Genomic DNA, 70,798 nt, shown 5'->3' on the forward strand with positions numbered 1-70,798 from the left:
GGAAAGTACAGGGGGGGGGGGGTATGAGAGGTGAGGTTTTTTTTTACAGGGGGTACTGGGTGTGTGGAACGCCCTGCTGGCAGAGGGGGGTACGAGAGACATTTCGAGACTCATAGCCTGAAAGGAGAAAGGGGGGAGGGTTAAGTGGGAGGGAGGGGGGTGAGGTTACACTCGGAGCAGAGGCTGAAGGGGAAGAGAGGGGGGTGGGCGGTGTTGGGGCAGGAGGGGGCTTTACCCTCACCGTGCCAGGGCAGCCTCCTCATCGTAGGGTTCTGCTGGGTCCTCGCTGGTCTGGGTGGCACCGAGGGCTTCCCAGATGGTCACCTGCCCGGGTCAGAGGTCACAGGTCAGGTCCGGAGAGCATTGTCCCTCCGTCACCCCAAAACCCCTCCCCTCCCTCTCCCTCAACTATCCCTCCATCACCCAAAACCCCTCCCCTCCCTCTCCCTCGTCCATCCCTCCGTCACCCAAACCCTCCTCCCCTCCCTCTCTCCCTCGTCCATCCCTCCAACAACCAAACCCCCCTCCCCTCCCTCTCCCTCGTCCAACCCTCCGACACCCAAACCCCCCTCCCCTCCCTCTCCCTCGTCCATCCCTCCGACATCCAAACCCCCCTCCCCTCCCTCTCCCCCGTCCATCCCTCCAACACCCAGACCCCCTCCCCTCCCTCTCTCTCTCTCCCACCCCACTCCCCCTGCGCTGCCCGACCTGATCGGACTCGGGGCCCGCTCCCACCCCACTCCCCGACCTGATCGGACTCGGGGCCCATTCCCAGCCCACTCCCCCCTGCGCTGCCCCGACCTGATCGGACTCGGGGCCCGTTCCCGACCTGATCGGACTCGGGGCCCGCTCCCACCCCCACTCCCCCTGCGCTGCCCGACCCTGATCGGACTCGGGGCCCGTTCCCAGCCCACTCCCCCTGCGCTGCCCGACCTGATCGGACTCGGGGCCCGTTCCCACCCCACTCCCCCTGCGCTGCCCGACCTGATCGGACTCGGGGCCCGTTCCCACCCCACTCCCCCTACGCTGCCCGACCTGATCGGACTCGGAGCCCGTTCCCACCCCCACTCCCCGACCTGATCGGACTCGGGGCCCGTTCCCAGCACACTCCCCCTGCGCTGCCCGACCTGATCGGACTCGGGGCCCGTTCCCACCCCACTCCTCGACCTGATCGGACTCGGGGCCCGTTCCCAGCCCACTCCCCGACCTGGTCGGACTCGGGGCCCGCTCCCAGCCCACTCCCCCTGCGCTGCCCGACCTGATCGGACTCGGGGCCCGCTCCCACCCCCACTCCCCCCTTGCCCTGCCCGACCTGATCGGACTCGGGACCCCGCTCCCAGCCCACTCCCCCGACCTGATCGGACTCGGGGCCCCGCTCCCAGCCCACTCCCCCCTGCGCTGCCCGACCTGATCGGGACTCGGGGCCCGTTCCCACCCCACTCCCCCGACCTGATCGGACTCGGGGCCCGCTCCCAGCCCTCTCCCCGACCTGATCGGACTCGGGGCCCGTTCCCAGCCCACTCCCCGACCTGATCGGACTCGGGGCCCGCTCCCACCCCACTCCCCTGCGCTGCCCGACCTGATCGGACTCAGGACCCGCTCCCACCCCACTCCCCCTGCCCTGCCCGACCTGATCGGACTCAGGACCCGCTCCCACCCCACTCCCCCTGCGCCGCCCGACCTGATCGGACTCGGGGCCCGCTCCCACCCCACTCCCCCTGCGCTGCCCGACCTGATCGGACTCGGGGCCCGTTCCCACCCCACTCCCCCCTGCGCTGCCCGACCTGATCGGACTCGGGGCCCGTTCCCAGCCCACTCCCCCCTGCGCCGCCCGACCTGATCGGACCTCGGGGCCCCGCTCCCAGCCCACTCCCCCTGCGCCGCCCGACCTGATCGGACTCGGGGCCCGCTCCCACCCCACTCCCCCCTGCGCTGCCCGACCTGATCGGACTCGGGGCCCGTTCCCACCCCACTCCCCCGACCTGATCGGACTCGGGGCCCGTTCCCACCCCACTCCCCCTGCGCTGCCCGACCTGATCGGACTCGGGGGCCCGTTCCCAGCCCACTCCCCCTGCGCCGCCCGACCTGATCGGACTCGGGGCCCGTTCCCACCCCACTCCCCCTGCGCTGCCCGACCTGATCGGACTCGGGGCCCGTTCCCAGCCCACTCCCCCTGCGCTGCCCGACCTGATCGGACTCGGGGGCCCGCTCCCACCCCACTCCCCGACCTGATCGGACTCAGGGCCCCGCTCCCACCCCACTCCCCCTGCGCTGCCCGACCTGATCGGACTCGGGACCCGCTCCCAGCCCAATCCCCGACCTGATCGGACTCGGGGCCCGCTCCCAGCCCACTCCCCCTGCGCTGCCCGACCTGATCGGACTCGGGGCCCCGTTCCCAGCCCACTCCCCGACCTGATCGGACTCGGGGCCCGCTCCCAGCCCACTCCCCGACCTGATCGGACTCGGGGCCCCGTTCCCAGCCCACTCCCCGACCTGATCGGACTCGGGGCCCCGCTCCCAGCCCACTCCCCCTGAGCTGCCCGACCTGATCGGACTCGGGGCCCGTTCCCAGCCCACTCCCCGACCTGATCGGACTCGGGGGCCCGTTCCCAGCCCACTCCCCGACCTGATCGGACTCGGGGCCCCGCTCCCAGCCCAATCCCCGACCTGATCGGACTCGGGGGCCCGCTCCCAGCCCACTCCCCGACCTGATCGGACTCGGGGCCCGCTCCCAGCCCACTCCCCCCTGCGCTGCCTGACCTGATCGGACTCGGGGCCCGTTCCCAGCCCAATCCCCGACCTGATCGGACTCGGGGCCCGCTCCCCAGCCCACTCCCCCTGCGCTGCCCGACCTGATCGGACTCGGGGCCCGTTTCCACCCCCACTCCCCCTGCGCTGCCCGACCTGATCGGACTCGGGGCCCGCTCCCAGCCCAATCCCCAACCTGATCAGACTCGGGGCCCGCTTCCAGCCCACTCCCCGGACCTGATCGGACTCAGGGCCCGCTCCCAGCCCACTCCCCCTGCGCTGCCTGACCTGATCGGACTCGGGGCCCGTTCCCAGCCCAATCCCCGACCTGATCGGACTCGGGGCCCGCTCCCAGCCCACTCCCTGACCTGATCGGACTCGGGGCCCGCTCCCAGCCCCACTCCCCCTGCGATGCCCGACCTGATCGGACTCGGGGCCCGCTCCCAGCCCACTCCCCGACCTGATCGGACTCAGGGCCCGCTCCCAGCCCACTCCCCTGCACTCCCTGACCTGATCGGACTCGGGGCCCGTTCCCAGCCCACTCCCCGACCTGATCAGACTCGGGGCCCGCTCCCAGCCCACTCCCTGACCTGATCGGACTCGGGGCCCGCTCCCACCCCACTCCCCCTACGCTGCCGACCTGATCGGACTCGGGGCCCGCTCCCAGCCCACTCCCCGACCTGATCGGACTCGGGGCCCGCTCCCAGCCCTCTCCCCGACCTGATCGGACTCGGGGCCCCGCTCCCAGCCCACTCCCTGACCTGATCGGACTCGGGGCCCGCTCCCAGCCCTCTCCCCCTGCGCTGCCCGACCTGATCGGACTCGGGGCCCGCTCCCACCCCCACTCCCCCTACGCTGCCCGACCTGATCGGACTCGGGGCCCGCTCCCAGCCCACTCCCTGACCTGATCGGACTCGGGGCCCGCTCCCAGCCCTCTCCCGACCTGATCGGACTCGGGGCCCGCTCCCAGCCCACTCCCTGACCTGATCGGACTCGGGGCCCGCTCCCAGCAGACTCTGCTGGATGGCAAACTGCAGGAGCTGGTCATCTTCGTCGGGGAGCGGGTCCGGGCGGCCCATCGAACCCAGGACCGAGTAACCGGCAGGCACCTCGAACACGGAGGGAGCCACCTCACACTCACCGGCTGCAGGAGGAGGGTGGTGGCGAGGGAGCAAGAGGACAAGAGAGGGGAGAGGGCGAAAATGAGGAAGGGGAGGGAGTTGAGAGAGGGAACCTCAGATCAAATAGTGAGGGGAGACACGTCCCCTCCTTACCTCCAACCTCCACTTTCTGCCCCATCATTCTCCCTCCCTCCATCTCTCTCTCCCTCCCCCTCTCTCTCCCCTCCCATCCCTCACTTCCCCTCTCTCCCTCCCTCCATCTCCCTCCCCTCTCACTCCCCCCCCTCCCTCTCTCCCCTCCCTCCACCTCCCTCCCCTCTCTCTTCCTCCCTCACTCTCTCCCCCTCCCCTCTCTCTCTCTCCCTCCCTCTCTCCCCCTTTCTCTCCCTCCCTCCCTCCATCTCTCCCTCCCTCCTCCATCTCTCCCCGCTCTCTCTCCCTCACCATCTCCCTCCCTCTCTCTTTCTATCTCTCTCTTCCTCCCTCTCTCTCTCTCCCCATCTCTCTCCCCGTCCCCCTCCCTCTCTCTCTCCTTCCCTCCCTCTCTCTCCATCTCTCTCTCCCTCCCTCTCTCCCCCCTCTCTCTCCCTCACCATCTCTCCCTCCATCTCCCTCCCCTCCCCCCCCTCTCTCCCTCTTTCTATCTCTCTCTCTCCCTCCCTCTCTCTCTCCCCATCTCTCCTCCATCTCCCACCCCCCCCCTCTCTCCCTCTTTCTATCTCTCTCTCTCCCTCCCCATCTCTCCCTCCATCTCTCTCCCCTCCCCCCTCCCTCTCTCCCCTCGTCTCCCTCTCTTCCCCTCACTCTCTCCCTCCCTCCATCTCTCCTTCCCCCTCCCCCTCTCTCCCTCCCTCCATCTCTCCCCCACTCTCACCCTCCCTCCATCTCTCTCTCCCTCCCTCTCTCCCTCTCTCTTCCCATCTCTCCCCCTCCCTCCCTCTCTCTCACACACACATCCCCAGAGAAATCTCCTCATCCCATACCCCTCCCCGCCCAGGGCAGGACACTCCGGGCTCCTCCTCTGTATGTAGGGGGAGGACTGCCTCCGCACTCCTCATTCCCTACCTCACCTGCCCTCCCGGGGGGGGGGGGGCACAAGATCCCAGCCGTCTGCCCCACATACCTCCCAACCTCCATCCGACTCCCCTCGGCCTCTGACCCTCCGGAGGGAGCCCGCCTACCCCGCCGGGTTGGCCGTTAACCGTGACCCGTCCCTTGGCACCCAAACTCCCGCGCCTGGCCCTCGCACGGTCAAACCCCACCGCCGCCCTCCCCCTTACCTCGATGCCCAGTCTCCGCTGTGGCGCCCCTCTGCCCCCCCAGCCACCGCCGCCCTGCCCTTTACCTCGATGCCCGGTCTCCGCTCTGGCGCCCCTCTGCCCCCCCAGCCACCGCCACCCTGCCCCTTACCTCGATGCCCTGTCTCCGCTCTGGCGCCCCCTCTGCCCCCCCAGCCACCACCGCCCTGCCCCTTACCTCGATGCCCCGGTCTCCGCTCTGGCGCCCCTCTGCCCCCCCAGCCACCGCCGCCCTCCCCCTTACCTCGATGCCCGGTCTCCATTCCTGCGCCCCTCTGCCCCCCCAGCCACCGCCGCCCTGCCCCTTACCTCGATGCCCGGTCTCCGCTCTGGCGCCCCTCTGCCCCCCCAGCCACCGCCGCCCTGCCCCTTACCTCGATGCCCGGTCTCCGCTCTGGCGCCCCCTCTGCCCCCCCAGCCACCGCCGCCCTGCCCCTTACCTCGATGCCCGGTCTCCGCTCTGGCGCCCCTCTGCCCCCCAGCCACCGCCGCCCTGCCCCTTACCTCGATGCCCGGTCTCCGCTCTGGCGCCCCTCTGCCCCCCCAGCCACCACCACCCTCCCCCTTACCTCGATGCCCGGTCTCCATTCCTGCGCCCCTCTGCCCCCCAGCCACCGCCCGCCCTGCCCCTTACCTCGATGCCCGGTCTCCGCTCTGGCGCCCCTCTGCCCCCCCAGCCACCGCCGCCCTGCCCCTTACCTCGATGCCCGGTCTCCGCTCTGGCGCCCCTCTGCCCCCCCAGCCACCGCCCGCCCTGCCCCTTACCTCGATGCCCGGTCTCCGCTCTGGCGCCCCTCTGCCCCCCCCCCCAGCCACCACCGCCCTGCCCCTTACCTCGATGCCCAGTCTCCGCTCTGGTGCCCCTCTGCCCCCCCAGCCACCACCGCCCTGCCCCTTACCTCGATGCCCAGTCTCCATTCCTGCGCCCCTCTGCCCCCCCAGCCACCACCGCCCTCCCCCTTACCTCGATGCCCGGTCTCCGCTCTCTTTGGCGCCCCTCTGCCCCCCCAGCCACCCGCCGCCCCTGCCCCTTACCTTGATGCCCAGTCTCCGCTCTGGCGCCCCTCTGCCCCCCCAGACACCACCGCCCTCCCCCTTACCTCGATGCCCGGTCTCCGCTCTGGCGCCCCTCTGCCCCCCCAGCCACCACCGCCCTGCCCCCTTACCTCGATGCCCGGTCTCCCGCTCTGGCGCCCCTCTGCACCCCCCCAGCCACCGCCGCCCTGCCCCTTACCTCGATGCCCGGTCTCCGCTCTGGCGCCCCTCTGCCCCCCCAGCCACCGCCCGCCCTGCCCCTTACCTCGATGCCCAGTCTCCGCTCTGGCGCCCCCTTCCGCTCGGGGTAGCTGACGGCGGGGACTGCCTCCTCGGAGCCGCAGAGGTTCCCGAAGGTGATGCGGGCGTTCAGCATGTGGAACAGAGGGATCTCTGCGTGGGGTGGAGAGAAAGAGAGAGATGAGGGGTGGGGGGGATGTGCGTTCCCTCCCCTCCCCCTCCCCTTCCCTCGGACACTCACCGATTTTGACGGGGAAACCGGGGGGCAGGCGCAGGGAGATGAAATCGCGGAGTTTCCCGAAGTGTGTGTTGCTGATCGCCATTAGGTCAACGATGGGGGAGAGCTGTTCGCTCAGGGAGAGGGGGTAGTCCTCGCAGAGCCAGAGGGTGGCTTTAAACCTGACCGGGACGGAAGAGAGAGAGGGGGAGGGGGAGGGAGAGGGGAGAGAGGGAGGGGATTGATGGAATAGGAGAGAGGGGATTGATGGAATCAGAGAGAGAGGGGATTGATGGAATCGGAGAGAGAGGGGATTGATAGAATCAGAGAGAGAGGGGATTGATAGAATCAGAGAGAGAGGGGATTGATGGAATCGGAGAGAGAGGGGATTGATAGAATCAGAGAGAGAGGGGATTGATAGAATCAGAGAGAGAGGGGATTGATGGAATCGGAGAGAGGGGGGATTGATGGAATCAGAGAGAGAGGGGATTGATGGAATTGGAGAGAGAGGGGATTGATGGAATTGGAGAGAGAGGGGATTGATGGAATCGGAGAGAGAGGGGGATTGATGGAATCGGAGAGAGAGGGGATTGATGGAATCAGAGAGGGGATTGATGGAATCAGAGAGAGGGGATTGATGGAATCAGAGAGAGAGGGGATTGATGGAATTGGAGAGAGAGGGGATTGATGGAATTGGAGAGAGGGGATTGATGGAATCGGAGAGAGAGGGGGATTGATGGAATTGGAGAGAGGGGATTGATGGAATCGGAGAGAGAGGGGATTGATGGAATCAGAGAGAGAGGGGATTGATGGAATTGGAGAGAGTGGAGATTGATGGAATTGGAGAGAGGGGATTGATGGAATCGGAGAGAGAGGGGATTGATGGAATCAGAGAGAGAGGGATTGATGGAATTGGAGAGAGTGGAGATTGATGGAATTGAAGAGAGAGGGGATTGATGGAATCGGAGAGAGAGGGGATTGATGGAATCAGAGAGAGAGGGGATTGATGGAATCGGAGAGAGAGGGGATTGATGGAATCGGAGAGAGAGGGGATTGATGGAATCAGAGAGAGAGGGGATTGATGGAATCGGAGAGAGAGGGGATTGATAGAATTAGAGAGAGAGGGGATTGATAGAATCAGAGAGAGAGGGGATTGATGGAATCGGAGAGAGAGGGGATTGATGGAATCGGAGAGAGAGGGGATTGATGGAATTGGAGAGAGAGGGGATTGATGGAATCGGAGAGAGAGGGGATTGATGGAATCGGAGAGAGAGGGGATTGATGGAATCGGAGAGAGAGGGGATTGATGGAATCGGAGAGAGAGGGGATTGATGGAATCGCAGAGAGGGGATTGATGGAATCGGAGAGAGAGGGGATGGAATCAGAGAGAGAGGGGATTAATGGAATTGGAGAGAGAGGGGATTGATGGAATCAGAGAGAGAGGGGATTGATGGAATTGGGAGAGAGAGCGGATTGATGGAATCGGAGAGAGAGGGGATTGATGGAATTGGAGAGAGAGGGGATTGATGGAATCAGAGAGAGAGGGGATTGATGGAATTGGAGAGAGGGGATTGATGGAATCGGAGAGAGAGGGGATTGATGGAATCAGAGAGAGAGGGGATTGATGGGAATTGGAGAGAGTGGAGATTGATGGAATTGAAGAGAGAGGGGATTGATGGAATCGGAGAGAGAGGGGATTGATGGAATCAGAGAGAGGGGATTGATGGAATTGGAGAGAGTGGAGATTGATGGAATTGGAGAGAGTGGAGATTGATGGAATTGAAGAGAGAGGGGATTGATGGAATCGGAGAGAGAGGGGATTGATGGAATTGGAGAGAGAGGGGATTGATGGAATTGGCGAGAGTGGAGATTGATAGAATCAGAGAGAGAGGGGATTGATAGAATCAGAGAGAGAGGGGATTGATGGAATTGGAGAGAGGGGATTGATAGAATCAGAGAGAGAGGGGATTGATAGAATCAGAGAGAGAGGGGATTGATGGAATTGGAGAGAGAGGGGATTGATGGAATCGGAGAGAGTGGGGATTGATGGAATTGGAGAGAAAGGGATTGATGGAATCGGAGAGAGAGGGGATTGATGGAATCGGAGAGAGAGGGGATTGATGGAATTGGAGAGAGGGGATTGATGGAATCGGAGAGAGAGGGATTGATGGAATCGGAGAGAGAGGGGATTGATGGAATTGGAGAGATGGGATTGATGGAATCGGAGAGAGAGGGGGATTGATCGAATCAGAGAGAGAGGGGATTGATGGAAATTGGAGAGAGTGGGGATTGATGGAATTGGCAAGAGTGGGGATTGATGGAATTGGAGAGAGGGGATTGATAGAATCAGAGAGAGAGGGGATTGATGGAATTGGAGAGAGAGGGGATTTATAGAATCAGAGAGAGAGGGGATTGATAGAATCAGAGAGAGGGGATTGATGGAATTGGAGAGAGGGGATTATAGAATCAGAGAGAGAGGGGATTGATGGAATTGGAGAGAGGGGATTGATAGAATCAGAGAGAGTGGGGATTGATGGAATCGGAGAGAGGGGATTGATGGAATTGGAGAGAGAGGGGATTGGAATTGGAGAGAGTGGAGATTGATGGAATTGAAGAGAGGGGATTGATTGGAATTGGAGAGAGTGGGGATTGGTGGAATTGGAGAGAGAGGGGATTGATGGAATTGGAGAGAGTGGGGATTGATGGAATTGGAGAGAGAGGGGATTGATGGAATTGGAGAGAGGGGATTGATAGAATCAGAGAGAGAGGGGATTGATGGAATTGGAGAGAGAGGGGATTGATGGAATTGGAGAGAGTGGGGATTGATGGAATTGGAGAGAGTGGAGATTGATGGAATTGAAGAGAGAGGGGATTGATGGAATCGGAGAGAGAGGGGATTGATGGAATTGGAGAGAGAGGATTGATAGAATCAGAGAGAGAGGGGATTGATGGAATTGGAGAGAGGGGATTGATAGAATCAGAGAGAGAGGGGATTGATGGAATTGGAGAGAGAGGGGATTGATGGAATTGGAGAGAGTGGAGATTGATGGAATTGACGAGAGGGGATTGATGGAATCGGAGAGAGAGGGGATTGATAGAATCGGAGAGAGAGGGGATTGATGGAATTGGAGAAAGAGAGAGGAGTGGGAGAAAGAGAGTGAGAGAGAGGGGAGAGAGTGGGGATTGATGGAATCGGAGAGAGAGGGGATTGATGGAATTCAAGAGAGTGGGGATGGAATTGGAGAAAGAGAGAGGAGTGGGAGAAAGAGAGTGAGAGAGAGGGGAGAGAGTGGGGATTGATGGAATCGGAGAGAGAGGGGATTGATGGAATTCAAGAGAGTGGGGATTGATGGAATTCAAGAGAATGGGGATTGATGGAATTGGAGAGAGAGGGGATTGATTGAAATGGAGAGAGAGGAGGACAGAGAAATAGTAAGAGAGAGGAGAGATGGAGATGGAGATACAGGGGGCAGGGAGTTGGGGAGAGAAAGGGAGTGTTTGGGGAAAAGAAGGAGAGGGGGTGAGAGAGTGGGGAGTGGGTGGAGAGAGAGGAGAGGGAGGGGACAGAGAGATGGAGAGGGGTGAGAGAAGGGATGAGGGGGAGAGAGGGGAGAGGGAAGGGAGGAAGAAGAAGAGGGAGAGAGGATTGATTATCACTGAGATACACTTTGAAATGTGCTGTTCTGTGGCAGCCTTACATAAAAACTACGGCATGTTAGAGAAATAAGCAGAGATTACAGAAGAGATATAGTGAGGCGGTGACGGTCACGGAGAAAGAGGGCCACATCAGTTCAACACCGACGCCTTTGTGGAATCGGACCGCCCAGACCTGCTCAGATCCGACAATTGACCTGCAGCACAGTCAGACGTCACCATCGAAGATGACTAACAACCAGCACGCTCATCAGTGCAGTGTCCATTCTGAAATCAGATGTTGGAGGGGTAATAACGGTCCCTCAACCTGGTGGTGTGGCTCCTGGGCTCCTGTACCTCCCGCCTAATGGTTGAGAGGTGATAACTGTCCCTGAACCTGGTGGTGTGGATCCTGAGGCTCCTGTACTTCCTTTCCGATGGTTGTGGGGTGATAACTGTCCCTGAACCTGGTGGTGTGGGTCCTGAGGCTCCTGTACCTCCTTCCTGATGGTTGAGGGGTTATAACTGTCCCTGAACCTGGTGGTGTGGGTCCTAAGGCTCCTGTACCTCCTTCCTGATGGTTGAGGGGTGATAACTGTCCCTGAAACAGGTGGTGTGGGTCCTAAGGCTCCTGTACCTCCTTCTTAATGGTTGAGGGGTGATAACTGTCCCTGAACCTGGTGGTGTGGATCCTGAGGCTCCTGTACCTCCTTCCTGATGGTTGAGGGGTTATAACTGTCCCTGAACCTGGTGGTGTGGGTCCTGAGGCTCCTGTACCTCCTTCCTGATGGTTGAGGGGTTATAACTGTCCCTGAACATGGTGCTGTGGGTCCTGAGGCTCCTGTACCTCCTTCCTGATGGTTGAGGGGTTATAACTGTCCCTGAACCTGGTGGTGTGGGTCCTGAGGCTCCTGTACCTCCTTCCTGATGGTTGAGGGGTGATAACTGTCCCTGAACCAGGTGGTGTGGGTCCTAAGGCTCCTGTACCTCCTTCCTGATGGTTGAGGGGTGATAACTGTCCCTGAACCTGGTGGTGTGGGTCCTGAGGCTCCTGTACTTCCCTCCCGAAGGTTGAGGGGTGATAACTGTCCCTGAACATGGTGGTGTGGGTCCTGAGGCTCCTGTACCTCCTTCCTGATGGTTGAGGGGTTACAACTGTCTCTGAACCTGGTGGTGTGGGTCCTAAGGCTCCTGTACCTCCTTCCTGATGGTTGAGGGGTGATAACTCTCCCTGAACCTGGTGGTGTGGGACCTGAGGCTCCTGTACCTCCTTCCTGATGGTTGAGGGGTGATAACTGTCCCTGAACCTGGTGGTGTGGGTCCTAAGGCTCCTGTACCTCCTTCCTGATGGTTGAGGGGTAATAACTGTCCCTGAACCTGGTGGTGTGGACCCTGAGGCTCCTGGACCTCCTTCCTGATGGTTGAGGGGTAATAACTGTCCCTGAACAAGGTGGTGTGGGTCCTAAGGCTCCTGTACCTCCTTCCTGATGGTTGAGGGGTAATAACTGTCCCTGAACACGGTGGTGTGGGTCCTGAGGCTCCTGTACCTCCTTCCTGATGGTTGAGGGGTTATAACTGTCCCTGAACCTGGTGGTGTGGGTTCTGATGCACCTGTACCTCCTTCTTGGTGGTTGAGGGGTAATAACTGTCCCTGAACCTGGTGGTGTGGGTCCTGAGGCTCCTGGACCTCCTTCCTGATGGTTGAGGGGTAATAACTGTCCCTGAACACGGTGGTGTGGGTCCTAAGGCTCCTGTACCTCCTTCTTGATGGTTGAGGGGTTATAACTGTCCCTGAACCTGGTGGTGTGGGTCCTGAGGCTCCTGTACCTCCTTCCTGATGGTTGAGGGGTGATAACTGTCCCTGAACCTGGTGGTGTGGGTCCTAAGGCTCCTGTACCTCCTTCTTAATGGTTGAGGGGTGATAACTGTCCGTGAACCTGGTGGTGTGGGTCCTGAGGCTCCTGTACCTCCTTCCTGATGGTTGAGGGGTTATAACTGTCCCTGAACCTGGTGGTGTGGGTCCTGAGGCTCCTGTACCTCCTTCTTGGTGGTTGAGGGGTAATAACTGTCCCTGAATCTGGTGGTGTGGGTCCTGAGGCTCCTGTACCTCCTTCCTGATGGTTGAGGGGTAATAACTGTCCCTGAACCTGGTGGTGTGGGTCCTGAGGCTCCTGTACCTCCTTCCTGATGGTTGAGGGGTGATAACTGTCCCTGAACCTGGTGGTGTGGGACCTAAGGCTCCTGTACCTCCATCCTGATGGTTGAGGGGTAATAACTGTCCCTGAACCTGGTGGTGTGGGTCCTGAGGCTCCTGGACCTCCTTCCTGATGGTTGAGCGGTAATAACTGACCCTGAACACGGTGGTGTGGGTCCTAAGGCTCCTGTACCTCCTTCTTGATGGTTGAGGGGTTATAACTGTCCCTGAACCTGGTGGTGTGGGTCCTGAGGCTCCTGTACCTCCTTCCTGGTGGTTCAGGGGTAATAACTGACCCTGAACCTGGTGGTGTGGGTCCTGAGGCTCCTGTACATCCTTCCTGATGGTTGAGGGGTTATAACTGTCCCTGAACCTGGTGGTGTGGGTCCTGAGGCTCCTGTACCTCCTTCCTGATGGTTGAGGGGTGATAACTGTCCCTGAACCTGGTGGTGTGGGTCCTAAGGCTCCTGTACCTCCTTCTTAATGGTTGAGGGGTGATAACTGTCCCTGAACCTGGTGGTGTGGGTCCTGAGGCTCCTGTACCTCCTTCCTGATGGTTGAGGGGTTATAGCTGTCCCTGAACCTGGTGGTGTGGGTCCTAAAGCTCCTGTACCTCCTTCCTGATGGTTGAGGGGTGATAACTGTCCCTGAACCTGGTGGTGTGGGTCCTAAGGCTCCTGTACCTCCTTCCTGATGGTTGAGGGGTGATAACTGTCCCTGAACCAGGTGGTGTGGGTCCTAAGGCTCCTGTACCTCCTTCTTAATGGTTGAGGGGTGATAACTGTCCCTGAACCTGGTGGTGTGGCTCCTGAGGCTCCTGTACCTCCTTCCTGATGGTTGAGGGGTTATAACTGTCCCTGAACATGGTGGTGTGGGTCCTGAGGCTCCTGTACCTCCTTCCTGATGGTTGAGGGGTTATAACTGTCCCTGAACCTGGTGGTGTGGGTCCTAAAGCTCCTGTACCTCCTTCCTGATGGTTGAGGGGTGATAACTGTCCCTGAACCTGGTGGTGTGGGTCCTAAGGCTCCTGTACCTCCTTCCTGATGGTTGAGGGGTTATAACTGTCCCTGAACCTGGTGGTGTGGGTCCTGAGGCTCCTGTACCTCCTTCCTGATGGTAGAGGGGTTATAACTGTCCCTGAACATGGTAGTGTGGGTCCTGAGGCTCCTGTACCTCCTTCCTGATGGTTGAGGGGTTATAACTGTCCCTGAACCTGGTAGTGTGGGTCCTGAGGCTCCTGTACCTCCTTCCTGATGGTTGAGGGGTTACAACTGTCTCTGAACCTGGTGGTGTGGGTCCTAAGGCTCCTGTACCTCCTTCCTGATGGTTGAGGGGTGATAACTGTCCCTGAACCTGGAGGTGTGGGTCCTGAGGCTCCTGTACCTCCTTACTGATGGTTGAGGGGTGATAACTGACCCTGAACACGGTGGTGTGGGTCCTAAGGCTCCTGTACCTCCTTCTTGATGGTTGAGGGGTTATATCTGTCCCTGAACCTGGTGGTGTGGGTCCTGAGGCTCCTGTACCTCCTTCCTGGTGGTTGAGGGGTAATAACTGACCCTGAACCTGGTGGTGTGGGTCCTGAGGCTCCTGTACATCCTTCCTGATGGTTGAGGGGTTATAACTGTCCCTGAACCTGGTGGTGTGGGTCCTGAGGCTCCTGTACCTCCTTCCTGATGGTTGAGGGGTGATAACTGTCCCTGAACCTGGTGGTGTGGGTCCTAAGGCTCCTGTACCTCCTTCTTAATGGTTGAGGGGTGATAACTGTCCCTGAACCTAGTGGTGTGGGTCCTGAGGCTCCTGTACCTCCTTCCTGATGGTTGAGGGGTTATAACTGTCCCTGAACCTGATGGTGTGGGTCCTAAAGCTCCTGTACCTCCTTCCTGATGGTTGAGGGGTGATAACTGTCCCTGAACCTGGTGGTGTGGGTCCTAAGGCTCCTGTACCTCCTTCCTGATGGTTGAGGGGTGATAACTGTCCCTGAACCAGGTGGTGTGGGTCCTAAGGCTCCTGTACCTCCTTCTTAATGGTTGAGGGGTGATAACTGTCCCTGAACCTGGTGGTGTGGGTCCTGAGGCTCCTGTACCTCCTTCCTGATGGTTGAGGGGTTATAACTGTCCCTGAACATGGTAGTGTGGGTCCTGAGGCTCCTGTACCTCCTTCCTGATGGTTGAGGGGTTATAACTGTCCCTGAACCTGGTGGTGTGGGTCCTGAGGCTCCTGTACCTCCTTCCTGATGGTTGAGGGGTTACAACTGTCTCTGAACCTGGTGGTGTGGGTCCTAAGGCTCCTGTACCTCCTTCCTGATGGTTGAGGGGTGATAACTGTCGCTGAACCTGGAGGTGTGGGTCCTGAGGCTCCTGTACTTCCTTACTGATGGTTGAGGGGTGATAACTGTCCCTGACCTGGTGGTGTGGGTCCTAAGGCTCCTGGACCTCCTTGCTGATGGTTGAAGGGTAATAACTGTCCCTGAACCTGGTGGTGTGGGTCCTGAGGCTCCTGTACCTCCTTCCTGATGGTTGAGGGGTAATAACTGTCCCTGAACACGGTGGTGTGGGTCCTGAGGCTCCTGTACCTCCTTCCTGATGGTTGAGGGGTTATAACTGTCCCTGAACCTGGTGGTGTGGGTTCTGATGCACCTGTACCTCCTTCTTGGTGGTTGAGGGGTAATAACTGTCCCTGAACCTGGTGGTGTGGGTCCTGAGGCTCCTGTACCTCCTTCCTGATGGTTGAGGGGTAATAACTGTCCCTGAACCTGGTGGTGTGGGTCCTGAGGCTCCTGTACCTCCTTCCTGATGGTTGAGGGGTAATAACTGTCCCTGAACCTGGTGGTGTGGGTCCTGAGGCTCCTGTACCTCCTTCTTGATGGTTGAGGGGTTATAACTGTCCCTGAACCTGGTGGTGTGGGTCCTGAGGCTCCTGTACATCCTTCCTGATGGTTGAGGGGTTATAACTGTCCCTGAACCTGGTGGTGTGGGTCCTGAGGCTCCTGTACCTCCTTCCTGATGGTTGAGGGGTGATAACTGTCCCTGAACCTGGTGGTGTGGGTCCTAAGGCTCCTGTACCTCCTTCTTAATGGTTGAGGGGTGATAACTGTCCCTGAACCTGGTGGTGTGGGTCCTGAGGCTCCTGTACCTCCTTCCTGATGGTTGAGGGGTTATAACTGTCCCTGAACCTGGTGGTGTGGGTCCTAAGGCTCCTGTACCTCCTTCCTGATGGTTGAGGGGTGATAACTGTCCCTGAACCTGGTGGTGTGGGTCCTAAGGCTCCTGTACCTCCTTCCTGATGGTTGAGGGGTGATAACTGTCCCTGAACCAGGTGGTGTGGGTCCTAAGGCTCCTGTACCTCCTTCTTAATGGTTGAGGGGTGATAACTGTCCCTGAACCTGGTGGTGTGGCTCCTGAGGCTCCTGTACCTCCTTCCTGATGGTTGAGGGGTTATAACTGTCCCTGAACCTGGTGGTGTGGGTCCTGAGGCTCCTGTACCTCCTTCCTGATGGTTGAGGGGTGATAACTGTCCCTGAACCTGGTGGTGTGGGTCCTGAGGCTCCTGTACCTCCTTCCTGATGGTTGAGGGGTTATAACTGTCCCTGAACCTGGTGGTGTGGGTCCTGAGGCTCCTGTACCTCCTTCCTGATGGTTGAGGGGTTACAACTGTCTCTGAACCTGGTGGTGTGGGTCCTAAGGCTCCTGTACCTCCTTCCTGATGGTTGAGGGGTGATAACTGTCCCTGAACCAGGTGGTGTGGGTCCTAAGGCTCCTGTACCTCCTTCTTAATGGTTGAGGGGTGATAACTGTCCCTGAACCTGGTGGTGTGGCTCCTGAGGCTCCTGTACCTCCTTCCTGATGGTTGAGGGGTTATAACTGTCCCTGAACCTGGTGGTGTGGGTCCTGAGGCTCCTGTACCTCCTTCCTGATGGTTGAGGGGTTATAACTGTCCCTGAACCTGGTGGTGTGGGTCCTGAGGCTCCTGTACCTCCTTCCTGATGGTTGAGGGGTTATAACTGTCCCTGAACATGGTGGTGTGGGTCCTGAGGCTCCTGTACCTCCTTCCTGATGGTTGAGGGGTTATAACTGTCCCTGAACCTGGTGGTGTGGGTCCTGAGGCTCCTGTACCTCCTTCCTGATGGTTGAGGGGTGATAACTGTCCCTGAACCAGGTGGTGTGCGTCCTGAGGCTCCTGTACCTCCTTCCTGATGGTTGAGGGGTGATAACTGTCCCTGAACCTGGTGGTGTGGGTCCTGAGGCTCCTGTACCTCCTTCCTGATGGTTGAGGGGTTATAACTGACCCTGAACCTGGTGGTGTGGGTCCTGAGGCTCCTGTACCTCCTTCCTGATGGTTGAGGGGTTACAACTGTCTCTGAACCTGGTGGTGTGGGTCCTAAGGCTCCTGTACCTCCTTCCTGATGGTTGAGGGGTGATAACTGTCCCTGAACCTGGTGGTGTGGGTCCTGAGGCTCCTGGACCTCCTTCCTGATGGTTGAGGGGTAATAACTGTCCCTGAACCTGGTGGTGTGGGTCCTAAGGCTCCTGTACCTCCTTCTTAATGGTTGAGGGGTGATAACTGTCCCTGAACCTGGTGGTGTGGCTCCTGAGGCTCCTGTACCTCCTTCCTGATGGTTGAGGGGTTATAACTGTCCCTGAACCTGGTGGTGTGGGTCCTAAGGCTTCTGTACCTCCTTCCTGATGGTTGAGGGGTGATAACTGTCCCTGAACCTGGTGGTGTGGGTCCTAAGGCTCCTGTACCTCCTTCCTGATGGTTGAGGGGTGATAACTGTCCCTGAACCAGGTGGTGTGGGTCCTAAGGCTCCTGTACCTCCTTCTTAATGGTTGAGGGGTTATAACTGTCCCTGAACCTGGTGGTGTGGCTCCTGAGGCTCCTGTACCTCCTTCCTGATGGTTGAGGGGTTATAACTGTCCCTGAACCTGGTGGTGTGGGTCCTGAGGCTCCTGTACCTCCTTCCTGATGGTTGAGGGGTTATAACTGTCCCTGAACATGGAGGTGTGGGTCCTGAGGCTCCTGTACCTCCTTCCTGATGGTTGAGGGGTGATAACTGTCCCTGAACCTGGTGGTGTGGGTCCGAAGGCTCCTGGACCTCCTTCCTGATGGTTGAGGGGTAATAACTGTCCCTGAACCTGGTGGTGTGGGTCCTGAGGCTCCTGTACCTCCTTCCTGATGGTTGAGGGGTGATAACTGTCCCTGAACACGGTGGTGTGGGTCCTGAGGCTCCTGTACCTCCTTCCTGATGGTTGAGGGGTTATAACTGTCCCTGAACCTGGTGGTGTGGGTTCTGATGCACCTGTACCTCCTTCTTGGTGGTTGAGGGGTAATAACTGTCCCTGAACCTGGTGGTGTGGGTCCTGAGGCTCCTGTACCTCCTTCCTGATGGTTGAGGGGTAATAACCGTCCCTGAACCTGGTGGTGTGGGTCCTGAGGCTCCTGTACCTCCTTCCTGATGGTTGAGGGGTAATAACTGTCCCTGAACCTGGTGGTGTGGGTCCTGAGGCTCCTGTACCTCCTTCTTGATGGTTGAGGGGTTATAACTGTCCCTGAACCTGGTGGTGTGGGTCCTGAGGCTCCTGTACATCCTTCCTGATGGTTGAGGGGTTATAACTGTCCCTGAACCTGGTGGTGTGGGTCCTGAGGCTCCTGTACCTCCTTCCTGATGGTTGAGGGGTGATAACTGTCCCTGAACCTGGTGGTGTGGGTCCTAAGGCTCCTGTACCTCCTTCTTAATGGTTGAGGGGTGATAACTGTCCCTGAACCTGGTGGTGTGGGTCCTGAGGCTCCTGTACCTCCTTCCTGATGGTTGAGGGGTTATAACTGTCCCTGAACCTGGTGGTGTGGGTCCTAAGGCTCCTGTACCTCCTTCCTGATGGTTGAGGGGTGATAACTGTCCCTGAACCTGGTGGTGTGGGTCCTAAGGCTCCTGTACCTCCTTCCTGATGGTTGAGGGGTGATAACTGTCCCTGAACCTGGTGGTGTGGGTCCTAAGGCTCCTGTACCTCCTTCCTGATGGTTGAGGGGTGATAACTGTCCCTGAACCTGGTGGTGTGGGTCCTAAGGCTCCTGTACCTCCTTCTTAATGGTTGAGGGGTAATAACTGTCCCTGAACCTGGTGGTGTGGCTCCTGAGGCTCCTGTACCTCCTTCCAGATGGTTGAGGGGTTATAACTGTCCCTGAACCTGGTGGTGTGGGTCCTGAGGCTCCTGTACCTCCTTCCTGATGGTTGAGGGGTTATAACTGTCCCTGAACATGGTGGTGTGGGTCCTGAGGCTCCTGTACCTCCTTCCTGATGGTTGAGGGGTTATAACTGTCCCTGAACCTGGTGGTGTGTGTCCTGAGGCTCCTGTACCTCCTTCCTGATGGTTGAGGGGTTACAACTGTCTATGAACCTGGTGGTGTGGGTCATAAGGCTCCTGTACCTCCTTCCTGTTGGTTGAGGGGTGATAACTGTCCCTGAACCTGGTGGTGTGGGTCCTGAGGCTCCTGGACCTCCTTCCTGATGGTTGAGGGGTGATAACTGTCCCTGAACCTGGTGGTGTGGGTCCTGAGGCTCCTGTACCTCCTTCCTGATGGTTGAGGGGTTATAACTGTCCCTGAACCTGGTGGTGTGGGTCCTGAGGCTCCTGTACCTCCTTCCTGATGGTTGAGGGGTTACAACTGTCTCTGAACCTGGTGGCGTGGGTCCTAAGGCTCCTGTACCTCCTTCCTGTTGGTTGAGGGGTGATAACTGTCCCTGAACCTGGTGGTGTGGGTCCTGAGGCTCCTGGACCTCCTTCCTGATGGTTGAGGGGTAATAACTGTCCCTGAACACGGTGGTGTGGGTCCTAAGGCTCCTGTACCTCCTTCCTGATGGTTGAGGGGTAATAACTGTCCCTGAACACGGTGGTGTGGGTCCTGAGGCTCCTGTACCTCCTTCCTGATGGTTGAGGGGTTATAACTGTCCCTGAACCTGGTGGTGTGGGTTCTGATGCACCTGTACCTCCTTCTTGGTGGTTGAGGGGTAATAACTGTCCCTGAACCTGGTGGTGTGGGTCCTGAGGCTCCTGTACCTCCTTCCTGATGGTTGAGGGGTAATAACTGTCCCTGAACCTGGTGGTGTGGGTCCTGAGGCTCCTGTACCTCCTTCCTGATGGTTGAGGGGTGATAACTGTCCCTGAACCTGGTGGTGTGGGTCCTAAGGCTCCTGTACCTCCTTCCTGATGGTTAAGGGGTAATAACTGTCCCTGAACACGGTGGTGTGGGTCCTGAGGCTCCTGTACCTCCTTCCTGGTGGTTGAGGGGTAATAACTGACCCTGAACCTGGTGGTGTGGGTCCTGAGGCTCCTGTACATCCTTCCTGATGGTTGAGGGGTTATAACTGTCCCTGAACCTGGTGGTGTGGGTCCTGAGGCTCCTGTACCTCCTTCCTGATGGTTGAGTGGTGATAACTGTCCCTGAACCTGGTGGTGTGGGTCCTAAGACTCCTGTACCTCCTTCTTAATGGTTGAGGGGTGATAACTGTCCCTGAACCTGGTGGTGTGGGTCCTGAGGCTCCTGTACCTCCTTCCTGATGGTTGAGGGGTTATAACTGTCCCTGAACCTGGTGGTGTGGGTCCTAAGGCTCCTGTACCTCCTTCCTGATGGTTGAGGGGTGATAACTGTCCCTGAACCTGGTGGTGTGGGTCCTAAGGCTCCTGTACCTCCTTCCTGATGGTTGAGGGGTGATAACTGTCCCTGAACCAGGTGGTGTGGGTCCTAAGGCTCCTGTACCTCCTTCTTAATGGTTGAGGGGTGATAACTGTCCCTGAACCTGGTGGTGTGGCTCCTGAGGCTCCTGTACCTGCTTCCTGATGGTTGAGGGGTTATAACTGTCCCTGAACCTGGTGGTGTGGGTCCTGAGGCTCCTGTACCTCCTTCCTGATGGTTGAGGGGTTATAACTGTCCCTGAACATGGTGGTGTGGGTCCTGAGGCTCCTGTACCTCCTTCCTGATGGTTGAGGGGTTATAACTGTCCCTGAACCTGGTGGTGTGGGTCCTGAGGCTCCTGTACCTCCTTCCTGATGGTTGAGGGGTGATAACTGTCCCTGAACCAGGTTGTGTGGGTCCTAAGGCTCCTGGACCTCCTTCCTGATGGTTGAGGGCTGATAACTGTCCCTGAACCTGGTGGTGTGGGTCCTGAGGCTCCTGTACCTCCTTCCTGATGGTTGAGGGGTGATAACTGTCCCTGAACCTGGTGGTGAGGGTTCTGAGGCTCCTGTACCTCCTTCCTGATGGTTGAGGGGTGATCACTGTCCCTGAACCTGGTGGTGTGGGTCCTGAGGCTCCTGTACCTCCTTCCTGATGGTTGAGGGGTTATAACTGTCCCTGAACATGGTGGTGTGGTTCCTGAGGCTCCTGTACCTCCTTCCTGATGGTTGAGGGGTTATAACTGTCCTTGAACCTGGTGGTGTAGGTCCTGAGGCTCCTGTATCTCCTTCCTGATGGTTGAGGGGTGATAACTGTCCCTGAACCAGGTGGTGTGGGTCGTAAGGGTCCTGTACCTCCTTCCTGATGGTTGAGGGGTGATAACTGTCCCTGAACCTGGTGGTGTGCGTCCTGAGGCTCCTGTACCTCCTTCCTGATGGTTGAGGGGTGATAACTGTCCCTGAACCTGGTGGTGTGGGTTCTGAGGCTCCTGTACTTCCTTTCCGATGGTTGAGGGGTGATAACTGTCCCTGAACATGGTGGTGTGGGTCCTGAGGCTCCTGTACCTCCTTCCTGATGGTTGAGGTGTGATAACTGTCCCTGAACCTGGTGGTGTGGGTCCTGAGGCTCCTGTACCTCCTTCCTGATGGTTGAGGGGTGATAACTGTCCCTGAACCTGGTGGTGTGGGTCCTGCGGCTCCTGGACCTCCTTCCTGATGGTTGACGGGATTTAACTGTCCCTGAACCTGGTGGTGTGGGTCCTGAGGCTCCTGTACCTTCTTCCTGATGGTTGAGGGGTGGTAACTGTCCCTGAACCTGGTGGTGTGCGTCCTGAGGCTCCTGTACCTCCTTCCTGATGGTTCAGGGGTGATAACTGTCGCTGAACCTGATGGTGTGGGTCCTGAGGCTCCTGTACCTCCTTCCTGATGGTTGACGGGATTTAACTGTTCTTGAACTGGTGGTGTGGGTCCTGAGGCTCTTGTACCTCCCGCCTGATGGTTGAGGGGTGATAACTGTCCCTGAACCTGGTGGTGTGGGTCCTGAGGCTCCTGTACCTCCTTCCTGATGGTTGAGGGGTAACAACTGTCCCTGAACCTGGTGGTGTGGGTCCTAAGGCTCCTGTACCTCCTTCCTGATGGTTGAGGGGTGATAATTGTCCCTGAACCTGGTGGTGTGGGTCCTAAGGCTCCTGTACCTCCTTCCTGATGGTTGAGGGGTAATAACTGTCCCTGAACATGGTGGTGTGGGTCCTAAGGCTCCTGTACCTCCTTCCTGATGGTTGAGGGGTAATAACTGTCCCTGAACACGGTGGTGTGGGTCCTAAGGCTCCTGTACCTCCTTCCTGATGGTTGAGGGGTAATAACTGTCCCTGAACACGGTGGTGTGGGTCCTGAGGCTCCTGTACCTCCTTCCTGATGGTTGAGGGGTTATAACTGTCCCTGAACCTGGTGGTGTGGGTTCTGATGCACCTGTACCTCCTTCCTGATGGTTGAGGGGTAATAACTGTCCCTGAACCTGGTGGTGTGGGTCCTGAGGCTCCTGTACCTCCTTCTTGGTGGTTGAGAGGTAATAACTGTCCCTGAACCTGGTGGTGTGGGTCCTGAGGCTCCTGTACCTCCTTCCTGATGGTTGAGGGGTAATAACTGTCCCTGAACCTGGTGGTGTGGGTCCTGAGGCTCCTGTACATACTTCCTGATGGTAGAGGGGTTATAACTGTCCCTGAACCTGGTGGTGTGGGTCCTGAGGCTCCTGTACCTCCTTCCTGATGGTTGAGGGGTGATAACTGTCCCTGAACCTGGTGGTGTGGGTCCTAAGGCTCCTGTACCTCCTTCTTAATGGTTGAGGGGTAATAACTGTCCCTGAACCTGGTGGTGTGGCTCCTGAGGCTCCTGTACCTCCTTCCAGATGGTTGAGGGGTTATAACTCTCCCTGAACCTGGTGGTGTGGGTCCTGAGGCTCCTGTACCTCCTTCCTGATGGTTGAGGGGTTATAACTGTCCCTGAACATGGTGGTGTGGGTCCTGAGGCTCCTGTACCTCCTTCCTGATGGTTGAGGGGTTATAACTGTCCCTGAACATGGTGGTGTGGGTCCTGAGGCTCCTGTACCTCCTTCCTGATGGTTGAGGGGTTATAACTGTCCCTGAACCTGGTGGTGTGGGTCCTGAGGCTCCTGTACCTCCTTCCTGATGGTTGAGGGGTGATAACTGTCCCTGAACCAGGTTGTGTGGGTCCTAAGGCTCCTGTACCTCCTTCCTGATGGTTGAGGGCTGATAACTGTCCCTGAACCTGGTGGTGTGGGTCCTGAGGCTCCTGTACCTCCTTCCTGATGGTTGAGGGGTGATAACTGTCCCTGAACCTGGTGGTGAGGGTTCTGAGGCTCCTGTACCTCCTTCCTGATGGTTGAGGGGTGATCACTGTCCCTGAACCTGGTGGTGTGGGTCCTGAGGCTCCTGTACCTCCTTCCTGATGGTTGAGGGGTTATAACTGTCCCTGAACATGGTGGTGTGGCTCCTGAGGCTCCTGTACCTCCTTCCTGATGGTTGAGGGGTTATAACTGTCCTTGAACCTGGTGGTGTAGGTCCTGAGGCTCCTGTATCTCCTTCCTGATGGTTGAGGGGTGATAACTGTCCCTGAACCAGGTGGTGTGGGTCGTAAGGGTCCTGTACCTCCTTCCTGATGGTTGAGGGGTGATAACTTTCCCTGAACCTGGTGGTGTGCGTCCTGAGGCTCCTGTACCTCCTTCCTGATGGTTGAGGGGTGATAACTGTCCCTGAACCTGGTGGTGTGGGTTCTGAGGCTCCTGTACTTCCTTTCCGATGGTTGAGGGGTGATAACTGTCCCTGAACATGGTGGTGTGGGTCCTGAGGCTCCTGTACCTCCTTCCTGATGGTTGAGGTGTGATAACTGTCCCTGAACCTGGTGGTGTGGGTCCTGAGGCTCCTGTACCTCCTTCCTGATGGTTGAGGGGTGATAACTGTCCCTGAACCTGGTGGTGTGGGTCCTGCGGCTCCTGGACCTCCTTCCTGATGGTTGACGGGATTTAACTGTCCCTGAACCTGGTGGTGTGGGTCCTGAGGCTCCTGTACCTTCTTCCTGATGGTTGAGGGGTGGTAACTGTCCCTGAACCTGGTGGTGTGCGTCCTGAGGCTCCTGTACCTCCTTCCTGATGGTTCAGGGGTGATAACTGTCGCTGAACCTGATGGTGTGGGTCCTGAGGCTCCTGTACCTCCTTCCTGATGGTTGACGGGATTTAACTGTTCTTGAACTGGTGGTGTGGGTCCTGAGGCTCTTGTACCTCCCGCCTGATGGTTGAGGGGTGATAACTGTCCCTGAACCTGGTGGTGTGGGTCCTGAGGCTCCTGTACCTCCTTCCTGATGGTTGAGTGGTAACAACTTTCCCTGAACCTGGTGGTGTGGGTCCTAAGGCTCCTGTACCTCCTTCCTGATGGTTGAGGGGTGATAACTGTCCCTGAACCTGGTGGTGTGGGTCCTAAGGCTCCTGTACCTCCTTCCTGATGGTTGAGGGGTAATAACTGTCCCTGAACACGGTGGTGTGGGTCCTAAGGCTCCTGTACCTCCTTCCTGATGGTTGAGGGGTAATAACTGTCCCTGAACACGGTGGTGTGGGTCCTAAGGCTCCTGTACCTCCTTCCTGATGGTTGAGGGGTAATAACTGTCCCTGAACACGGTGGTGTGGGTCCTGAGGCTCCTGTACCTCCTTCCTGATGGTTGAGGGGTTATAACTGTCCCTGAACCTGGTGGTGTGGGTTCTGATGCACCTGTACCTCCTTCCTGATGGTTGAGGGGTAATAACTGTCCCTGAACCTGGTGGTGTGGGTCCTGAGGCTCCTGTACCTCCTTCTTGGTGGTTGAGAGGTAATAACTGTCCCTGAACCTGGTGGTGTGGGTCCTGAGGCTCCTGTACCTCCTTCCTGATGGTTGAGGGGTAATAACTGTCCCTGAACCTGGTGGTGTGGGTCCTGAGGCTCCTGTACATACTTCCTGATGGTAGAGGGGTTATAACTGTCCCTGAACCTGGTGGTGTGGGTCCTGAGGCTCCTGTACCTCCTTCCTGATGGTTGAGGGGTGATAACTGTCCCTGAACCTGGTGGTGTGGGTCCTAAGGCTCCTGTACCTCCTTCTTAATGGTTGAGGGGTAATAACTGTCCCTGAACCTGGTGGTGTGGCTCCTGAGGCTCCTGTACCTCCTTCCAGATGGTTGAGGGGTTATAACTGTCCCTGAACCTGGTGGTGTGGGTCCTGAGGCTCCTGTACCTCCTTCCTGATGGTTGAGGGGTTATAACTGTCCCTGAACATGGTGGTGTGGGTCCTGAGGCTCCTGAACCTCCTTCCTGATGGTTGAGGGGTTATAACTGTCCCTGAACCTGGTGGTGTGGGTCCTGAGGCTCCTGTACCTCCTTCCTGATGGTTGAGGGGTTACAACTGTCTATGAACCTGGTGGTGTGGGTCCTAAGGCTCCTGTACCTCCTTCCTGTTGGTTGAGGGGTGATAACTGTCCCTGAACCTGGTGGTGTGGGTCCTGAGGCTCCTGGACCTCCTTCCTGATGGTTGAGGGGTGATAACTGTCCCTGAACCTGGTGGTGTGGGTCCTGAGGCTCCTGTACCTCCTTCCTGATGGTTGAGGGGTTATAACTGTCCCTGAACCTGGTGGTGTGGGTCCTGAGGCTCCTGTACCTCCTTCCTGATGGTTGAGGGGTTACAACTGTCTCTGAACCTGGTGGCGTGGGTCCTAAGGCTCCTGTACCTCCTTCCTGTTGGTTGAGGGGTGATAACTGTCCCTGAACCTGGTGGTGTGGGTCCTGAGGCTCCTGGACCTCCTTCCTGATGGTTGAGGGGTAATAACTGTCCCTGAACACGGTGGTGTGGGTCCTAAGGCTCCTGTACCTCCTTCCTGATGGTTGAGGGGTAATAACTGTCCCTGAACACGGTGGTGTGGGTCCTGAGGCTCCTGTACCTCCTTCCTGATGGTTGAGGGGTTATAACTGTCCCTGAAACTGGTGGTGTGGGTTCTGATGCACCTGTACCTCCTTCTTGGTGGTTGAGGTGTAATAACTGTCCCTGAACCTGGTGGTGTGGGTCCTGAGGCTCCTGTACCTCCTTCCTGATGGTTGAGGGGTAATAACTGTCCCTGAACCTGGTGGTGTGGGTCCTGAGGCTCCTGTACCTCCTTCCTGATGGTTGAGGGGTGATAACTGTCCCTGAACCTGGTGGTGTGGGTCCTAAGGCTCCTGTACCTCCTTCCTGATGGTTAAGGGGTAATAACTGTCCCTGAACACGGTGGTGTGGGTCCTGAGGCTCCTGTACCTCCTTCCTGGTGGTTGAGGGGTAATAACTGACCCTGAACCTGGTGGTGTGGGTCCTGAGGCTCCTGTACATCCTTCCTGATGGTTGAGGGGTTATAACTGTCCCTGAACCTGGTGGTGTGGGTCCTGAGGCTCCTGTACCTCCTTCCTGATGGTTGAGTGGTGATAACTGTCCCTGAACCTGGTGGTGTGGGTCCTAAGACTCCTGTACCTCCTTCTTAATGGTTGAGGGGTGATAACTGTCCCTGAACCTGGTGGTGTGGGTCCTGAGGCTCCTGTACCTCCTTCCTGATGGTTGAGGGGTTATAACTGTCCCTGAACCTGGTGGTGTGGGTCCTAAGGCTCCTGTACCTCCTTCCTGATGGTTGAGGGGTGATAACTGTCCCTGAACCTGGTGGTGTGGGTCCTAAGGCTCCTGTACCTCCTTCCTGATGGTTGAGGGGTGATAACTGTCCCTGAACCAGGTGGTGTGGGTCCTAAGGCTCCTGTACCTCCTTCTTAATGGTTGAGGGGTGATAACTGTCCCTGAACCTGGTGGTGTGGCTCCTGAGGCTCCTGTACCTCCTTCCTGATGGTTGAGGGGTTATAACTGTCCCTGAACCTGGTGGTGTGGGTCCTGAGGCTCCTGTACCTCCTTCCTGATGGTTGAGGGGTTATAACTGTCCCTGAACATGGTGGTGTGGGTCCTGAGGCTCCTGTACCTCCTTCCTGATGGTTGAGGGGTTATAACTGTCCCTGAACCTGGTGGTGTGGGTCCTGAGGCTCCTGTACCTCCTTCCTGATGGTTGAGGGGTGATAACTGTCCCTGAACCAGGTTGTGTGGGTCCTAAGGCTCCTGTACCTCCTTCCTGATGGTTGAGGGCTGATAACTGTCCCTGAACCTGGTGGTGTGGGTCCTGAGGCTCCTGTACCTCCTTCCTGATGGTTGAGGGGTGATAACTGTCCCTGAACCTGGTGGTGAGGGTTCTGAGGCTCCTGTACCTCCTTCCTGATGGTTGAGGGGTGATCACTGTCCCTGAACCTGGTGGTGTGGGTCCTGAGGCTCCTGTACCTCCTTCCTGATGGTTGAGGGGTTATAACTGTCCCTGAACATGGTGGTGTGGTTCCTGAGGCTCCTGTACCTCCTTCCTGATGGTTGAGGGGTTATAACTGTCCTTGAACCTGGTGGTGTAGGTCCTGAGGCTCCTGTATCTCCTTCCTGATGGTTGAGGGGTGATAACTGTCCCTGAACCAGGTGGTGTGGGTCGTAAGGGTCCTGTACCTCCTTCCTGATGGTTGAGGGGTGATAACTGTCCCTGAACCTGGTGGTGTGCGTCCTGAGGCTCCTGTACCTCCTTCCTGATGGTTGAGGGGTGATAACTGTCCCTGAACCTGGTGGTGTGGGTTCTGAGGCTCCTGTACTTCCTTTCCGATGGTTGAGGGGTGATAACTGTCCCTGAACATGGTGGTGTGGGTCCTGAGGCTCCTGTACCTCCTTCCTGATGGTTGAGGTGTGATAACTGTCCCTGAACCTGGTGGTGTGGGTCCTGAGGCTCCTGTACCTCCTTCCTGATGGTTGAGGGGTGATAACTGTCCCTGAACCTGGTGGTGTGGGTCCTGCGGCTCCTGGACCTCCTTCCTGATGGTTGACGGGATTTAACTGTCCCTGAACCTGGTGGTGTGGGTCCTAAGGCTCCTGTACCTCCTTCCTGATGGTTGAGGGGTAATAACTGTCCCTGAACCTGGTGGTGTGGGTCCTGAGGCTCCTGGACCTCCTTCCTGATGGTTGAGGGGTAATAACTGTCCCTGAAAACGGTGGTGTGGGTCCTAAGGCTCCTGTACCTCCTTCTTGATGGTTGAGGTGTGATAACTTTCCCTGAACCTGGTGGTGTGGATCCTGAGGCTCCTGTACCTCCTTCCTGGTGGTTGAGGGGTAATAACTGTCCCTGAACCTGGTGGTGTGGGTCCTGAGGCTCCTGTACCTCCTTCCTGATGGTTGAGGGGTTATAACTGTCCCTGAACCTGGTGGTGTGGGTCCTGAGGCTCCTGTACCTGCTTCCTGATGGTTGAGGGGTAATAACTGTCCCTGAACCTGGTGGTGTGGGTCCTGAGGCTCCTGTACCTCCTTCCTGATGGTTGAGGGGTGATAACTGTCCCTGAACCTGGTGGTGTGGGTCCTAAGGCTCCTGTACCTCCTTCCTGATGGTTGAGGGGTAATAACTGTCCCTGAACCTGGTGGTGTGGGTCCTGAGGCTCCTGGACCTCCTTCCTGATGGTTGAGGGGTAATAACTGTCCCTGAACACGGTGGTGTGGGTCCTAAGGCTCCTGTACCTCCTTCTTGATGGTTGAGGGGTTATAACTGTCCCTGAACCTGGTGGTGTGGGTCCTGAGGCTCCTGTACCTCCTTCCTGGTGGTTGAGGGGTAATAACTGTCCCTGAACCTGGTGGTGTGGGTCCTCAGGCTCCTGTACCTCCTTCCTGATGGTTGAGGGGTTATAACTGTCCCTGAACCTGGTGGTGTGGGTCCTGAGGCTCCTGTACCTCCTTCCTGGTGGTTGAGGGGTAATAACTGTCCCTGAACCTGGTGGTGTGGGTCCTGAGGCTCCTGTACCTCCTTCCTGATGGTTGAGGGGTAATAACTGTCCCTGAATCTGGTGGTGCGGGTCCTGAGGCTCCTGTACCTCCTTCCTGATGTCAGAAGCAAGAAGAGAGCATGTCCTGGGTGGTGGGGGTCCCTGATGATGGACGCTGCTTTCCTGTGACAACGCTCCGTGTCGATGTGCTGAGTGGTGGGGAGGGCTTTACCCGTGACGGACTGGGTCGTATCCAATACTTTTTGCAGGATTTTCCGTTCTAGGGCGTTGGTGTTTCCAACCCGGGCCGTGATGCAGCCGGTCGATATACTCCCCACCACACATCTGCAGAAGTTTGTCAAAGTTTTAGACAAACGTTCACAGTTTCACTAGAGATGCCTCTGTGCTTTCTTCATTATTGCTCCATGCCGGGCCCAGGACAGGTGTCTGTAACGACCACACCGAGGAATTTAAAGCGGCTGACCCTCTCCACCTCTGATCACTGGCTCAGGGACCCCTGGTTTCCCACTCCTTGGCCTCGCTGGCTGTTGTGGGACCAATCAGTTTATGGATTTCCGGCTGGCGTTTGAGCTTACAACGTCGAGAGGCCGAGCCTCCTCCCTGAGGGGCTGAGACGATTCCACCCGCTCCCCTCCACCATCCCTCCTCACCTCTGCACCTTGAGACTGAGCTCCACTGGCCGCCCGATGTCCCGGGACTGCAGGTCCACGTCAGGGTCAAAGTACTCCTCGTCAGTCACCTCGGAGGGGCTGGGCTGGGCACAGCTGGGAGCAGAGGACCCCTGGGGAGAGGAGGACAGGGGAGAGAGAGAGAGAGAGAGAGAGAGAGAGAGAGAGAGAGAGAGAGGGGGAGAGAGAGGAGGAGAGAGAGAGAGGGGGGGAGAGAGAGGGAGAGAGAAAGGGGGAGAGAGAGAGAGGAGGGGGAGAGAGAGGAGGAGAGAGAGAGAGGGGGGGAGAGAGAGGGAGAGAGAAAGGGGGAGAGAGAGAGAGGAGGGGGAGAGAGAGGGAGTGAGAGAGAGGGAGAGAGGGGAGAGAGAGAGGGGGAGAGAGAGGGAGAGAGAGGGGGGAGAGAGAGAGGGGGAGAGAAAGAGAGGGGGAGAGAGAGGGGGAGAGAGAGGGGGAGAGAGAGAGGGGGAGAGAGAGAGGGGGGAGAGAGAGGGAGAGGGAGTGTGAGAGAGAGGGAGAGAGGGAGAGAGGGGAGAGAGGGAGAGAGAGAGGGGGAGAGAGAGGGGGGAGAGAGAGAGGGGGGAGAGAGAGGGGGAGAGATAAAGGAGAGAGAGTGATAGAGAGGGGGAGAGAGAGAGAGGGTGGGAGAGAGAGACAAAGGGGGAGAGCGAGAGGGGAGAGAGACGTGGAGGGAGAGGGGGAAGAGAGAGAGGGGGGAGAGGGGGGAGAAAGAGGGGAGAGAGAGGGGGAGAGAGAGGGGCAGAGAGAAGGGCAGAGAGAGGGGGACAGACAGAGGAGGAGGGAGAGAGAGAGAAAGAGAGAGGGAAAATTGGGTGAAAGGGGAGAAAGTTGGAGAGGGGTAAGAGGGGAGAGAGAGTGAGAGAGCAGGGAGATATAGTGGAGAGACAGGGAGGGGGGAGGTATAGTGGACAGATGAGGAGAGACGGAGGTGAGTTCGATGGGTAGGGGCGGGAGAGGGCAAGGAGGGGAGATGGGGAGAGAGGAGAGGAAGATGGGCGAGGGGTCAGAATATGGATGAGCTCCTCCCGGTCTCTGTCTACAGTCTCGGACTGGGACAGCAACGCTCCTGCCCCACTCTGACGTTCCCCCAAACCTGCTAGCGAATCGGTGACGACAGCCGACCGTCCACACCGCCTGCCATGCCACCGGGTTACTACGGCGACTGGGGCGGGTGGGGGCAGGTGAACGGATGGGCCCTCGGCCTGCTAAACGGGGAAGCACGGGTTAGTCGGCCACGGTTAAACACTGGGAATTTCTGAGCAGATGGAAGGAGAGTTTCATTCCTCCCCCCCGAGAAACCAGAGAAATTTAATCACCCCAGAGCAACCAGGGACAGTGAATCACCCCTTAAAACCAAGGAGAGTCAAGTGCCCACTAAAAAAGATACCCGAAGACTGGTTCCACGGATTCACCGGCCTCTGGCTAATGAATCATCCTCTCCACATCCACTCTATCTGTGTCCTCTGGTCCTAGACTCCCCCACTATAGGAAACATCCTCTCCACATCCACTCTATCTGTGTCCTCTGGTCCTAGACTCCCCCACTATAGGAATCATCCTCTCCACATCCACTCTATTTGTGACCTCTGTTCCTAGACTCCCCCACTACAGGAAACATCCTCTCCACATCCACTCTATCTGTGTCCTCTGGTCCTAGACTCCCCCACTACAGGAAACATCCTCTCCACATCCACTCTATCTGTGACCTCTGGTCCTGGACTCCCCCACTATAGGAATCATCCTCTCCACATCCACTCTATCTGTGACCTCTGTTCCTAGACTCCCCCACTACAGAAAACATCCTCTCCACATCCACTCTATCTGTGACCTCTGTTCCTAGACTCCCCCACTATAGGAAACATCCTCTCCACATCCACTCTATCTGTGTCCTCTGGTCCTAGACTCCCCAACTATAGGAAACATCCTCTCCACATCCACTCTATCTGTGTCCTCTGGTCCTAGACTCCCCCACTATAGGAAACATCCTCTCCACATCCACTCTATCTGTGTCCTCTCATCCTAGACTCCCCCACTACAGGAAACATCCTCTCCACATCCACTCTATCTGTGTCCTCTGGTCCTAGACTCCCCCACTATAGGCAACATCCTCTCCACATCCACTCTATCTGTGTTCTCTGGTCCTGGACTCCCCTACCATAGGAAACATCCTCTCCACATCCACTCTATCTGTGTCCTCTGGTCCTAGACTCCCCCACTATAGGAAACATCCTCTCCACATCCACTCTATCTGTGTCCTCTGGTCCTAGACTCCCCCACTACAGGAAACATCCGCTCCACATCCACTCTATCTGTGTCCTCTGGTCCTAGACTCCCCCACTATAGGAAACATCCTCTCCACATCCACTGTATCTGTGTCCTCTGGTCCTAGACTCCCCCACTATAGGAAACATCCTCTCCACATCCACTCTATCTGTGTCCTCTGGTCCTAGACTCCCCCACTATAGGAAACATCCTCTCCACATCCACTCTATCTGTGTCCTCTGGTCCTAGACTCCCCCACTACAGGAAACATCCTCTCCACATCCACTCTATCTGTGTCCTCTGGTCCTAGACTCCCCCACTATAGGAAACATCCTCTCCACATCCACTCTATCTGTGTCCTCTGGTCCTAGACTCCCCCACTATAGGAATCATCCTCTCCACATCCACTCTATTTGTGACCTCTGTTCCTAGACTCCCCCACTACAGGAAACATCCTCTCCACATCCACTCTATCTGTGTCCTCTGGTCCTAGACTCCCCCACTACAGAAAACATCCTCTCCACATCCACTCTATCTGTGACCTCTGGTCCTAGACTCCCCCACTATCGGAATCATCCTCTCCACATCCACTCTATCTGTGACCTCTGTTCCTAGACTCCCCCACTACAGGAAACATCCTCTCCACATCCACTCTATCTGTGACCTCTGTTCCTAGACTCCCCCACTATAGGAAACATCCTCTCCACATCCACTCTATCTGTGTCCTCTGGTCCTAGACTCCCCAACTATAGGAAACATCCTCTCCACATCCACTCTATCTGTGTCCTCTGGTCCTAGACTCCCCCACTATAGGAAACATCCTCTCCACATCCACTCTATCTGTGTCCTCTCATCCTAGACTCCCCCACTACAGGAAACATCCTCTCCACATCCACTGTATCTGTGTCCTCTGGTCCTAGACTCCCCCACTATAGGAAACATCCTCTCCACATCCACTCTATCTGTGTCCTCTAGTCCTAGACTCCCCCACTATAGGAAACATCCTCTCCACATCCACTCTATCTGTGTCCTCTGGTCCTAGACTCCCCCACTATAGGAAACATCCTCTCCACATCCACTCTATCTGTGTCCTCTGGTCCTAGACTCCCCCACAACAGGAAACATCCTCTCCACATCCACTCTATCTGTGTCCTCTGGTCCTAGACTCCCCCACTATAGGAAACATCCTCTCCACATCCACTCTATCTGTGTCCTCTGGTCCTAGACTCCCCCACTACAGGAAACATCCTCTCCACATCCACTCTATCTGTGTCCTCTGGTCCTAGACTCCCCCACTACAGGAAACATCCTCTCCACATCCACTCTATCTGTGTCCTCTGGTCCTAGACTCCCCCACTATAGGAAACATCCTCTCCACATCCACTCTATCTGTGTCCTCTGGTCCTAGACTCCCCCACTATAGGAAACATCCTCTCCACATCCACTCTATCTGTGTCCTCTGGTCCTAGACTCCCCCACTACAGGAAACATCCTCTCCACATCCACTCTATCTGTGTCCTCTGGTCCTAGACTCCCCCACTATAGGAAACATCCTCTCCAAATCCACTCTATCTGTGTCCTCTGGTCCTAGACTCCCCCACTACTGGAAACATCCTCTCCACATCCACTCTATCTGTGTCCTCTGGTCCTAGATTCCCCCACTATAGGAAACAGCCTCTCCACATCCACTCTATCTGTGTCCTCTGGTCCTAGACTCCCCCACTACAGGATACATCCTCTCCACATCCACTCTATCTGTGTCCTCTGGTCCTAGACTCCCCCACTATAGGAAACATCCTCTCCACATCCACTATATCTGTGACCTCTGGTCCTAGACTCCCCCACTACAGTCAACATCCTCTCCACATCCACTCTATCTGTGTCCTGTGGTCCTAGACTCCCCCGCTACAGGAAACATCCTCTCCACATCCGCTCTATCTGTGTCCCCTGGTCCTAGACTCCCCCACTACAGGAAACATCCTCTCCACATCCACTCTATCTGTGTCCTCTGGTCCTAGACTCCCCCACTACAGGAAACATCCTCTCCACATCCACTCTATCTGTGTCCTCTGGTCCTAGACTCCCCCACTATAGGAAACATCCTCTCCACATCCACTCTATCTGTGTCCTCTGGTCCTAGACTCCCCCACTATAGGAATCATCCTCTCCACATCCACTCTATTTGTGACCTCTGTTCCTAGACTCCCCCACTACAGGAAACATCCTCTCCACATCCACTCTATCTGTGTCCTCTGGTCCTAGACTCCCCCACTACAGAAAACATCCTCTCCACATCCACTCTATCTGTGACCTCTGGTCCTAGACTCCCCCACTATAGGAATCATCCTCTCCACATCCACTCTATCTGTGACCTCTGTTCCTAGACTCCCCCACTACAGGAAACATCCTCTCCACATCCACTCTATCTGTGACCTCTGTTCCTAGACTCCCCCACTATAGGAAACATCCTCTCCACATCCACTCTATCTGTGTCCTCTGGTCCTAGACTCCCCAACTATAGGAAACATCCTCTCCACATCCACTCTATCTGTGTCCTCTGGTCCTAGACTCCCCCACTATAGGAAACATCCTCTCCACATCCACTCTATCTGTGTCCTCTCATCCTAGACTCCCCCACTACAGGAAACATCCTCTCCACATCCACTGTATCTGTGTCCTCTGGTCCTAGACTCCCCCACTATAGGAAACATCCTCTCCACATCCACTCTATCTGTGTCCTCTAGTCCTAGACTCCCCCACTATAGGAAACATCCTCTCCACATCCACTCTATCTGTGTCCTCTGGTCCTAGACTCCCCCACTATAGGAAACATCCTCTCCACATCCACTCTATCTGTGTCCTCTGGTCCTAGACTCCCCCACAACAGGAAACATCCTCTCCACATCCACTCTATCTGTGTCCTCTGGTCCTAGACTCCCCCACTATAGGAAACATCCTCTCCACATCCACTCTATCTGTGTCCTCTGGTCCTAGACTCCCCCACTACAGGAAACATCCTCTCCACATCCACTCTATCTGTGTCCTCTGGTCCTAGACTCCCCCACTACAGGAAACATCCTCTCCACATCCACTCTATCTGTGTCCTCTGGTCCTAGACTCCCCCACTATAGGAAACATCCTCTCCACATCCACTCTATCTGTGTCCTCTGGTCCTAGACTCCCCCACTATAGGAAACATCCTCTCCACATCCACTCTATCTGTGTCCTCTGGTCCTAGACTCCCCCACTACAGGAAACATCCTCTCCACATCCACTCTATCTGTGTCCTCTGGTCCTAGACTCCCCCACTATAGGAAACATCCTCTCCAAATCCACTCTATCTGTGTCCTCTGGTCCTAGACTCCCCCACTACTGGAAACATCCTCTCCACATCCACTCTATCTGTGTCCTCTGGTCCTAGATTCCCCCACTATAGGAAACAGCCTCTCCACATCCACTCTATCTGTGTCCTCTGGTCCTAGACTCCCCCACTACAGGATACATCCTCTCCACATCCACTCTATCTGTGTCCTCTGGTCCTAGACTCCCCCACTATAGGAAACATCCTCTCCACATCCACTATATCTGTGACCTCTGGTCCTAGACTCCCCCACTACAGTCAACATCCTCTCCACATCCACTCTATCTGTGTCCTGTGGTCCTAGACTCCCCCGCTACAGGAAACATCCTCTCCACATCCGCTCTATCTGTGTCCCCTGGTCCTAGACTCCCCCACTATAGGAAACATCCTCTCCACATCCACTCTATCTGTGTCCTCTGGTCCTAGACTCCCCCACTATAGGAATCATCCTCTCCACATCCACTCTATCTGTGACCTCTGTTCCTAGACTCCCCCACTACAGGAAACATCCTCTCCACATCCACTCTATCTGTGACCTCTGTTCCTAGACTCCCCAACTATAGGAAACATCCTCTCCACATCCACTCTATCTGTGTCCTCTGGTCCTAGACTCCCCCACTATAAGAAACATCCTCTCCACATCCACTCTATCTGTGTCCTCTGGTCCTAGACTCCCCCACTACAGGAAACATCCGCTACACTTCCACTCTATCTGTGTCCTCTGGTCCTAGACTCCCCCACTATAGGAAACATCCTCTCCACATCCACTGTATCTGTGTCCTCTGGTCCTAGACTCCCCCACTATAGGAAACATCCTCTCCACATCCACTCTATCTGTGTCCTCTGGTCCTAGACTCCCCCACTATAGGAAACATCCTCTCCAAATCCACTCTATCTGTGTCCTCTGGTCCTAGACTCCCCCACTATAGGAAACATCCGCTCCACATCCACTCTATCTGTGTCCTCTGGTCCTCGACTCCCCCACTACAGGAAACATCCTCTCCACATCCACTCTATCTGTGTCCTCTGGTCCTAGACTCCCCCACTATAGGAAACATCCTCTCCAAATCCACTCTATCTGTGTCCTCTGGTCCTAGACTCCCCCACTACAGGAAACATCCTCTCCACATCCACTCTATCTGTGTCCTCTGGTCCTAGACTCCCCCACTACAGTCAACATCCTCTCCACATCCACTCTATCTGTGTCCTGTGGTCCTAGACTCCCCAGCTACAGGAAACATCCTCTCCACATCCGCTCTATCTGTGTCCCCTGGTCCTAGACTCCCCCACTATAGGAAACATCCTCTCCACATCCACTCTATCTGTGTCCTCTGGTCCTAGACTCCCCCACTATAGGAATCATCCTCTCCACATCCACTCTATCTGTGACCTCTGTTCCTAGACTCCCCCACTACAGGAAACATCCTCTCCACATCCACTCTATCTGTGACCTCTGTTCCTAGACTCCCCAACTATAGGAAACATCCTCTCCACATCCACTCTATCTGTGTCCTCTGGTCCTAGACTCCCCCACTATAGGAAACATCCGCTCCACATCCACTCTATCTGTGTCCTCTGGTCCTCGACTCCCCCACTACAGGAAACATCCTCTCCACATCCACTCTATCTGTGTCCTCTGGTCCTAGACTCCCCCACTACAGGAAACATCCTCTCCACATCCACTCTATCTGTGTCCTCTGGTCCTAGACTCCCCCACTATAAGAAACATCCTCTCCACATCCACTCTATCTGTGTCCTCTGGTCCTAGACTCCCCCACTACAGGAAACATCCTCTCCACATCCACTCTATCTGTGTCCTCTGGTCCTAGACTCCCCCACTATAGGAAACATCCTCTCCACATCCACTCTATCTGTGTCCTCTGGTCCTAGACTCCCCCACTACAGGAAACATCCTCTCCACATCCACTCTATCTGTGTCCTCTGGTCCTAGACTCCCCCACTATAAGAAACATCCTCTCCACATCCACTCTATCTGTGTCCTCTGGTCCTAGACTCCCCCACTACAGGAAACATCCGCTACACTTCCACTCTATCTGTGTCCTCTGGTCCTAGACTCCCCCACTATAGGAAACATCCTCTCCACATCCACTGTATCTGTGTCCTCTGGTCCTAGACTCCCCCACTATAGGAAACATCCTCTCCACATCCACTCTATCTGTGTCCTCTGGTCCTAGACTCCCCCACTATAGGAAACATCCTCTCCAAATCCACTCTATCTGTGTCCTCTGGTCCTAGACTCCCCCACTATAGGAAACATCCGCTCCACATCCACTCTATCTGTGTCCTCTGGTCCTCGACTCCCCCACTACAGGAAACATCCTCTCCACATCCACTCTATCTGTGTCCTCTGGTCCTAGACTCCCCCACTACAGGAAACATCCTCTCCACATCCACTCTATCTGTGTCCTCTGGTCCTAGACTCCCCCACTATAGGAAACATCCTCTCCAAATCCACTCTATCTGTGTCCTCTGGTCCTAGACTCCCCCACTATAGGAAACATCCTCTCCACATCCACTCTATCTGTGTCCTCTGGTCCTAGACTCCCCCACTATAGGAAACATCCTCTCCACATCCACTCTATCTGTGTCCTCTGGTCCTAGACTCCCCCACTACAGGAAACATCCTCTCCACATCCACTCTATCTGTGTCCTGTGGTCCTAGACTCCCCCACTATAGGAAACATCCTCTCCACATCCACTCTATCTGTGTCCTCTGGTCCTAGACTCCCCCACTACAGGAAACATCCTCTCCACATCCACTCTATCTGTGTCCTCTGGTCCTAGACTCCCCCACTATAGGAAACATCCTCTCCACATCCACTCTATCTGTGTCCTCTGCTCCTAGACTCCCCCACTATAGGAAACATCCTCTCCACATCCACTCTATCTGTGTCCTCTGGTCCTAGACTCCCCCACAACAGGAAACATCCTCTCCACATCCACTATATCTGTGACCTCTGGTCCAAGACTCCCCCACGATAGGAAACATCCTCTCCACATCCACTCTATCTGTGTCCTCTGGTCCTAGACTCCCCCACTATAAGAAACATCCTCTCCACATCCACTCTATCTGTGTCCTCTGGTCCTAGACTCCCCCACTACAGGAAACATCCTCTCCACATCCACTCTATCTGTGTCCTCTGGTCCTAGACTCCCCCACTATAGGAAACATCCTCTCCACATCCACTCTATCTGTGTCCTCTGGTCCTAGACTCCCCCACTACAGGAAACATCCTCTCCACATCCACTCTATCTGTGTCCTCTGGTCCTAGACTCCCCCACTATAAGAAACATCCTCTCCACATCCACTCTATCTGTGTCCTCTGGTCCTAGACTCCCCCACTACAGGAAACATCCGCTACACTTCCACTCTATCTGTGTCCTCTGGTCCTAGACTCCCCCACTATAGGAAACATCCTCTCCACATCCACTGTATCTGTGTCCTCTGGTCCTAGACTCCCCCACTATAGGAAACATCCTCTCCACATCCACTCTATCTGTGTCCTCTGGTCCTAGACTCCCCCACTATAGGAAACATCCTCTCCAAATCCACTCTATCTGTGTCCTCTGGTCCTAGACTCCCCCACTATAGGAAACATCCGCTCCACATCCACTCTATCTGTGTCCTCTGGTCCTCGACTCCCCCACTACAGGAAACATCCTCTCCACATCCACTCTATCTGTGTCCTCTGGTCCTAGACTCCCCCACTACAGGAAACATCCTCTCCACATCCACTCTATCTGTGTCCTCTGGTCCTAGACTCCCCCACTATAGGAAACATCCTCTCCAAATCCACTCTATCTGTGTCCTCTGGTCCTAGACTCCCCCACTATAGGAAACATCCTCTCCACATCCACTCTATCTGTGTCCTCTGGTCCTAGACTCCCCCACTATAGGAAACATCCTCTCCACATCCACTCTATCTGTGTCCTCTGGTCCTAGACTCCCCCACTACAGGAAACATCCTCTCCACATCCACTCTATCTGTGTCCTGTGGTCCTAGACTCCCCCACTATAGGAAACATCCTCTCCACATCCACTCTATCTGTGTCCTCTGGTCCTAGACTCCCCCACTACAGGAAACATCCTCTCCACATCCACTCTATCTGTGTCCTCTGGTCCTAGACTCCCCCACTATAGGAAACATCCTCTCCACATCCACTCTATCTGTGTCCTCTGCTCCTAGACTCCCCCACTACAGGAAACATCCGCTACACTTCCACTCTATCTGTGTCCTCTGGTCCTAGACTCCCCCACTATAGGAAACATCCTCTCCACATCCACTGTATCTGTGTCCTCTGGTCCTAGACTCCCCCACTATAGGAAACATCCTCTCCACATCCACTCTATCTGTGTCCTCTGGTCCTAGACTCCCCCACTATAGGAAACATCCTCTCCAAATCCACTCTATCTGTGTCCTCTGGTCCTAGACTCCCCCACTATAGGAAACATCCGCTCCACATCCACTCTATCTGTGTCCTCTGGTCCTCGACTCCCCCACTACAGGAAACATCCTCTCCACATCCACTCTATCTGTGTCCTCTGGTCCTAGACTCCCCCACTACAGGAAACATCCTCTCCACATCCACTCTATCTGTGTCCTCTGGTCCTAGACTCCCCCACTATAGGAAACATCCTCTCCAAATCCACTCTATCTGTGTCCTCTGGTCCTAGACTCCCCCACTATAGGAAACATCCTCTCCACATCCACTCTATCTGTGTCCTCTGGTCCTAGACTCCCCCACTATAGGAAACATCCTCTCCACATCCACTCTATCTGTGTCCTCTGGTCCTAGACTCCCCCACTACAGGAAACATCCTCTCCACATCCACTCTATCTGTGTCCTGTGGTCCTAGACTCCCCCACTATAGGAAACATCCTCTCCACATCCACTCTATCTGTGTCCTCTGGTCCTAGACTCCCCCACTACAGGAAACATCCTCTCCACATCCACTCTATCTGTGTCCTCTGGTCCTAGACTCCCCCACTATAGGAAACATCCTCTCCACATCCACTCTATCTGTGTCCTCTGCTCCTAGACTCCCCCACTATAGGAAACATCCTCTCCACATCCACTCTATCTGTGTCCTCTGGTCCTAGACTCCCCCACAACAGGAAACATCCTCTCCACATCCACTATATCTGTGACCTCTGGTCCAAGACTCCCCCACGATAGGAAACATCCTCTCCACATCCACACTATCTGTGTCCTTTGGTCCTAGACTCCCCCACTGCAGTCAACATCCTCTCCACATCCACTCTATCTGTGTCCTGTGGTCCTAGACTCCCCCACTACAGGAAACATCCTCTCCACATCCACTCTATCTGTGTCTACTGGTCCTAGACTCCCCCACTACAGGAAACATCATCTCCACATCCACTATACCTGTGTCCTCTGGTCCTAGACTCATTCACTACAGGAAACATCCTCTCCACATCCACTCTATCTGTGTCTTCTGGTCCTAGACTCCCCCACTACAGGAAACATCCTCTCCACATCCACTCTATCTGTGACCTCTGGTCCGAGACTCCCCCACTATAGGAGGAAGCGGTCGAGGCAGGTACATTAACGACACTCGGACAGGGACACGGACAAGAAAGGTTTAGAGGGATACGGGTGGTCCGTCTGTGGAAGGAGCTGCCGGAGGAAGTGGTCGAGGCGGGTACATTAACGACACTCAGACAGGGACACGGATAGGAAAGGTTCAGAAGGATACGGGTGGTCCGTCTGTGGAAGGAGCTGCCGGAGGAAGTGGTCGAGGCAGGTACATTAACGACACTCGGACAGGGACACGGATAGGAAAGGTTTAGAGGGATACGGGTGGTCCGTCTGCGGAAGGAGCTGCCAGAGGAAGTGGTCGAGGCAGGTACATTAACGACACTCGGACAGGGACACGGATAGGAAAGGTATAGAGGGATACGTGTGGTCCGTCTGTGCAAGGAGCTGGCTGAGGAAGTGGTCAAGGCAGATACATTAACGACACTCGGACAGGGACACGGATAGGAAAGGTTTAGAGGGATACGGGTGGTCCGTCTGTGGAAGGAGTTGCCGGAGGAAGTGGTCGAGGCAGGTACATTAACGACACTCGGACAGGGACACGGATAGGAAAGGTTTAGAGGGATACGGGTGGTCCGTCTGCGGAAGGAGCTGCCAGAGGAAGTGGTCGAGGCAGGTACATTAACGACACTCGGACAGGGACACGGATAGGAAAGGTATAGAGGGATACGTGTGGTCCGTCTGTGCAAGAAGCTGGCTGAGGAAGTGGTCGAGGCAGGTACATTAACGACACTCGGACAGGGACACAGATAGGAAAGGTTTAAAGGGATACGGGTGGTCCGTCTGTGGAAGGAGCTGCCGGAGGAAGTGGTCGAGGCAGGTACATTAACGACACTCGGACAGGGACACGGATAGGAAAGGTTTAGAGGGATACGGGTGGTCCGTCTGCGGAAGGAGCTGCCGGTGGAAGCTGTCGAGGCAGGTACATTAACGACGCTCGGACAGGGACACGGATAGGAAAGGTTCAGAAGGATACGGGTGGTCCGTCTGTGGAAGGAGCTGCCGGAGGAAGTGGTCGAGGCGGGTACATTAACGACACTCGGACAGGGACACGGATAGGAAAGGTTTAGAGGGATACGGGTGGTCCGTCTGTGGAAGGAGCTGCCGGAGGAAGTGGTCGAGGCAGGTACATTAACGACACTCGGACAGGGACACGGATAGGAAAGGTATAGAGGGATACGGGTGGTCCGTCTGTGGAAGGAGCTGCCGGAGGAAGTGGTTGAGGCAGGTACATTAACGACACTCGGACAGGGACACGGATAGGAAAGGTTTAGAGGGATACGGGTGGTCCGTCTGTGGAAGGAGCTGCCGGAGGAAGTGGTCGAGACAGGTACATTAACGACACTCGGACTGGGACACGGATAGGAAAGGTTTAGAGGGATACGGGTGGTCCGTCTGTGGAAGGAGCTGCCGGAGGAAGTGGTCGAGGCGGGTACATTAACGACACTCCGACAGGGACACGGATAGGAAAGGTTCAGAGGGATACGGGTGGTCCGTCTGTGGAAGGAGCTGCCGGTGGAAGCGGTCGAGGCAGGTACATTAACGACACTCGGACAAGGACACGGATAGGGAAGGGTTAGAGGGCAACGGGACAAACACGGGCAAATGGGACTGGCTAAGACGGGAGCCTGGGTTAGCGGGATCGATGGGGCAGCGTTACAAGGTCTCATCGATACCCTACCCCTTCGAGAGGGGATGGGACATGCTGCTCAGCGAGGCCTAGAAATGACTGCAGTGGGGTCCGTGTCCCTACGGGAGGGTGGGGTGGGGGAGAGGGAGTGAGAGATAGTGGGAAGCGAGGGACATAGGAGAGAGAGAGACAGTCAGAAAGTGGGGGAGTGAGGGGGTGAAGGGACAGGGACAGAGAGTGGGAGCAGAGAGAGGAGGGGAAAGAGAGGTGAAAGGGGGGGACGTGAGAGAGAGGGAAGGGAGAGAGCGCAGAATAGAGGAGAAAAGATAACTTTATTACAAAGTTCTTACATGAAATTAAATTTATCAGTAAGTTTTAAAGATTTGGAGACAGGGAGGGGTGTAGGGGAGGGAGGGGCTGACGGAGCCGGGGAGGGGGGTGACAAACTGACCTTTGATCTTTGCCTTGTCCGGGTCAGACAGGTGCTCTGTTCTTGTTTTGGTCACCAGGTCAACATTGTTTGCGCTAAAAACCTGAGAGAGAGAGAGAGAGAGAGAGAGGCTGGGGAGAGAGACTGGGGAAGAGAGAGGGAGATGGGGAGACAGAGAGACTGGACGCAGGACAGGATAGTGGGGAGAGAGAAAGTCGGGAGGGGGAGAATCGGTGGACACAGAGAGAGACACTCGGGGGGGAGAGAGACACACAGTGGGAGAGAGAGAGACTGGGGAGAGAGAGAGTGGGGGAGAGAGAGAGACTGGGGAGAGAGAGAGAGTGGGGAGAGAGAGAGACTGGGGAGAGAGAGAGAGACTGGGGAGAGAGACAGAGACTGGGAGAGACAGAGACACAGGGGAGTGAGAGACTGAGAGGAGAGAAAGAGACACGGGGGAGACAGAGAGACACTGGGGGGAGAGAGAGAGAGGGGGGAGAGAGAAAGACAGGGGAGAGAGAGAGAAAGACGGGAGAGAGAGAGGCACGGGGGAGAGAGAGAGACACTGTAGAGAGAGAGAGAGAGAGAGAGAGAGAGAGAGAGGGGGAGAGAGAAACACTGGGGGAGAGAGAGACACTGGGGGAGAGAGAGAGAGAGAGAGAGACGAGGGAGAGAGAGAGAGAGACGGGGTGGAGAGAGAGACACGGGAGAAAGAGAGAGAGACACTGGGGGAGAGAGAGAGACACGGCGGAGAGAGGGAGAGAGAGAGACATGGGGGAGAAAGGGAGAGAGAGACACACTGGGGGGAGAGAAAAGGATTGCGGGGGAATGAACGGATGGATTCGTTACCTTGGCCTGATACCCATGGACAATCTCCGAACGTTCGGAACGCCATCCCCAAATTCCAGATTTATTCCTGAAAAATGAGAGTGGGTTACAGACTGGGATCTAATCCAGGGGTTCGGGGGGTTTATATATAGAGTAACAGATCCCCGGGAGTGGGTTACAAACTGGGATCTAATCCAGGGGTTCAGAGGGTTTATATACAGAATAACATAATCCCTGGGAGTGGGTTACAGACTGGGATCTAATCCAGGGATTCAGGGGGTTTATATACAGAATAACAGATCCCCGGGAGTGGGTTACAGGCTGGGATCTAATCCAGGGGTTCGGGGGGTTTATATATAGAGTAACAGATCCCCGGGAGTGGGTTACAAACTGGGATCTAATCCAGGGGTTCAGAGGGTTTATATACAGAATAACATAATCCCTGGGAGTGGGTTACAGACTGGGATCTAATCCAGGGATTCAGGGGGTTTATATACAGAATAACAGATCCCCAGGAGTGGGTTACAGACTGGGATCTAATCCAGGGATTCAGGGGGTTTATATACAGAATAACAGATCCCCGGGAGTGGGTTACAGACTGGGATCTAATCCAGGGGTTCGGGGGGTTTATATATAGAATAACGGATCCCCGGGAGTGGGTTACATACTGGGATCTAATCCAGGGGTTCAGGGGGTTTATATATAGAATAACAGCTCCCCGGGAGTGGGTTACAGACTGGGATCTAATCCAGGGGTTCGGGGGGGTTTATATATAGAATAACAGGTCCCTGGGAGTGGGTTACAGACTGGGATCTAATCCAGGGATTCAGGGGGTTTATATACAGAATAACAGATCCCCGGGAGTGGGTTACAGGCTGGGATCTAATCCAGGGGTTCGGGGGGTTTATATATAGAGTAACAGATCCCCGGGAGTGGGTTACAGACTGGGATCTAATCCAGGGATTCAGGGGGTTTATATACAGAGTAACAGATCCCCGGGAGTGGGTTACAGACTGGGATCTAATCCAGGGATTCAGGGGGTTTATATACAGAATAACAGATCCCCGGGAGTGGGTTACAGACTGGGATCTAATCCAGGGGTTCAGGGGGTTTATATACAGAATAACAGATCCCCGGGAGTGGGTTACAGACTGGGATCTAATCCAGGGGTTCGGGGGGTTTATATATAGAATGACAGATCCCCGGGAGTGGGTTACAGACTGGGATCTAATCCAGGGATTCAGGGGGTTTATATACAGAATAACAGATCCCCGGGAGTGGGTTACAGACTGGGATCTAATCCAGGGGTTCGGGGGGTTTATATACAGAATAACAGATCCCCGGGAGTGGGTTACAGACTGGGATCTAATCCAGGGGTTCGGGGGGTTTATATACAGAATAACAGATCCCCGGGAGTGGGTTACAGACTGGGATCTAATCCAGGGGTTCGGGGGGTTTATATACAGAATAACAGATCCCCGGGAGTGGGTTACAGACTGGGATCTAATCCAGGGGTTCGGGGGGTTTATATATAGAATGACAGATCCCCGGGAGTGGGTTACAGACTGGGATCTAATCCAGGGATTCAGGGGGTTTATATACAGAGTAACAGAACCCTGGGACTGAAAAGAATCTCTCACCTCTCAAAAGCGATGTTTTTGGTATCGAGGTGGGTGGCGATTATTGGAGAGGTGAGGCGTGATGCTACCTGGTCTTCGCTGGGGAGCATCGCGGAGAGAACAAGGTCACTGTTGTGCAGGGCGAGGGACAGGGTCTCCGTGAAAACCAGACGCTTGTCGTGGTCCACCTCCATTACCACCGCTCCGTCGTCTGAGAGAGAGAACGAGAAAGTGAAAGACAGAGAGTGGAGATTCACTCTGTGTGTGACCCCGGGAGTGTGTGATGGTACGGTGTGGAGGGAGATTCACTCTGTGTCTGACCCCGGGAGTGTGTGAGGGTACGGTGTGGAGAGAGATTCACTCTGTGTCTGACCCCGGGAGTGTGTGATGGGACGGTGCGGAGGGAGATTCATTCTGTGTCTGACCCCGGGAGTGTGTGTTGGGACGGTGTGGAGGGAGATTCACTCTGTGTCTGACCCCGGGAGTGTGTGTTGGGACGGTGTGGGGGGAGATTCACTCTGTGTCAGACCCCGGGAGTGTGTGATGCGACGGTGCGGAGGGAGATTCACTCTGTGTCTCACCCCGGGAGTGTGTGTTGGGACGGTGTGGGGGGAGATTCGCTCCGTGTCTGACCCCGGGAGTCTGTGATGGGACGGTGTGGAGGGAGATTCACTCTGTGTCTCACCCCGGGAGTGTGTGATGGGACGGTGTGGAGGAAGATTCGCTCCGTGTCTGACCCCGGGAGTGCGTGATGGGGCGGTGTGGAGGGAGTTTCACTCTGTGTCTGACCCCGGGAGTGTGTGATGGGACGGTGTGGAGGGAGATTCACTCTGTGTCTGACCCCGGGAGTGTGTGATTGGACGGTGCGGAGGGAGATTCAATCTGTGTCAGACCCCGGGAGTGTGTGATGGGACGGTGTGGAGGGAGATTCACTCTGTGTCTGACCCCGGGAGTGTGTGATGGGACGGTGTGGAGGGAGTTTCACTCTGTGTCTGACCCCAGGAGTGTGTGATGGGACGGTGTGGAGGGAGATTCACTCTGTGTCTGACCCCGGGAGTGTGTGATGGGACGGTGTGGAGGGAGATTCACTCTGTGTCTGACCCCAGGAGTGTGTGATGGGACGGTGTGGAGGGAGATTCACTCTGTGTCTGACCCCGGGAGTGAGTGACGGGACAGTGTGGAGGGAGATTCACTCTGTGTCTGACCCCGCGAGTATCTGATGGGACGTTGTGGAGGGAGAATCGCTCTGTGTCTGACCCCGGGAGTGTGTGATCGGACGGTGCGGATGGTGATTCACTCTGTGTCTGACCCCGGGAGTGTGTGGAGGGAGTTTCACTCTGTGTCTGACCCCGGGAGTGTGTGATGGGACGGTATGGAGGGTGATTCGCTCTGTGTCTGACTCTGGGAGTGTGTGGAGGGAGTTTCACTCTGTGTCTGACCCCAGAACTGTGTGATGGGACGGTATGGATGGTGATTCGCTCTGTGTCTGACCCCGGGAGTGTGTGGAGGGAGTTTCACTCTGTGTCTGACCCCTGGAGTGTGTGGAGAGAGATTCACTCTGTGTCTGACCCCGGGAGTGTGTGATGGGACCATGTGGAAGGAGAGTCACTCTGTGTCTGAGCCCGGGAGTGTGTGATGGGACGGTGTGGAAGGAGATTCACTCTGTGTCTGACCCCAGGAGAGTGTGATGGGACGGTGCGGAGGGAGATTCACTCAGTGTCTGAACCCGGGAGTGTGTGGAGGGAGTTTCACTCTGTGTCTGACCCCTGGAGTGTGTCATGGGACGGTGCGGAGGGAGTTCCACTCTGTGTCTGACCCCGGGAGTGTGTGATGGGACTGTGTGGAAGGAGAGTCACTCTGTGTCTGACCCCTAGAGTGTGTGTTGGGACGGTGTGGAGGGAGTTTCACTGTGTATCTGACCCCGGGAGTGTGTGATGGGACGGTGCTGAGGGAGATTCACTCTGTGTCTGACCCCGGGAGTGTGTGATGGGACGGTGTGGAGGGAGAGTCACTCTGTGTCCGACCCCGGGAGTGTGTGGAGGGAGTTTCACTCTGTGTCTGACCCCGGGAGTGTGTGATGGGATGGTGTGGAGGGAGATTCGCTCTGTGTCTGACCCTGGGAGGGTGTGGAGGGAGTTTCACTCTGTGTCTGACCCCGGGAGTGTGTGATGTGACGGTGTGGAGGGAGATTAACTCTGTGTCTGACCCCGGGAGTGTGTGATGGGACGGTGTGGAGGGAGATTCGCTCTGTGTCTGACCCCGGGTGTGAGTGGAGGGAGTTTCACTCTGCGTCTGACCCCAAGAGTGTGTGATGGGACGGTGTGGAGGGAGCTTCACTCTGTGTCTGAGCCCGGGAGTGTGTGATGGGACCATGTGGAAGGAGATTCACTCTATGTCTGACCACTAGAGTGTGTGATGGGACGGTGTGGAGAGAGATTCACTCTGCGTCTGACCCCAAGAATGTGTGCTGGGATGGTGTGGAGGGAGCTTCACTCTGTGTCTGACCCCGGGAGTGTCTGATGGGACAGTGTGGAGGGAGATTCACTCTGAGTCTGACCCAGGGAGTATGTGATGGGACGGTGTGGAGGGAGAGTCACTCAGTGTCTGACCCCGGGAGTGTGTGATGGGACGGTGTGGAGGGAGATTCACTCTGTGTCTGACCCCTGTAGTGTGTGATGGGACAGTGCGGACGGAGATTCACTGTTTGTCTGACCCCGGGAGTGTGTGGAGGGATGGTGTGGAGGGAGATACACTCTGTGTCTGACCCCGGGAGTGTGTGATGAGACGGTGTGGAGGGAGACTCACTCTGTGTCCGACCCCGGGAGTGTGTGATGGGACGGTGCGGAGGGAGATTCATTCTGTGTCTGACCCCGGGAGTGTGTGGACGGAGATTCACTCTGTGTCTGACCCCGGGAGTGTGTGATGGGACGGTGTGGAGGGAGACTCACTCTGTGTCCGACCCCGGGAGAGTGTGATGGGACGGTGTGGATGGTGATTCACTCTGTGTCTGACCCCTGGAGTGTGTGATGGGACGGTGCGGAGGAAGATTCACTCTGTGTCTGACCCCGGGAGTGTGTGGAGGGAATTTCACTCTGTGTCTGACCCCGGGAGTGTGTGATGGGACGGTGTGGAGGGAGAGTCACTCTGTGTCTGACCCCGGGAGTGTGTGCTGGGACGGTGTGGAGGGAGATTCGCTCAGTGTCTGACCCCGGAAGTGTGTGATGGGACGGTGTGGAGGGAGATTCACTCTGTGTCTGACCCCAGGAGTGTGTGATGGGACGGTGTGGAGGGAGATTCACTCTGTGTCTGACCCCGGGAGTGTGTGATGGGACAGTGTGGAGGGAGAGACACTCTGTGTCTGACCCCGGGAGTGTGTGGAGGGAGTTTCACACTGTGTCTGACCCCGGGAGTGTGTGATGGGACGGTGTGGAGGGTGATTCGCTCTGTGTCTGACCCTGGGAGTGTGTGGAGGGAGTTTCACTCTGTGTCCGACCCTGGGAGTGTGTGGAGGGAGTTTCACTCTGTGTCTGACCCCGGGAGTGTGTGATGTGACGGTGTGGAGGGAGATTCACTCTGTGTCTGACCCCGGGAGTGTGTGATGGGACGGTGTGGAGGGAGCTTCACTCTGTGTCTGACCCCGGGAGTTTGTGAAGGGACGGTGTGGAGGGAGATTCATTCTGTGTCTGACACCGGGAGTGTGTGATGGAACGGTGTGGAGGGAGTTTCACTCTGTGTCTGACCCCGGGAGTGTGTGGAGGGAGTTTCACTCTGTGTCTGACCCCGGGAGTGTGTGATGGGACCATGTGGAAGGAGAGTCACTCTGTGTCTGAGCCCGGGAGTGTGTGATGGGACGGTGTGGAGGGAGATTCACTCTGTGTCTGACACCGGGAGTGTGTGATGGAACGGTGTGGAGGGAGATTCGCTCTGTGTCTGACCCAGGGAGTATGTGATGGGACGGTGTGGAGGGTGATTCACTGTGTGTCTGACCCTGGGAGTGTGTGGAGGGAGTTTCACTCTGTGTCTGACCCCGGGAGTGTGTGATGTGACGTTGTTGAGGGAGATTAATTCTGTGTCCGACCCCGGGAGTGTGTGGAGGGAGTTTCACTCTGTGTCAGACCCCGGGAGTGTGTGGAGAGAGTTTCACTCTGTGTCTGACCCCGGGAGTGTGTGATGTGACGGTGTGGAGGGAGATTCACTCTGTGTCTGACCCCGGGAGTGTGTGATGGGACGGTGTGGAGGGAGCTTCACTCTGTGTCTGACCCCGGGAGTGTGTGATGGGACCATGTGGAAGGAGAGTCACTCTCTGTCTGAGCCCGGGAGTGTGTGATGGGACGGTGTGGAAGGAGATTCACTCTGTGTCTGACCCCTAGAGTGTGTGATGGGACGGTGTGCAGGGAGATTCACTCAGTGTCTGACCCCGGGAGTGTGTGATGAGACGGTATGGAGGGAGATTCGCTCTCTGTCTGACCCCGGGAGTGTGTGGAAGGAGTTTCACTCTGTGTCTGACCCCGGGAGTGTGTGATGGGACCGTGTGGAAGGAGAGTCACTCTGTTTCTGAGCCCGGGAGTGTGTGATGGGACGGTGTGGACGGAGATTCACTCTATGTCTGACCCCTATAGTGTGTGATGGGACGGTGTGGACGGAGATTCACTCTCTGTCTGACACCGGGAGTGTGTGATGGGACGGTGTGGAGGGAGTTTCACTCTGCGTCTGACCCCAGGAGTGTGTGCTGGGACGGTGTGGAGGGAGATTCACTCTGTGTCTGACCCAGGGAGTATGTGATGGGACGGTGTAGAGCGAGAGTCACTCTGTGTCTGACCCCGGGAGTGTGAGATGGGACGGTGTGGAGGGAGAGTCACTCTGTGTCTGACCCCGGGAGTGTGTGATGGGACCATGTGGAAGGAGATTCACTCTGTGTCTGACCCAGGGAGAGTGTGATTGGACGGTGTGGAGGGTGATTCGCTCTGTGTCTGACCCTGGGAGTGTGTGGAGGGAGTTTCACTCTGTGTCCGACCCCGGGAGTGTGTGGAGGGAGTTTCACTCTGTGTCTGACCCCGGGAGTGTGTGATGTGACGGTGTGGAGGGAGATTCACTCTGTGTCTGACCCAGGGAGTGTGTGATGTGACGGTGTGGAGGGAGATTCACTCTGTGTCTGACCCCGGGAGTGTGTGATGGGACGGTGTGGAGGGAGCTTCACTCTGTGTCTGACCCCGGGAGTGTGTGAAGGGACGTTGTTGAGGGAGATTAATTCTGTGTCCGACCCCGGGAGTGTGTGGAGGGAGTTTCACTCTGTGTCAGACCCCGGGAGTGTGTGGAGAGAGTTTCACTCTGTGTCTGACCCCGGGAGTGTGTGATGTGACGGTGTGGAGGGAGCTTCACTCTGTGTCTGACCCCGGGAGTGTGTGATGGGACCATGTGGAAGGAGAGTCACTCTCTGTCTGAGCCCGGGAGTGTGTGATGGGACGGTGTGGAAGGAGATTCACTCTGTGTCTGACCCCTAGAGTGTGTGATGGGACGGTGTGCAGGGAGATTCACTCAGTGTCTGACCCCGGGAGTGTGTGATGAGACGGTATGGAGGGAGATTCGCTCTCTGTCTGACCCCGGGAGTGTGTGGAAGGAGTTTCACTCTGTGTCTGACCCCGGGAGTGTGTGATGGGACCGTGTGGAAGGAGAGTCACTCTGTTTCTGAGCCCGGGAGTGTGTGATGGGACGGTGTGGACGGAGATTCACTCTATGTCTGACCCCTAGAGTGTGTGATGGGACGGTGTGGACGGAGATTCACTCTCTGTCTGACACCGGGAGTGTGTGATGGGACGGTGTGGAGGGAGTTTCACTCTGCGTCTGACCCCAGGAGAGTGTGCTGGGACGGTGTGGAGGGAGATTCACTCTGTGTCTGACCCAGGGAGTATGTGATGGGACGGTGTAGAGCGAGAGTCACTCTGTGTCTGACCCCGGGAGTGTGAGATGGGACGGTGTGGAGGGAGAGTCACTCTGTGTCTGACCCCGGGAGTGTGTGATGGGACCATGTGGAAGGAGATTCACTCTGTGTCTGACCCAGGGAGAGTGTGATTGGACGGTGCGGAGGGAGATTCACTCTGAGTCAGACTCCGGGAGTGTGTGGAGGGAGTTTCACTCTGTGTCTGACCCCAGGAGTGTGTGATGGGACGGTGTGGAGGGAGATTCACTCTGTGTCTGACCCCGGGAGTGTGTGATGGGATGGAGTGGAGGGAGATTCACTCTGTGTCTGACCCCGGGAGTGTGTGGAGGGAGTTTCACACTGTGTCCGACCCTGGGGGTGAGTGTAGGGAGATTCACTCTGTGTCTGACCCCGCGAGTGTGTGATGGGACGGTGTGGAGGGAGATTCACTCTGGGTCTGACCCCGGGAGTGTGTGATGGGACGGTGTGGAGGGAGAGTCACTCTGTGTCTGACCCCGGGACTGTGTGATGGGACGGTGTGGAGGGAGATTCACTCTGTGTCTGACCCCGCGAGTGTGTGATGGGATAGTGTGGAGGGAGTTTCACTCTGTGTCTGACCCCGGGAGTGTGTGATGGGACGGTGTGGAGGGAGTTTCACTCTGTGTCTGACCCCGTGAGTGTGTGATGGGACGGTGTGGAGGGAGATTCACTCTGTGTCCGACGCCGGGAGTGTGTGATGGGACGGTGTGGAGGGAGATTCACTCTGTGTCTGACCCCGGGAGTGTGTGGAGGGATGGTGTGGAGGGAGATACACTCTGTGTCTGACCCCGGGAGTGTGTGATGGGACGGTGTGGACGGTGATTCACTCTGTGTCTGACCCCGGGAGTGTGTGGAGGGATGGTGTGGAGGGAGATACACTCTGTGTCTGACCCCGGGAGTGTATGATGGGACGGTGTGGAGGGAGACTCACTCTGTGTCCGACCCCGGGAGTGTGTGATGGGACGGTGTGGATGGTGATTCACACTGTGTCTGACCCCGGGAGTGTGTGATGGGACGGTGAGCAGGGAGATTCACTCTGTGTCTGACCGCGGGAGTATGTGATGGGACGGTGTGGAGGGAGTTTCACTCTGTGTCTGACCCCGGGAGTGTGTGATGAGACGGTGTGGAGGGAGACTCACTCTGTGTCCGACCCCGGGAGTGTGTGATGGGACGGTGCGGAGGGAGATTCATTCTGTGTCTAACCCCGGGAGTGTGTGGACGGAGATTCACTCTGTGTCTGACCCCGGGAGTGTCTGATGGGACGGTGTGGAGGGAGACTCACTCTGTGTCAGACCCCGGGAGTGTGTGATGGGACGGTGTGGATGGTGATTCACTCTGTGTCTGACCCCTGGAGTGTGTGATGGGACGGTGCGGAGGAAGATTCACTCTGTGTCTGACCCCGGGAGTGTGTGGAGGGAGTTTCACTCTGTGTCTGACCCCGGGAGTGTGTGATGTGACGTTGTTGAGGGAGATTAATTCTGTGTCCGACCCCGGGAGTGTGTGGAGGGAGTTTCACTCTGTGTCAGACCCCGGGAGTGTGTGGAGAGAGTTTCACTCTGTGTCTGACCCCGGGAGTGTGTGATGTGACGGTGTGGAGGGAGATTCACTCTGTGTCTGACCACGGGAGTGTGTGATGGGACGGTGTGGAGGGAGCTTCACTCTGTGTCTGACCCCGGGAGTGTGTGATGGGACCATGTGGAAGGAGAGTCACTCTCTGTCTGAGCCCGGGAGTGTGTGATGGGACGGTGTGGAAGGAGATTCACTCTGTGTCTGACCCCTAGAGTGTGTGATGGGACGGTGTGCAGGGAGATTCACTCAGTGTCTGACCCCGGGAGTGTGTGATGAGACGGTATGGAGGGAGATTCGCTCTCTGTCTGACCCCGGGAGTGTGTGGAAGGAGTTTCACTCTGTGTCTGACCCCGGGAGTGTGTGATGGGACCGTGTGGAAGGAGAGTCACTCTGTTTCTGAGCCCGGGAGTGTGTGATGGGACGGTGTGGACGGAGATTCACTCTATGTCTGACCCCTATAGTGTGTGATGGGACGGTGTGGACGGAGATTCACTCTCTGTCTGACACCGGGAGTGTGTGATGGGACGGTGTGGAGGGAGTTTCACTCTGCGTCTGACCCCAGGAGTGTGTGCTGGGACGGTGTGGAGGGAGATTCACTCTGTGTCTGACCCAGGGAGTATGTGATGGGACGGTGTAGAGCGAGAGTCACTCTGTGTCTGACCCCGGGAGTGTGAGATGGGACGGTGTGGAGGGAGAGTCACTCTGTGTCTGACCCCGGGAGTGTGTGATGGGACCATGTGGAAGGAGATTCACTCTGTGTCTGACCCAGGGAGAGTGTGATTGGACGGTGTGGAGGGTGATTCGCTCTGTGTCTGACCCTGGGAGTGTGTGGAGGGAGTTTCACTCTGTGTCCGACCCCGGGAGTGTGTGGAGGGAGTTTCACTCTGTGTCTGACCCCGGGAGTGTGTGATGTGACGGTGTGGAGGGAGATTCACTCTGTGTCTGACCCAGGGAGTGTGTGATGTGACGGTGTGGAGGGAGATTCACTCTGTGTCTGACCCCGGGAGTGTGTGATGGGACGGTGTGGAGGGAGCTTCACTCTGTGTCTGACCCCGGGAGTGTGTGAAGGGACGTTGTTGAGGGAGATTAATTCTGTGTCCGACCCCGGGAGTGTGTGGAGGGAGTTTCACTCTGTGTCAGACCCCGGGAGTGTGTGGAGAGAGTTTCACTCTGTGTCTGACCCCGGGAGTGTGTGATGTGACGGTGTGGAGGGAGCTTCACTCTGTGTCTGACCCCGGGAGTGTGTGATGGGACCATGTGGAAGGAGAGTCACTCTCTGTCTGAGCCCGGGAGTGTGTGATGGGACGGTGTGGAAGGAGATTCACTCTGTGTCTGACCCCTAGAGTGTGTGATGGGACGGTGTGCAGGGAGATTCACTCAGTGTCTGACCCCGGGAGTGTGTGATGAGACGGTATGGAGGGAGATTCGCTCTCTGTCTGACCCCGGGAGTGTGTGGAAGGAGTTTCACTCTGTGTCTGACCCCGGGAGTGTGTGATGGGACCGTGTGGAAGGAGAGTCACTCTGTTTCTGAGCCCGGGAGTGTGTGATGGGACGGTGTGGACGGAGATTCACTCTATGTCTGACCCCTAGAGTGTGTGATGGGACGGTGTGGACGGAGATTCACTCTCTGTCTGACACCGGGAGTGTGTGATGGGACGGTGTGGAGGGAGTTTCACTCTGCGTCTGACCCCAGGAGAGTGTGCTGGGACGGTGTGGAGGGAGATTCACTCTGTGTCTGACCCAGGGAGTATGTGATGGGACGGTGTAGAGCGAGAGTCACTCTGTGTCTGACCCCGGGAGTGTGAGATGGGACGGTGTGGAGGGAGAGTCACTCTGTGTCTGACCCCGGGAGTGTGTGATGGGACCATGTGGAAGGAGATTCACTCTGTGTCTGACCCAGGGAGAGTGTGATTGGACGGTGCGGAGGGAGATTCACTCTGAGTCAGACTCCGGGAGTGTGTGGAGGGAGTTTCACTCTGTGTCTGACCCCAGGAGTGTGTGATGGGACGGTGTGGAGGGAGATTCACTCTGTGTCTGACCCCGGGAGTGTGTGATGGGATGGAGTGGAGGGAGATTCACTCTGTGTCTGACCCCGGGAGTGTGTGGAGGGAGTTTCACACTGTGTCCGACCCTGGGGGTGAGTGTAGGGAGATTCACTCTGTGTCTGACCCCGCGAGTGTGTGATGGGACGGTGTGGAGGGAGATTCACACTGGGTCTGACCCCGGGAGTGTGTGATGGGACGGTGTGGAGGGAGAGTCACTCTGTGTCTGACCCCGGGACTGTGTGATGGGACGGTGTGGAGGGAGATTCACTCTGTGTCTGACCCCGCGAGTGTGTGATGGGATAGTGTGGAGGGAGTTTCACTCTGTGTCTGACCCCGGGAGTGTGTGATGGGACGGTGTGGAGGGAGTTTCACTCTGTGTCTGACCCCGTGAGTGTGTGATGGGACGGTGTGGAGGGAGATTCACTCTGTGTCCGACGCCGGGAGTGTGTGATGGGACGGTGTGGAGGGAGATTCACTCTGTGTCTGACCCCGGGAGTGTGTGGAGGGATGGTGTGGAGGGAGATACACTCTGTGTCTGACCCCGGGAGTGTGTGATGGGACGGTGTGGACGGTGATTCACTCTGTGTCTGACCCCGGGAGTGTGTGGAGGGATGGTGTGGAGGGAGATACACTCTGTGTCTGACCCCGGGAGTGTATGATGGGACGGTGTGGAGGGAGACTCACTCTGTGTCCGACCCCGGGAGTGTGTGATGGGACGGTGTGGATGGTGATTCACACTGTGTCTGACCCCGGGAGTGTGTGATGGGACGGTGAGCAGGGAGATTCACTCTGTGTCTGACCGCGGGAGTATGTGATGGGACGGTGTGGAGGGAGTTTCACTCTGTGTCTGACCCCGGGAGTGTGTGATGAGACGGTGTGGAGGGAGACTCACTCTGTGTCCGACCCCGGGAGTGTGTGATGGGACGGTGCGGAGGGAGATTCATTCTGTGTCTAACCCCGGGAGTGTGTGGACGGAGATTCACTCTGTGTCTGACCCCGGGAGTGTCTGATGGGACGGTGTGGAGGGAGACTCACTCTGTGTCAGACCCCGGGAGTGTGTGATGGGACGGTGTGGATGGTGATTCACTCTGTGTCTGACCCCTGGAGTGTGTGATGGGACGGTGCGGAGGAAGATTCACTCTGTGTCTGACCCCGGGAGTGTGTGGAGGGAATTTCACTCTGTGTCCGACCCCGGGAGTGTGTGATGGGACGGTGTGGAGGGAGAGTCACTCTGTGTCTGACCCCGGGAGTGTGTGCTGGGACGGTGTGGAGGGAGATTCGCTCAGTGTCTGACCCCGGAAGTGTGTGATGGGACGGTGTGGAGGGAGATTCACTCTGTGTCTGACCCCAGGTGTGTGTGATGGGACGGTGTGGAGGGAGATTCACTCTGTGTCTGACCCCGGGAGTGTGTGATGGGACAGTGTGGAGGGAGAGACACTCTGTGTCTGACCCCGGGAGTGTGTGGAGGGAGTTTCACTCTGTGTCTGACCCCGGGAGTGTGTGGAGGGAGTTTCACTCTGTGTCTGACCCCGGGAGTGTGTGATGTGACGGTGTGGAGGGAGATTCACTCTGTGTCTGACCCCGGGAGTGTGTGATGGGACGGTGTGGAGGGAGCTTCACTCTGTGTCTGACCCCGGGAGTGTGTGATGAGACGGTGTGGAGGGAGACTCACTCTGTGTCCGACCCCGGGAGTGTGTGATGGGACGGTGTGGATGGTGATTCACTCTGTGTCTGACCCCTGGAGTGTGTGATGGGACGGTGCGGAGGAAGATTCACTCTGTGTCTGACCCCGGGAGTGTGTGGAGGGAATTTCACTCTGTGTCTGACCCCGGGAGTGTGTGATGGGACGGTGTGGAGGGAGAGTCACTCTGTGTCTGACCCCGGGAGTGTGTGCTGGGACGGTGTGGAGGGAGATTCGCTCAGTGTCTGACCCCGGAAGTGTGTGATGGGACGGTGTGGAGGGAGATTCACTCTGTGTCTGACCCCAGGAGTGTGTGATGGGACGGTGTGGAGGGAGATTCACTCTGTGTCTGACCCCGGGAGTGTGTGATGGGACAGTGTGGAGGGAGAGACACTCTGTGTCTGACCCCGGGAGTGTGTGGAGGGAGTTTCACTCTGTGTCTGACCCCGGGAGTGTGTGATGGGACGGTGTGGAGGGTGATTCGCTCTGTGTCTGACCCTGGGAGTGTGTGGAAGGAGTTTCACTCTGTGTCCGACCCCGGGAGTGTGAGGAGGGAGTTTCACTCTGTGTCTGACCCCGGGAGTGTGTGGAGGGAATTTCACTCTGTGTCTGACCCCGGGAGTGTGTGGAGGGAGATTCACTCTGAGTCTGACCCAGGGAGTATGTGATGGGACGGTGTGGAGGGAGAGTCACTCTGTGTCTGACCCCGGGAGTGTGTGCTGGGACGGTGTGGAGGGAGATTCGAACAGTGTCTGACCCCGGAAGTGTGTGATGGGACGGTGTGAAGGGAGATTCACTCTGTGTCTGACCCCAGGAGTGTGTGATGGGACGGTGTGGAGGGATATTCACTCTGTGTCTGACCCCGGGAGTGTGTGATGGGACAGTGTGGAGGGATGGTCACTCTGTGTCTGACCCCGGGAGTGTGTGGAGGGAGTTTCACTCTGTGTCTGACCCCGGGAGTGTGTGATGGGACGGTGTGGAGGGTGATTCGCTCTGTATCTGACCCTGGGAGTGTGTGGAGGGAGTTTCACTCTGTGTCCGACCCCGGGAGTGTGTGGAGGGAGTTTCACTCTGTGTCTGACCCCGGGAGTGTGTGATGTGACGGTGTGGAGGGAGATTCACTCTGTGTCTGACCCCGGGAGTGTGTGATGGGACGGTGTGGAAGGAGAGTCACTCTGTGTCTGAGCCCGGGAGTGTGTGATGGGACGGTGTGGAGGGAGATTCACTCTGTGTCTGACACCGGGAGTGTGCGATGGAACGGTGTGGAGGGAGTTTCACTCTGTGTCTGACCCCGGGAGTGTGTGGAGGGAGTTTCACTCTGTGTCTGACCCCGGGAGTGTGTGATGGGACCATGTGGAAGGAGAGTCACTCTGTTTCTGAGCCCGGGAGTGTGTGATGGGACGGTGTGGACGGAGGTTCACTCTATGTCTGACCCCTAGAGTGTGTGATGGGACGGTGCGGAGGGAGATTCACTCTGTGTCTGACACCGGGAGTGTGTGATGGGACGGTGTGGAGGGTGTTTCACTCTGCGTCTGACCCCAGGAGTGTGTGCTGGGACGGTGTGGAGGGAGATTCACTCTGTGTCTGACCCAGGGAGTATGTGATGGGACGGTGTGGAGGGTGATTCACTCTGTGTCTGACCCTGGGAGTGTGTGGAGAGAGTTTCACTCTGTGTCTGACCCCGGGAGTGTGTGATGTGACGGTGTTGAGGGAGATTAATTCTGTGTCTGACCAAGGGAGTGTGTGGAGAGAGTTTCACTCTGTGTCTGACCCCGGGAGTGTGTGATGTGACGGTGTGGAGGGAGATTCACTCTGTGTCTGACCCCGGGAGTGTGTGATGGGACGGTGTGGAGGGAGCTTCACTCTGTGTCTGACCCCGGGAGTGTGTGATGGGACCATGTGGAAGGAGAGTCACTCTCTGTCTGAGCACGGGAGTGTGTGATGGGACGGTGTGGAAGGAGATTCTGTGTCTGACCCCTAGAGTGTGTGATGGGACGGCGCGGAGGGAGATTCACTCAGTGTCTGACCCCGGGAGTGTGTGATGAGACGGTATGGAGGGAGATTCGCTCTCTGTCTGACCCCGGGAGTGTGTGGAAGGAGTTTCACTCTGTGTCTGACCCCGGGAGTGTGTGATGGGACCGTGTGGAAGGAGAGTCACTCTGTTTCTGAGCCCGGGAGTGTGTGATGAGACGGTGTGGACGGAGATTCACTCTATGTCTGACCCCTAGAGTGTGTGATGGGACGGTGCGGACGGAGATTCACTCTCTGTCTGACACCGGGAGTGTGTGATGGGACGGTGTGGAGGGAGTTTCACTCTGCGTCTGACCCCAGGAGTGTGTGCTGGGACGGTGTGGAGGGAGATTCACTCTGTGTCTGACCCAGGGAGTATGTGATGGGACGGTGTAGAGGGAGAGTCACTCTGTGTCTGACCCCGGGAGTGTGAGATGGGACGGTGTGGAGGGAGAGTCACTCTGTGTCTGACCCCGGGAGTGTGTGGAGGGAGTTTCACTCGGTGTCTGACCCCGGGAGTGTGTGATGGGACCGTGTGGAAGGAGAGTCACTCTGTTTCTGAGCCCGGGAGTGTGTGATGGGACGGTGTGGACGGAGATTCACTCTATGTCTGACCCCTAGAGTGTGTGATGGGACGGTGGGGAGGGAGATTCACTCTGTGTCTGTCCCCGGGAGTGTGTGGAGGGAGTTTCACTCTGTGTCTGACCCTGGGGGTGAGTGGAGGGAGATTCACTCTGTCTGACCCCGGGAGTGTGTGATGGGATGGTGTGGAGGGAGATTCACTCTGTGTCTTACCCCGGGAGTGTGTGATGGGACGGTGCGGAGGGAGATACACTCTGTGTCTGACCCCAAGAGTGTGTGCTGGGACGGTGTGGAGGGAGCTTCACTCTGTGTCCTACCCCGGGAGTGTATGATGGGACGGTGTGGAGGGAGATTCACTCTGTCTGACCCCGGGAGTGTGTGATGGGATGGTGTGGAGGGAGATTCATTCTGTGTCTTACCCCGGGAGTGTGTGATGGGACGGTGCGGAGGGAGATTCACTCTGTGTCTGACCCTGGGGGTGAGTGGAGGGAGATTCACTCTGTCTGAACCCGGGAGTGTGTGATGGGACGGTGTGGAGGCAGATTCACTCTATGTCTGACCACTAGAGTGTCTGATGGGACGGTGCGGAGGGAGATTCACTCTGCGTCTGACCCCAAGAGTGTGTGCTGGGACGGTGTGGAGGGAGCTTCACTCTGTGTCCTACCCCGGGAGTGTATGATGGGACGGTGTGGAGGGAGATTCACTCTGAGTCTGACCCCGGGAGTGTGTGATGGGACTGTGAGCAGGGAGATTCACTCTGTGTCTGACCGCGGGAGTATGTGATGGGACGGTGTGGAGGGAGTTTCACTCTGTGTCTGACCCCGGGAGTGTGTGATGAGACGGTGTGGAGGGAGACTCACTCTGTGTCCGACCCCGGGAGTGTGTGATGGGACGGTGTGGATGGTGATTCACTCTGTGTCTGACCCCTGGAGTGTGTGATGGGACGGTGCGGAGGAAAATTCACTCTGTGTCTGACCCCGGGAGTGTGTGGAGGGAATTTCACTCTGTGTCTGACCCCGGGAGTGTGTGGAGGGAGATTCACTCTGAGTCTGACCCAGGGAGTATGTGATGGGACGGTGTGGAGGGAGAGTCACTCTGTGTCTGACCCCGGGAGTGTGTGCTGGGACGGTGTGGAGGGAGATTCGAACAGTGTCTGACCCCGGAAGTGTGTGATGGGACGGTGTGGAGGGAGATTCACTCTGTGTCTGACCCCAGGAGTGTGTGATGGGACGGTGTGGAGGGATATTCACTCTGTGTCTGACCCCGGGAGTGTGTGATGGGACAGTGTGGAGGGAAGGTCACTCTGTGTCTGACCCCGGGAGTGTGTGGAGGGAGTTTCACTCTGTGTCTGACCCCGGGAGTGTGTGATGGGACGGTGTGGAGGGTGATTCGCTCTGTATCTGACCCTGGGAGTGTGTGGAGGGAGTTTCACTCTGTGTCCGACCCCGGGAGTGTGTGGAGGGAGTTTCACTCTGTGTCTGACCCCGGGAGTGTGTGATGTGACGGTGTGGAGGGAGATTCACTCTGTGTCTGACCCCGGGAGTGTGTGATGGGACGGTGTGGAAGGAGAGTCACTCTGTGTCTGAGCCCGGGAGTGTGTGATGGGACGGTGTGGAGGGAGATTCACTCTGTGTCTGACACCGGGAGTGTGTGATGGAACGGTGTGGAGGGAGTTTCACTCTGTGTCTGAACCCGGGAGTGTGTGGAGGGAGTTTCACTCTGTGTCTGACCCCGGGAGTGTGTGATGGGACCATGTGGAAGGAGAGTCACTCTGTTTCTGAGCCCGGGAGTGTGTGATGGGACGGTGTGGACGGAGGTTCACTCTATGTCTGACCCCTAGAGTGTGTGATGCGACGGTGCGGAGGGAGATTCACTCTGTGTCTGACACCGGGAGTGTGTGATGGGACGGTGTGGAGGGAGTTTCACTCTGCGTCTGACCCCAGGAGTGTGTGCTGGGACGGTGTGGAGGGAGATTCACTCTGTGTCTGACCCCGGGAGTGTGTGATGGGACGGTATGGAAGGAGAGTCACTCTGTGTCTGAGCCCGGGAGTGTGTGATGGGACGGTGTGGAGGGAGATTCTCTCTCACCGGGAGTGTGAGATGGGACGGTGTGGAGGGAGAGTCACTCTGTGTCTGACCCCGGGAGTGTGTGGAGGGAGTTTCACTCGGTGTCTGACCCCGGGAGTGTGTGATGGGACCGTGTGGAAGGAGAGTCACTCTGTTTCTGAGCCCGGGAGTGTGTGATGGGACGGTGTGGACGGAGATTCACTCTATGTCTGACCCCTAGAGTGTGTGATGGGACGGTGGGGAGGGAGATTCACTCTGTTTCTGTCCCCGGGAGTGTGTGGAGGGAGTTTCACTCTGTGTCTGACCCTGGGGGTGAGTGGAGGGAGATTCACTCTGTCTGACCCCGGGAGTGTGTGATGGGATGGTGTGGAGGGAGATTCACTCTGTGTCTTACCCCGGGAGTGTGTGATGGGACGGTGTGGAGGGAGATACACTCTGTGTCTGACCCTGGGGGTGAGTGGAGGGAGATTCACTCTGTCTGACCCCGGGAGTGTGTGATGGTATGGTGTGGAGGGAGATTCACTCTGTGTCTGTCCCCGGGAGTGTGTGATGGGACGGTGTGGAGGCAGATTCACTCTATGTCTGACCACTAGAGTGTGTGATGGGACGGTGCGGAGGGAGATTCACTCTGTGTCTGACACCGGGAGTGTGCGATGGAACGGTGTGGAGGGAGTTTCACTCTGTGTCTGAACCCGGGAGTGTGTGGAGGGAGTTTCACTCTGTGTCTGACCCCGGGAGTGTGTGATGGGACCATGTGGAAGGAGAGTCACTCTGTTTCTGAGCCCGGGAGTGTGTGATGGGACGGTGTGGACGGAGGTTCACTCTATGTCTGACCCCTAGAGTGTGTGATGGGACGGTGCGGAGGGAGATTCACTCTGTGTCTGACACCGGGAGTGTGTGATGGGACGGTGTGGAGGGAGTTTCACTCTGCGTCTGACCCCAGGAGTGTGTGCTGGGACGGTGTGGAGGGAGATTCACTCTGTGTCTGACCCCGGGAGTGTGTGATGGGACGGTGTGGAGGGAGATACACTCTGTGTCCAACCCCAGGAGTGTGTGATGGGACGGTGTGGAAGGAGAGTCACTCTGTGTCTGAGCCCGGGAGTGTGTGATGGGACGGTGTGGAGGGAGATTCACTCTGTGTCTGACACCGGGAGTGTGAGATGGGACGGTGTGGAGGGAGAGTCACTCTGTGTCTGACCCCGGGAGTGTGTGGAGGGAGTTTCACTCGGTGTCTGACCCCGGGAGTGTGTGATGGGACCGTGTGGAAGGAGAGTCACTCTGTTTCTGAGCCCGGGAGTGTGTGATGGGACGGTGTGGACGGAGATTCACTCTATGTCTGACCCCTAGAGTGTGTGATGGGACGGTGGGGAGGGAGATTCACTCTGTGTCTGTCCCCGGGAGTGTGTGGAGGGAGTTTCACTCTGTGTCTGACCCTGGGGGTGAGTGGAGGGAGATTCACTCTGTCTGACCCCGGGAGTGTGTGATGGGATGGTGTGGAGGGAGATTCACTCTGTGTCTTACCCCGGGAGTGTGTGATGGGACGGTGCGGAGGGAGATACACTCTGTGTCTGACCCTGGGGGTGAGTGGAGGGAGATTCACTCTGTCTGACCCCGGGAGTGTGTGATGGTATGGTGTGGAGGGAGATTCACTCTGTGTCTGTCCCCGGGAGTGTGTGATGGGACGGTGTGGAGGCAGATTCACTCTATGTCTGACCACTAGAGTGTGTGATGGGACGGTGCGGAGGGAGATTCACTCTGCGTCTGACCCCAAGAGTGTGTGCTGGGACGGTGTGGAGGGAGCTTCACTCTGTGTCCTACCCCGGGAGTGTATGATGGGACGGTGTGGAGGGAGATTCACTCTGTGTCTGACCGCGGGAGTATGTGATGGGACGGTGTGGAGGGAGTTTCACTCTGTGTCTGACCCCGGGAGTGTGTGATGAGACGGTGTGGAGGGAGACTCACTCTGTGTCCGACCCCGGGAGTGTGTGATGGGACGGTGCGGAGGGAGATTCATTCTGTGTCTGACCCCGGGAGTGTGTGGACGGAGATTCACTCTGTGTCTGACCCCGGGAGTGTGTGATGGGACCGTGTGGAGGGAGACTCACTCTGTGTCCGACCCCGGGAGTGTGTGATGGGACGGTGTGGATGGTGATTCACTCTGTGTCTGACCCCGGGAGTGTGTGATGGTATGGTGTGGAGGGAGATTCACTCTGTGTCTGTCCCCGGGAGTGTGTGATGGGACGGTGTGGAGGCAGATTCACTCTATGTCTGACCACTAGAGTGTGTGATGGGACGGTGCGGAGGGAGATTCACTCTGTGTCTGACACCGGGAGTGTGCGATGGAACGGTGTGGAGGGAGTTTCACTCTGTGTCTGAACCCGGGAGTGTGTGGAGGGAGTTTCACTCTGTGTCTGACCCCGGGAGTGTGTGATGGGACCATGTGGAAGGAGAGTCACTCTGTTTCTGAGCCCGGGAGTGTGTGATGGGACGGTGTGGACGGAGGTTCACTCTATGTCTGACCCCTAGAGTGTGTGATGGGACGGTGCGGAGGGAGATTCACTCTGTGTCTGACACCGGGAGTGTGTGATGGGACGGTGTGGAGGGAGTTTCACTCTGCGTCTGACCCCAGGAGTGTGTGCTGGGACGGTGTGGAGGGAGATTCACTCTGTGTCTGACCCCGGGAGTGTGTGATGGGACGATGTGGAAGGAGAGTCACTCTGTGTCTGAGCCCGGGAGTGTGTGATGGGACGGTGTGGAGGGAGATTCACTCTGTGTCTGACACCGGGAGTGTGAGATGGGACGGTGTGGAGGGAGAGTCACTCTGTGTCTGACCCCGGGAGTGTGTGGAGGGAGTTTCACTCGGTGTCTGACCCCGGGAGTGTGTGATGGGACCGTGTGGAAGGAGAGTCACTCTGTTTCTGAGCCCGGGAGTGTGTGATGGGACGGTGTGGACGGAGATTCACTCTATGTCTGACCCCTAGAGTGTGTGATGGGACGGTGGGGAGGGAGATTCACTCTGTGTCTGTCCCCGGGAGTGTGTGGAGGGAGTTTCACTCTGTGTCTGACCCTGGGGGTGAGTGGAGGGAGATTCACTCTGTCTGACCCCGGGAGTGTGTGATGGGATGGTGTGGAGGGAGATTCACTCTGTGTCTTACCCCGGGAGTGTGTGATGGGACGGTGCGGAGGGAGATACACTCTGTGTCTGACCCTGGGGGTGAGTGGAGGGAGATTCACTCTGTCTGACCCCGGGAGTGTGTGATGGTATGGTGTGGAGGGAGATTCACTCTGTGTCTGTCCCCGGGAGTGTGTGATGGGACGGTGTGGAGGCAGATTCACTCTATGTCTGACCACTAGAGTGTGTGATGGGACGGTGCGGAGGGAGATTCACTCTGCGTCTGACCCCAAGAGTGTGTGCTGGGACGGTGTGGAGGGAGCTTCACTCTGTGTCCTACCCCGGGAGTGTATGATGGGACGGTGTGGAGGGAGATTCACTCTGAGTCTGACCCCGGGAGTGTGTGATGGGACTGTGAGCAGGGAGATTCACTCTGTGTCTGACCGCGGGAGTATGTGATGGGACGGTGTGGAGGGAGTTTCACTCTGTGTCTGACCCCGGGAGTGTGTGATGAGACGGTGTGGAGGGAGACTCACTCTGTGTCCGACCCCGGGAGTGTGTGATGGGACGGTGCGGAGGGAGATTCATTCTGTGTCTGACCCCGGGAGTGTGTGGACGGAGATTCACTCTGTGTCTGACCCCGGGAGTGTGTGATGGGACGGTGTGGAGGGAGACTCACTCTGTGTCCGACCCCGGGAGTGTGTGATGGGACGGTGTGGATGGTGATTCACTCTGTGTCTGACCCCTGGAGTGTGTGATGGGACGGTGCGGAGGAAAATTCACTCTGTGTCTGACCCCGGGAGTGTGTGGAGGGAATTTCACTCTGTGTCTGACCCCGGGAGTGTGTGGAGGGAGATTCACTCTGAGTCTGACCCAGGGAGTATGTGATGGGACGGTGTGGAGGGAGAGTCACTCTGTGTCTGACCCCGGGAGTGTGTGCTGGGACGGTGTGGAGGGAGATTCGAACAGTGTCTGACCCCGGAAGTGTGTGATGGGACGGTGTGGAGGGAGATTCACTCTGTGTCTGACCCCAGGAGTGTGTGATGGGACGGTGTGGAGGGATATTCACTCTGTGTCTGACCCCGGGAGTGTGTGATGGGACAGTGTGGAGGGAAGGTCACTCTGTGTCTGACCCCGGGAGTGTGTGGAGGGAGTTTCACTCTGTGTCTGACCCCGGGAGTGTGTGATGGGACGGTGTGGAGGGTGATTCGCTCTGTATCTGACCCTGGGAGTGTGTGGAGGGAGTTTCACTCTGTGTCCGACCCCGGGAGGGTGGGGAGGGAGTTTCACTCTGTGTCTGACCCCGGGAGTGTGTGATGTGACGGTGTGGAGGGAGATTCACTCTGTGTCTGACCCCGGGAGTGTGTGATGGGACGGTGTGGAAGGAGAGTCACTCTGTGTCTGAGCCCGGGAGTGTGTGATGGGACGGTGTTGAGGGAGATTCACTCTGTGTCTGACACCGGGAGTGTGCGATGGAACGGTGTGGAGGGAGTTTCACTCTGTGTCTGACCCCGGGAGTGTGTGATGTGACGGTGTGGAGGGAGATTCACTCTGTGTCTGACCCCGGGAGTGTGTGATGGGACGGTGTGGAAGGAGAGTCACTCTGTGTCTGAGCCCGGGAGTGTGTGATGGGACGGTGTTGAGGGAGATTCACTCTGTGTCTGACACCGGGAGTGTGCGATGGAACGGTGTGGAGGGAGTTTCACTCTGTGTCTGACCCCGGGAGTGTGTGGAGGGAGTTTCACTCTGTGTCTGACCCCGGGAGTGTGTGATGGGACCATGTGGAAGGAGAGTCACTCTGTTTCTGAGCCCGGGAGTGTGTGATGGGACGGTATGGACGGAGGTTCACTCTATGTCTGACCCCTAGAGTGTGTGATGGGACGGTGCGGAGGGAGATTCACTCTGTGTCTGACACCGGGAGTGTGTGATGGGACGGTGTGGAGGGAGTTTCACTCTGCGTCTGACCCCAGGAGTGTGTGCTGGGACGGTGTGGAGGGAGATTCACTCTGTGTCTGACCCAGGGAGTATGTGATGGGACGGTGTGGAGGGTGATTCACTCTGTGTCTGACCCTGGGAGTGTGTGGAGGGAGTTTCACTCTGTGTCTGACCCCGGGAGTGTGTGATGTGACGGTGTTGAGGGAGATTAATTCTGTGTCTGACCAAGGGAGTGTGTGGAGAGAGTTTCACTCTGTGTCTGACCCCGGGAGTGTGTGATGTGACGGTGTGGAGGGAGATTCACTCTGTGTCTGACCCCGGGAGTGTGTGATGGGAAGGTGTGGAGGGAGCTTCACTCTGTGTCTGACCCCGGGAGTGTGTGATGGGACCATGTGGAAGGAGAGTCACTCTCTGTCTGAGCACGGGAGTGTGTGATGGGACGGTGTGGAAGGAGATTCTGTGTCTGACCCCTAGAGTGTGTGATGGGACGGTGCGGAGGGAGATTCACTCAGTGTCTGACCCCGGGAGTGTGTGATGAGACGGTATGGAGGGAGATTCGCTCTCTGTCTGACCCCGGGAGTGTGTGGAAGGAGTTTCACTCTGTGTCTGACCCCGGGAGTGTGTGATGGGACCGTGTGGAAGGAGAGTCACTCTGTTTCTGAGCCCGGGAGTGTGTGATGAGACGGTGTGGACGGAGATTCACTCTATGTCTGACCCCTAGAGTGTATGATGGGACGGTGCGGAGGGAGATTCACTCTGCGTCTGACCCCAAGAGTGTGTGATGGGAAGGTGTGGAGGGAGCTTCACTCTGTGTCTGACCCCGGGAGTGTGTGATGGGACCATGTGGAAGGAGATTCACTCTCTGTCTGACACCGGGAGTGTGTGATGGGACGGTGTGGAGGGAGTTTCACTCTGCGTCTGACCCCAGGAGTGTGTGCTGGGACAGTGTGGAGGGAGATTCACTCTGTGTCTGACCCAGGGAGTATGTGATGGGACGGTGTAGAGGGAGAGTCACTCTGTGTCTGACCCCGGGAGTGTGAGATGGGACGGTGTGGAGGGAGAGTCACTCTGTGTCTGACCCCGGGAGTGTGTGGAGGGAGTTTCACTCGGTGTCTGACCCCGGGAGTGTGTGATGGGACCGTATGGAAGGAGAGTCACTCTGTTTCTGAGCCCGGGAGTGTGTGATGGGACGGTGTGGACGGAGATTCACTCTATGTCTGACCCCTAGAGTGTGTGATGGGACGGTGGGGAGGGAGATTCACTCTGTGTCTGTCCCCGGGAGTGTGTGGAGGGAGTTTCACTCTGTGTCTGACCCTGGGGGTGAGTGGAGGGAGATTCACTCTGTCTGACCCCGGGAGTGAGTGATGGGATGGTGTGGAGGGAGATTCACTCTGTGTCTTACCCCGGGAGTGTGTGATGGGACGGTGCGGAGGGAGATACACTCTGTGTCTGACCCTGGGGGTGAGTGGAGGGAGATTCACTCTGTCTGACCCCGGGAGTGTGTGATGGTATGGTGTGGAGGGAGATTCACTCTGTGTCTGTCCCCGGGAGTGTGTGATGGGACGGTGTGGAGGCAGATTCACTCTATGTCTGACCACTAGAGTGTGTGATGGGACGGTGCGGAGGGAGATTCACTCTGCGTCTGACCCCAAGAGTGTGTGCTGGGACGGTGTGGAGGGAGCTTCACTCTGTGTCTGACCCCGGGAGTGTATGATGGGACGGTGTGGAGGGAGATTCACTCTGAGTCTGACCCCGGGAGTGTGTGATGGGACGGTGAGCAGGGAGATTCACTCTGTGTCTGACCGCGGGAGTATGTGATGGGACGGTGTGGAGGGAGTTTCACTCTGTGTCTGACCCCGGGAGTGTGTGATGAGACGGTGTGGAGGGAGACTCACTCTGTGTCCGACCCCGGGAGTGTGTGATGGGACGGTGCGGAGGGAGATTCATTCTGTGTCTGACCCCGGGAGTGTGTGGACGGAGATTCACTCTGTGTCTGACCCCGGGAGTGTGTGATGGGACGGTGTGGAGGGAGACTCACTCTGTGTCCGACCCCGGGTGTGTGTGATGGGACGGTGTGGATGGTGATTCACTCTGTATCTGACCCCTGGAGTGTGTGATGGGACGGTGTGGATGGTGATTCACTCTGTGTCTGACCCCGGGAGTGTGCGGAGGGAATTTCACTCTGTGTCTGACCCCGGGAGTGTGTGGAGGGAGATTCACTCTGAGTCTGACACAGGGAGTGTGTGCTGGGACGGTGTGGAGGGAGCTTCACTCCGTGTCTGACCCCGGGAGTGTATGATGAGACGGTGTGGAGGGAGACTCACTCTGTGTCCGACCCCGGGAGTTTGTGATGGGACGGTGTGGAGGGAGATTCACACTGTGTCTGACCCCGGGAGTGTGTGATGGGACGGTGTGGAGGGAGATTCACTCTGTGTCTGACCCCGGGAGTGTGTGATGAGACGGTGTGGAGGGAGACTCACTCTGTGTCTGACCCCGGGAGTGTGTGGACGGAGATTCACTCTGTGTCTGACCCCGGGAGTGTGTGATGGGACGGTGTGGAGGGAGACTCACTCTGTGTCCGACCCCGGGAGTGTGTGATGGGACGGTGTGGATGGTGATTCACTCTGTGTCTGACCCCTGGAGTGTGTGATGGGACGGTGCGGAGGAAAATTCACTCTGTGTCTGACCCCGGGAGTGTGTGGAGGGAATTTCACTCTGTGTCTGACCCCGGGAGTGTGTGGAGGGAGATTCACTCTGAGTCTGACCCAGGGAGTATGTGATGGGACGGTGTGGAGGGAGAGTCACTCTGTGTCTGACCCCGGGAGTGTGTGCTGGGACGGTGTGGAGGGAGATTCGCTCAGTGTCTGACCCCGGAAGTGTGTGATGGGACGGTGTGGAGGGAGATTCACTCTGTGTCTGACCCCAGGAGTGTGTGATGGGACGGTGTGGAGGGATATTCACTCTGTGTCTGACCCCGGGAGTGTGTGATGGGACAGTGTGGAGGGAGAGTCACTCTGTGTCTGACCCCGGGAGTGTGTGGAGGGAGTTTCACTCTGTGTCTGACCCCGGGAGTGTGTGATGGGACGGTGTGGAGGGGGATTCGCTCTGTGTCTGACCCTGGGAGTGTGTGGAGGGAGTTTCACTCTGTGTCCGACCCCGGGAGTGTGTGGAGGGAGTTTCACTCTGTGTCTGACCCCGGGAGTGTGTGATGTGTCGGTGTGGAGGGAGATTCACTCTGTGTCTGACCCCGGGAGTGTGTGATGGGACGGTGTGGAAGGAGAGTCACTCTGTGTCTGAGCCCGGGAGTGTGTGATGGGACGGTGTGGCGGGAGATTCACTCTGTGTCTGACACCGGCAGTGTGTGATGGAACTGTGTGGAGGGAGTTTCACTCTGTGTCTGACCCCGGGAGTGTGTGGAGGGAGTTTCACTCTGTGTCTGACCCCGGGAGTGTGTGATGGGACCATGTGGAAGGAGAGTCACTCTGTTTCTGAGCCCGTGAGTGTGTGATGGGACGGTGTGGACGGAGGTTCACTCTATGTCTGACCCCTAGAGTGTGTGATGGGACGGTGCGGAGGGAGATTCACTCTGTGTCTGACACCGGGAGTGTGTGATGTGATGGTGTTGAGGGAGATTAATTCTGTGTCCGACCCCGGGAGTGTGTGGAGGGAGTTTCACTCTGTGTCAGACCCCGGGTGTGTGTGGAGAGAGTTTCACTCTGTGTCTGACCCCGGGAGTGTGTGATGTGACGGTGTGGAGGGAGATTCACTCTGTGTCTGACCCCGGGAGTGTGTGATGGGACGGTGTGGAGGGAGCTTCACTCTGTGTCTGACCCCGGGAGTGTGTGATGGGACCATGTGGAAGGGGAGTCACTCTCTGTCTGAGCCCGGGAGTGTGTGATGGGACGGTGTGGAAGGAGATTCACTCTGTGTCTGACCCCTAGAGTGTGTGATGGGACGGTGCGTAGGGAGATTCACTCAGTGTCTGACCCCAGGAGTGTGTGATGAGACGGTATGGAGGGAGATTCGCTCTCTGTCTGACCCCGGGAGTGTGTGGAAGGAGTTTCACTCTGTGTCTGACCCCGGGAGTGTGTGATGGGACCGTGTGGAAGGAGAGTCACTCTGTTTCTGAGCCCGGGAGTGTGTGATGGGACGGTGTGGACGGAGATTCACTCTATGTCTGACCCCTAGAGTGTGTGATGGGACGGTGCGGACGGAGATTCACTCTGTGTCTGACACCGGGAGTGTGTGATGGGACGGTGTGGAGGGAATTTCACTCTGCGTCTGACCCCAGGAGTGTGTGATGGGACGGTGTGGAGGGAGAGTCACTCTGTGTCTGACCCCGGGAGTGTGAGATGGGACGGTGTAGAGGGAGAGACACTCTGTGTCTGACCCCGGGAGTGTGAGATGGGACGGTGTGGAGGGAGAGTCACTCTGTGTCTGACCCCGGGAGTGTGTGGAGGGATTTTCACTCTGTGTCTGACCCCGGGAGTGTGTGATGGGACTGTGTGGAAGGAGAGTCACTCTGTATCTGAGCCCGTGAGTGTGTGATGGGACGGTGTGGACTGAGATTCACTCTATGTCTGACCCCTAGAGTGTGTGATGGGACGGTGGGGAGGGAGATTCACTCTGTGTCTGACACCGGGAGTGTATGATGGGACGGTGTGGAGGCAGATTCACTCTGAGTCTGACCCAGGGAGTGTGTGATGGGACGGTGTGGAGGGAGAGTCACTCTCTGTCTGACCCCGGGAGTGTGTGATGGGATGGTGTGGAGGGAGATTCACTCTGTGTCTGACCCCTGGAGTGTGTGATGGGACGGTGCGGAAGGAGAGTCACTCTGTGTCTGACCCCGGGAGTGTGTGATGGGACGGTGTGGAGGGAGATTCACTCCATGTCTGACCCC

The 70,798-nt window shown here is 56.9% G+C and overlaps 1 protein-coding gene across 1 annotated transcript; it reads right to left on the reverse strand.

The window, feature by feature from the left end:
- Positions 1-235: 235 nt before the first annotated feature.
- Positions 236-45,152, reverse strand: LOC132386522 (ankyrin repeat domain-containing protein 13D-like; the record flags this gene model as incomplete). Its single annotated transcript, XM_059958812.1, has 9 exons — positions 236-324; positions 3,732-3,892; positions 6,468-6,595; positions 6,684-6,841; positions 29,200-29,330; positions 42,119-42,186; positions 42,519-42,600; positions 43,344-43,410; positions 44,963-45,152. Coding segments are annotated over 9 exons (989 nt in total), but the record flags the coding sequence as incomplete, so codon positions are not given.
- Between the last annotated feature and the right edge of the window lie 25,646 nt (positions 45,153-70,798).

Source organism: Hypanus sabinus, unplaced genomic scaffold (genome assembly GCF_030144855.1).
Source record: "Hypanus sabinus isolate sHypSab1 unplaced genomic scaffold, sHypSab1.hap1 scaffold_1189, whole genome shotgun sequence".
Lineage (NCBI taxonomy): Eukaryota > Metazoa > Chordata > Chondrichthyes > Myliobatiformes > Dasyatidae > Hypanus > Hypanus sabinus.